Source organism: Tachyglossus aculeatus, chromosome 9 (genome assembly GCF_015852505.1).
Source record: "Tachyglossus aculeatus isolate mTacAcu1 chromosome 9, mTacAcu1.pri, whole genome shotgun sequence".
NCBI classification, from domain to species: Eukaryota; Metazoa; Chordata; class Mammalia; order Monotremata; family Tachyglossidae; genus Tachyglossus; species Tachyglossus aculeatus.
The window spans coordinates 35,097,463-35,169,551 of NC_052074.1; the positions used below are offsets into that span (position 1 = coordinate 35,097,463).

At 46.6% G+C, this 72,089-nt stretch overlaps 1 protein-coding gene across 4 annotated transcripts; it reads right to left on the minus strand.

The window, feature by feature from the left end:
- Positions 1-5,157: 5,157 nt before the first annotated feature.
- GINS1 (GINS complex subunit 1) lies at positions 5,158-57,263 on the minus strand. Of its 4 annotated transcripts, XM_038751885.1 has the most exons (9): positions 57,174-57,224; positions 41,394-41,432; positions 40,954-41,065; positions 40,559-40,623; positions 29,741-29,839; positions 28,298-28,388; positions 25,085-25,201; positions 19,807-19,881; positions 5,158-6,352 (listed from the first exon to the last, which is right to left on the minus strand). In XM_038751885.1, exons 4-9 carry the CDS (start codon positions 40,591-40,593, stop codon positions 6,284-6,286), a joined length of 486 nt encoding a protein of 161 aa, XP_038607813.1. In that variant the 5' UTR covers positions 40,594-40,623; positions 40,954-41,065; positions 41,394-41,432; positions 57,174-57,224; the 3' UTR covers positions 5,158-6,283. The 4 variants fall into 4 exon arrangements, with proteins under 4 accessions (XP_038607813.1, XP_038607812.1, XP_038607811.1 ...); XM_038751884.1 differs by lacking the exon at positions 40,954-41,065 and having other exon boundaries at positions 57,174-57,241; XM_038751883.1 differs by lacking the exons at positions 40,954-41,065; positions 41,394-41,432 and having other exon boundaries at positions 57,174-57,263.
- Positions 57,264-72,089: the final 14,826 nt, after the last annotated feature.

Below are 72,089 nucleotides of genomic sequence, written 5' to 3' on the forward strand. Positions count from 1 at the left end.
CCCCACAGCACCTGTATATATATGTATATATGTTTGTACATATTTGTTACTCTATTTATTTTACTTGTACATATCTATTCTATTTATTTTATTTTGTTAGTATGTTTCGTTTTGTTCTCTGTCTCCCCCTTTTAGACTGTGAGCCCACTGTTGGGTAGGGACTGTCTCTATTTGTAGCCAACTTGTACTTCCCAAGCGTTTAGTACAGTGCTCTGCACACAGTAAGAGCTCAATAAATATGATTGATGATGATGATGATGATGATGACCATTCCCTGGCTGATAAAGGCTATGGCTGAAGCGTGACACTTAATTAAACACAGCCCAAGCTATTGAGGCGTTATTTTGCCAAAAAGCTTCCCCAGTCAAATCTGCGAGCATGACTCAGTGGAAAGAGCACGGGCTTTGGAGTCAGAGGCCACGAGTTCAAACCCCAGCTCCACCAATTGTCAGCTGTGTGACTTTGGGCAAGTCACTTTACTTCCCTGGACCTCAGTAACCTCATCTGTAAAATGGGGATTAAGACTGTGAGCCCCCCGTGGGACAACCTGATTACCTTGTAACCTCCCCAGCGCTTAGAACAGTGCTTTGCACATAGTAAGTGTTTAATAAATGCCATTATTATTATTTCTCCTTTATATTGATTCTATAATATGTGATAGTAAAACTTTTATTTCCTTCCGTGTTTGCTTGCTTGCAGCTGGATTGCTTTTTCTTAATTTGAATATTAAGTTTAATATATTTCCCTATTTAGGGAGAAGGAAGCACCGACTACGAATCTCTCTCTGCCTGGCTTCACTCTCCTGTTCAGGCGCAATGCGTGGACACCCTCTCTAGCGTGCTGTACTGCGCATGCCCCGCCGGTGGACTCAATCAATCAATCAATCATATTTATTGAGCGCTTACTGTGTGCAGAGCACTGTACTAAGCGCTTGGGAAGTCCAAGTTGGCAACATATAGAGACGGTCCCTACCCAACAGTGGGCTCACAGTCTAGAAGGGGGAGACGGAGAACAATAAATAATAACCCACAGTCTTCATCTCCATTTTACAAAGGAGGGAACCGAGGCCCAGAGAAGTGACTTTCCCGAAGTCACCCAGCTGACAGTTGGGGGAGCCGGGATTTGAACCCATGACCTCTGACTCCAGAGCCCGGGCTCTTTCCACTGAGCCACGCCCATCGAGTCCCAACAAGCGGTTGTCTGTATCTTATTTTATGTTAAGCGCTGACTCTATGCCAGGAACTGTACTGAGCGCTGGGGTAGATACCAGTTGATCAGGTTGGACACAGTCCCTGTCCTACACAGGGCTCGGAGTCTTAATCCCCATTTTTCGAATGAAGGAACCGAGGCATCGAGAACTGAAATGACTTACCCAAGGTCACAGGGCAGACAGGTGGCAGAGCTGGGATTAGGATCCAGGTCCTTCTGACTCTCAGGGCCTTCTCGATCCACTAGTCCATTGCACTTCCCTGGCCGATAAAAGTTAAAACTGGGAACTGTAGCTTGTCCTTAGGCATATCTCAAGCTACTTGCATGCTTGTTTGGCAAAAGCCTCTCCGCCTAGCTCCGAGTTCAAATCTCCTTTATGTCGATTCTATTCCTACGGTGTGACACTAAAATTGTAGCTTCCTTTCATGCTCATGTTTTTCTTTTTTCCTTCCTCTTCTTCCACCCTCCTGCCCCGCTCTCACTCTTTCTCCTTTTCTTTAACCTTCCCTTCCTTCCTTTTTTGAGCAACAGTGTGGGCCAGTGGATAGAGCACGGGCCCGGGAATCAGAAGGACTCGGGTCCTAATCCTGGCTCTGCCGCTTGTCTGCTGTGTGACCTTGGGCAAATCGCTTGACTTCTCTGGCCCTGTTACCTCATCTATAAAATGGGGATTAAGACTGTGAGCCCCATGTGGGACAGGAAGTTGCCAACTTGGACTTCCCAAGCGCTTAGTACAGCGCTCTGCACATGGTAAGCGCTCAGTAAATACGATTGATTGATTGATTGAAGTGTCCAACCCGATTTGCTTGTATGAGAAGCAGTGGGGCTCAGTGGAAAGAGCACGGGCTTTGGAGCCAGAGGTCATGGGTTTGAATCCCAGCTCCACCACATGTCTGCTGTGTGACCTTGGGCAAGTCACTTAACTTCTCTGAGCCTCAGTTACCTCATCTGTAAAATGAGGATTGACTGTGAGCCCCAGGTGGGGCAACCTGATCACACTGTATTCCCCCCCAGCGCTTAGAACAGTGCTTTGCACATCATAATAATAATAATGGCATTTATTAAGCGCTTACTGTGTGCAAAGCACTGTTCTAAGCGCTGGGGAGGTTACAAGGTGATCAGGTTGTCCCACGGGGGGCTCACAGTCTTAATAGTAAGCGCTTAATAAATGCCACTATTATTATTATTATTATCCACCCCAGTGCTTAGTAGAGTGCCTGGAACATAGTGAGTGCTTAACAAATACCATCATCATGATTCTTTTCCTTTCCCTTCCTCCCTCCCTGCCACCTAATAATCTAGTTCAAATGAACTTTTCCTATTTTAGCAGGACTGAGGACCCGATCATCAATAAACTTCTGGCTGGCTTCACTCTCCTGCCAGGCACAGTGCATGGACCCCTCTCGCATGCTCACTTGGTGGACTCAAGTCTGCCATCTCACATTAGTTTTCTAGCTGTTAAAATCTATGGCAGGGACTAGCTTTGCTCCGCTTCTAATTCCACCTCCTAAGCAGAAAATCAGTTCTATCATCCTCAATACATTGTAAACTCCTTGAAGGCGAGGATCGTGTCTATTAACCATGTCCAGCCTCTCTCCAGCTCAACAACTTCACATTAATTAATCTATGGTATTTACTGAGCACCTACTTTGTGAGAAGTGCAAGGAAACGTACTGGTTCTCTGCAGACGGGAACCACAGTCTTAAACGGGGAGATGAACAGACAAAAACAATTTACAAATAATGTGCTTAGGAAAATCTAATGGGAAGTATTTTACGCGTATGTCAAGGTTTAGTAGAAAAGACAAAAACAATTTACAAATAATGTGCTTAGGAAAATATAATGGGAAGTATTTTACGTATGCCAAGGTTTAGTAGCAGCATCATTGAATATGCAGATGAAAATCCAAATGTAAATTCACTTAAAAAGAAATAAAAATATGCATAAAGATATCGTGTCCTTCCCCACTCCAGTCCACACTTCACTCTGCTGCCCGGATCATTTTTTAGAAAAACGTTCTGAACCCATCAGCCCGTTCCTCAAAACCCTCCGTGGCTGCCCATCCACCTCTGTGTCAAACAAAAACTTCTCTCCATTGGCCTTTGAGTAGGGACTGTCTCTCTATGTTGCCATCTTGTACTTCCCAAGCTCTTAGTACAGTGCTCTGCAAACACTAAGTGCTCAATAAATACGACTGAATTAATGAATTTAAAGCCCTCCATCACCTTGCCTTCTACCTCAACTCGCTTCTCTCCTACAACCCAGCCCGCACACTTCATTCCTCTAGTGCTAACCTTATCACTGTGCCTCAATCTCACCTACCCCTTAGCCCATGTTCTGCCTGTGGCCTGGAACACCCTCACCCCTCTTAATTCGACAACCACTCTTCCCCCACTTCAAAGCCTTATTGAAGGCACATCTCCTCCAAGAGGCCTTCCCAGACTAAGCCCCACTTCTCTTCACCTACCACTACCTTCTGCGTCGCCTTGACTTGCTCTTTGCTCTCCCCGCCAGTCCCAAAGCACTTATGTACATATCTGCAATTTTATTTATGGCTTTGCTCTTCCCCCCACTCAGCCCCAAAGCACTTACGTTCAATCTGCAATTTCCTTTATTTGTATTGACGTCTGTCTCACCCACTCTGACTGTGAGCTTGTTATGGGCAGGGAATGTTACTGTTTATTGTTGTATTGTACTTTCCCAAGCACTTGGTACAGTGCTCTGCACACAAAGTGCTTAATAAGTACAACAATGAATGAATGTATATATAAGCACCTTCTTCAAGGGGGCAATAGGGACCATGCCCTCATAGACTTGTCGGTATGTTGCCAATTTGTACGTCCCAAGCGCTTAGTACAGTGCTCTGAACATAGTAAGCGCTCAATAAATACGATTGATGATGATGATGATGATGATGAAACCATGTTTTTCAAACAGGAAGGTTACCATAAGTAGCCTGAATTACCAGTGGTCCAAGAGGCCACTGGACACATGATGCGTCAGCTGCAGAATAACAGCAGCAAGGTACCTGCTCGGAGCCTGCATCCGTCTAGAGTGGACACCTCTTCACTGAAAAATATTTACTAAGTATACAAAAATATTCAAGTCAGAATCCTAAATCTCTACTAGCTGGGACTCTGTAGATAGTACCAATGGATAGGAAATAAATATTTTAATGCAAAATCAAAACTAGCATTATCCACTTTTCTTTTCTCTACATGCCTTCATTGGCCCAAAAACCAAAGTACAAGCTTCTTCAGTTTAAGAGCATGGACTGCAAAAGCGTTCTCCACTCTGGGCTCCCAATTCAATCCTTCCCTACTCACCCCCACTCCCTGTCCCAATCCCTGCTGAAATTGGCTAGGCTCCCGCCTATGTCATCATTCATTCATTCATTCATTCATTCAATTGTATTTACTGAGCGCTTACTGTGTGCACAGCATGGTACCAAACACTTGGGAGAGTAAAATACAATAAGAAGACACATTCCCTGCCCACAAGAGCCTACAGTCTGGCAGGGAGGGGAGGAAAGACAGACATCAATACAAATAAATCACAGATCAGATGAGCCAGCCAAAAGTGATTGACAGGTCATGTAAATAGATTTCCCCTTAGACCCTTTACATTATGGCCAGCTCTATGGCAGGAAAACCTGCAATTTCCATTCCTGGTGCCCTGTGAGATCTGGGAAAACTATCAGCCTCCACATTGAACTGCAAAATTTGTGCACAATTTTTTTTTTACCTTGAATATACAAGGTTACGCCATGAGTAACAAAATTCAAACACCTAAATTAACCAATTTCCCAAGTACTCACTGCTTTATTCCTTATGCAAGAAATCTTAAACAGCAATTTTTAATTCCTTGAGATCTGTGGGGAGGACATTTAGAGTGAAATTTCTGAGGAACAAGTAATCTAGGGCCAGACAGAAGAAGGCACTTTGGACATTTAAAAATCATTATTTTTTTAATTAAAAGGATATGAGGCCATATGTTACACGTATCACATTCTTTTAAAACTATTCTCCTTGAGGGGAAAAGTAATATTTGTAAGCCATCTATTTTGGGTAAGAAGTAATAGGTAAAAAATATCAAATGAAAACTATGAGAGTTGGTTCACATACAGTCTGAAAAGAAAAAGGAATTACAAGTCCATCATATTTCTGAGAATATGAAAATAAAATATCTGACTTTTTAAAGTCCATCAGTGGTATTTATTGAGTGCTTACTTTATGCAGAGCACTGTAGTAAGTGCTTGGAGGAGTACAACAGAATTGGTAGACATGTTCCCTGCCCACAAGGAGCTTACAGTCTAGAGACTCTTGTTAATTTATCGCACTGGGGAACTACTGTTTAACAGTTCAATCAGCAGAATTTTTAAAAATCACACTGTGTCATACATAGCTATTGAAAAGAAATTTTCAATGTAAAAACTCAGTTGTAAGAGAACTTGAAGAACTGATTACAGGAACTACAGCCTTGCAACTCAAGAATAGCATCCCTAAATTACGTATACTCTCTGTACACGTAAATATTAAGCTATTTTATTCTCTCACTGGACATAGTCAAAGATTTATAAGTTACTAATTGCACTGACTTATAGAATTGGTATTTTAAAAGGACGCAAATTTATCCCCTGTCCTGAAATGTTCATTTGGCATCCACAGTTCTTTCGTTTGCAGGAGAAAATGGAAGATCGGCCATCCCTTCCTGTAAAACAAATTCCCTTCAGCTATAGCAAAATAACATGGATATAAAAGCAAAATAATTTATTATAGTCAGAATATAATCTGGGATGCTACCCTACAAAAATCATGAATATAGGTTTACAAAAGAACAAGTGATATATTTAAGAACTACATCATGCTTGAGAATTAACCAAGAGCACGAGCCCTTACAAATTTTCAATGTAAAAACTCAGTTTCAATGTAAAAACTCAGCCCTACAAATGCACCAAAAGGCAAAGCAAAAGCAAGCTGCTTTGCTAATTCGTAGAAGTCTGGCAATGAAATAGGGGAGAAGAGCAGAGGACTGAATGTAGTACTGCAGGATGAAGGAATGTTCCCGGTCATAACTACGACAGAATATGCTCAAGAATGCCTTGTCTGATTAATTGTTCACACTTCCATCTAGGTAAAAAATGCTGTGGAGAAAAAGAGAGAAAAAAATTTAATCCAGTTTGTACTTCGATTAAAGGAAAAACTATTTTTACTTTAGGTAGTTAAAAAAATACAAAACACTTCCTCTCCAACTAATTCAAATCCCCCTTCCTGAAAAACCATTCTCTGCACCCAGAAACCTCTGTTTTTCAGTGTCAGGGAGAGTGGCATTGAGGTTGAGGAGTTATAGAACTGATGCTGGGGTGCTCAAACTGCACAAATGGGGACTAGTAAAAGGAGCAAGAGAAAGGGGTGAGACAGATGGTTCTTGCCGATAGCGCAAAAGAAAAAATTCCAGGACCAGGACAGGTACCAGGAGCCACACAGTAGTAAACAGAACACAAAAAGACGATGGGATCGGGGCAGTTTCAAGCATAACAGAGAAGAGGCAACAGGATCACAACACAAATAGATAATCCCATCACCATGAGGAAAATTACTGATATTGGCAACATTGAAGGGGCAGGAAAACCTTCCGCTCTTTTCCCTCCGGACAATCAGTCCAAGAACATCATACTAGCTGATCCAACCTTGGCCATTTTTCAGGGACTGTACCGACTCCCAACCAGGGGCCATCCTGAAATGTGGACACATTTCAGTAACGCCGCAGACAACCCTGACTGATAACAGAGGTGAGGAAGCCCACCTTAAGGGCAGATCTGGGGAGGGTCAAGGAGTGTTGGAGGGTGTGAAAATAGGTACAAGGGTCTTTGCTCTGTGGAATGGAATCCACTGGTTCCTATGCCAGGGTAAGAGCGAGCCAGTAAACCACATGGTTGTGGACCTCTTGATGTGTCATCTCTTTCTTGGATTGGTAATTAGACCAAGGCAACAGGTGGGTTCTTTTCCTTTCTTGGCGGGTTCTTTACCAGGAACCTTTTTGACAGCATGTGGTTGTGAACAACACTGATCCACTGAAACCCGTCTCACAAGCCCACAACCTTAGTGTCATCCTCAACTCCACTCTCTCGTTCATCCCACACAACCAATCTGTCACCAAAAACTGCCGCTTTCACCTCTGCAACATTGCCACGATCCACCCTTTCCTCTCCATCCAATCCATAACCTTGCTGGTTCAATCTCTCATCCTATTCCGACTGGATTACTGCATCAGCCTCCTCTCTGCTCTCCCATCCTCCTGTCTCTCCCCGCTTCAGTCTATACTTCACGCCGCTGCCCGGATTGTCTTTGTCCAGAAACGCTCTGGGCATGTTACTCCCCTCCCCAAAAATCCAGTGGCTACCAATCCACCTATGCATCAGGCAGAAACTCCTCACCCTTGGCTTCAAGGCTCTCCATCACCTCGCCCCCTCCTACCTCACCTCCCTTCTCTCCTTCTCCAGCCCAGCCCGCACCCTCCACTCCTCTGCCGCTAACCTCCTCAATGTACCTCGTTCTCGCCTCTCCCGCCGTCGCCCCCCGGCCCACATCCTTCCTCTGGCCTGGAATGCCCTCCCTCCACACATCTGCCAAGCTAGCTCTCTTCCTCCCTTCAAAGCCCTACTGAGAGCTCACCTCCTCCAGGAGGCCTTCCCAGACTGAGCCCTCTTTTTCCTCTCCTCCTCCACATCCCCCCCGCCCTACCTCCTTCCCCTCCCCAGAGCACTTTTATATATTTGTACAGATTTACTACTCTATTTATTTTACTTGTACATATTTACTATTCTATTTATTTTGTTAATGATGTGCATTTACCTTTAATTCTGTGTGTTCTGACGATTGTGACACCTGTCTACATGTTTTGTTTTTTTGTCTGTCTCCCCCTTCTAGACTGTGTTAGGTAGGGGCGGTCTCTATATGTTGCCAATTTGTACTTCCCAAGTGCTTAGTACAGCGCTCTGCACACAGTAAGCGCTCAATAAATACGATTGAATGAATGAATGAACTGAACACATTCATTCATTCAATGTATTTATTGATTACTGTGTGTAAAGCACTGCACTACGTGCTTGGAAGAGTACAATATATCAATAAACAGATGCATTCCCTGCCCTCAACGAGCTCACAGCCTAGAGGAGGTGACAGACATTAATATTAATAAATAAATGTACGTAAGTGCTGTGCAGCTGGGAGGGGGCATTCAATCGCATTTATTGAGCGCTTACTATGTGCAGAGCACTGTACTAAGCATGAATAAAGGGAGCGAGTCAGGGTGACTCAGAAGGGAGTGGGAGAAATAGAAAGGGGAGCTTAGTCAGGGAAGGCCTCTTGGAGGAGATGTGCCTTCAGTAAGGCTTTGAAGTAAGGGACAGTAATTGTCGGATATGAGGAGGGAGAGAATTCCAGGCCAGAGGCAGGATGTGGGCGAGAGGTAAGTGGTGATATAGACAAGATTGTGCGAGAAGGTTAGCATTAGAGGAGTGAAGTGTGTGAGCTGGGTTGTAGTAGGAGAATAATGAGATCAAGTAGGAGGGAGCAAGGTGACAGTGCTTTAAATCAGGTCTGAGCTCCCCAAAGTCACCCCCTCCCCTTTCTCCATCCCCCCGGCTCAACTCCCCCCCCCCCATTTTCCCATCCTTCCCAGTAGTATCTCCAGAGATCTCCGCCCTCCCCTCAAGTGCCACCCGCTCCAACTGTGCTTCAGATCCCATTCCCTCTCACCTCATAAAAACTCTCACCCCTTCCCTCCTCTCCTCAACTTCCATCTTCAACTGCTCACTCTCCATCGGCTTCTTCCCCTCTGCCTTCAAACAGACCCACATCTCTGCCATCCTAAAAACACCCTCTCTTGACCCCACTGCCCCCTCCAGTTTTCACCTTATCTCCCTCCTACCCTTCCTTTCCAAACTCCTAGAGCGAGTCATCTACATTCACTGCCTCGAATTCCTCAACTCCAACTCTCTCCTGGACCCCCTCCAATCTGGCTTCCGTGCCCTATGCTCCACCGAAACTGCCCTCTCAAAGGTCACCAATGACCTCCTTCTTGCCAAATCCAATGGCTCCTACTCTAACCTAATCCTCCTCGACCTCTCAGCTGCCTTTGACACTGTCAACCATCCCCTTCTCAACACATTACCCAACTTTGGCTTCACTGACTCCGTCCTCTCCTCGTTTTCCTCTTATCTCTCTGGCCGTTCATTCTCAGTCTCCTTTGCGGGCTCCTCCTCCCCCTCCCATCCCCTAACTCTAGGGATTCCTCACAGGTCAGTTCTTGTTCCCCTTCTGTTCTCCCTCTATACTCACTCTCTTGGTGAACTCATTCGGTCCCACGGCTTCAACCATCATCTCTATGTCGATGAGACCCAAATCTACGTATCTTTCCCTGTTCTCTCTCCCTCCCTCCAAGTTCATATCTCCTCCTGCCTTCAGTACATGTCCACCTGGATGTCCGCCTGCCACCTAAAACTCAACATGTCTAAGCATCCCAAACCCTGCCCTCTCCCTGACTTTCCTGTCACTGTGGACGGCACCTAGCATCCTTCCCGTCCCACAAGCCCGCAACCTTGATGACATCCTTGCCTCTGTTCTCTCATTCGCCCCACACATCCAAGATGTCACCAAAGCCTGCCATTCTCACCTTCACAACATCATCAAGATCCACCCTTTCCTCTCCATCCAAACCGCTACCTTTAGGTACAATCACTCAACCTATCCCGACTGGATTACTGCATCAGCCTCCTCTCTGATCTCCCATCCTCCTGTCTCTCCCCACTTCAGTCTATACTTCACTCTGCTGCCCGGATTATCTTTCTACAGAAATGCTCTGGGCCTGTCACCCCACCTCCTCAAAAATCTCCAGTGGTTACCTATCAACCTTTGAATCAAACAAAAACTCCTCACTCTCAGCTTCAAAGCTCTCCATCACCTCGCCCCCTCCTACCTCACCTCCCTTCTCTCATTCTACAGCCCAGCTCGCACACTCTACTTCCCTGGTGCTAACCTCCTCACTGTGCCTCGTTCTCACCTGTCCCACCGTCGACCCCTGGCCTATATCCTACCTTTGGCCTGGAATGCCCTCCCTCCTCACATCCGCCAAACTAGCTCTCTTCCCCTCTTCAACGCCCTACTGAGAGCTCCCCTCCTCCAGGAAGCCTTCTCACATTGAGCCCCTTTTCCTCTGCTCCTCCTCCCCTCATCACCCCCTTCTTGCCCTCTGCCCTAGTGCCTTCCCCTCCCCACAGCAATTGAGCATATTTGTACAATTTCTTATTCTATTTATTTTATTGACGTGTATATATCTATAATTCTATTTATCTATTTTGATGCTAGTGATGCCTGTCTACTTGTTTTGTTTTGTTGTCTGTCTCCCTCTTCTAGACTGTGAGCCCATTGTTGGATAGGGCTCGTGGTGCGCAGGAATGTGTCTGTTGTTTTATTGTACTTTCTCAAGTGCTTAGTACAGTGCTTTGCACACAGTAAGAGCTCAATACAATTGAATGAATGAATGAACAGGGATTGTCTCTATCTGTTGCCGAATTACACTTTCGAAGTGCTTAGTACCGTGCTCTGCACACAGTAAGTGCTCTATAAATACGATTGAATGAATGACTGAATGAAATTCAATGTTGAAGTGTTTTTGTTTGATGCAGAGATGGATGGGCAACCACTGGAGTTTCTTGAGGAATGGGGGAACATGGTCTGAACGTTTTTCTCCCTTCCCCTACTCCCTTGATGCAAAAATGCGTGTCTTCAACAACTGCCCCTTTCATCAAACTCAACCACCACAATGCCTTGTCCCGCCAACAGCACTGCATCACCAACCCCCAAACTGGGATGACCTCCAGACTACACTTCCTCCATTCCTGCGTGTGGGATAGAGTCCACTGTTGGCAAAAATCCAGGCACCAGGCTGACCTCTACCACTGGAAACTCACCCTCAACTGTCATCATTTTTTCTTCCCTCCAACTCCCAAGCTCATTGTCCCCACAAAACTACTCCAGACCTTACTCCTGCCCAAGGCCCCCAGCGCTTCCTCCTTACCTTACCCCAAAAATGTTGCCAACTATGTTAACAAAATTTACACCAGCCTTAACTCTCTGAAGTACCCCTAACGCTTACATCCATTCTCATATCCTTCTCAGGCATTCCTCAAAATAAGATATCCTATCTGCTTTCTCCTTCCCACCCCCACCCCATCCCAGTTCTCCTTTCTCATCACCACCCCTCCTCCCACTCTCCCCACCAACGCATCCCAATCCAAACCCTCCCCACCCCTCGCATCCCTCCCTCTCCCTCCCTTACCTCCACAGCTGCTGCCAGGTGTGGCCTTTGGAACCCCCACTCCATGATAGGTAAACTCCCTTTCATCCTCAACCTATTCCTTTCCGGCTCTCTACTCCTCGCCCTAACGGAAACATGGCTGTCTGCGGACGACACGGTCACTTCTGCTGCTCTCTCCAGTGGAGGCCTCCTCTTCTCCCACTCCCCGAGACTCATCGGGAAAGGAGGAGGTGTCGGTTTTCTTCTCGCTCCCCAATGTCGCTTTCGCACTATCCCTCCTCCACCTTCCCTTTCCTTCCCTTCCTTTGAAGCCCACATTATTTGCCTCTCCCACCCCCTCCAGATTCTTGTAGCCATCATCTACCACCCCTCCTCCCCGGCCCCACCTCCAACTTCTTTAACGATTTTGACCCCTTTCTCACCTTCCTTCTCTCATTTTCCACGCCCACTCTGATCCTCGACGACTTCAACATCCACATGGCTATCCCTGGTGACTCCTCTGCCGCCCGTCTTCTATCTCTCCTTGACGCTGCCAACCTCCTGCTCCACCCCACCTCGCCCACTCACCAACTTGGTCACACCCTCAACCTCATCATCTCCTACCACTGCACTATTTCCACCCTTACCAACTCTGAAATCCCTCTCTCTGATCATAACCTTCTCACCTGCCTCCTCACTCACACTCCTCTCCCCTGTAAATCTGTATTACTACCTCACAGAGACATCTGCTCTTTCGACCCCATCCATCTTTCTGAGCGCCTCACACCCCACCTCGCCTCCCTTTCCTCTCTACCCAACCTTGATGATCAGATTACTGCTCTCAACTCTACCCTCTCCACTCAGCTCGACTCACTCGCTCCCCTTTCCCTTCGCCGCTCTTCTACCACTAACCCACAGCCCTGGATCACTGCCACTGTCCGCCTCCTTCGCTCTTATGCTCGAGCTGCTGAACGCTGCTGGCGAAAGTCTAAACACCAAGCCAACCTCGTTCACTTCAAGTTTATCCTTTCCTGGCTTAACTCTGCCCTCTCCTCTGCCAGACAAAACTATTTCTCCTCCCTTATTGACACCCATGCCCATCATCCCCGTCAGCTCTTCCGTACATTTAACTCCCTTCTCAGGCCCCCTGTTCCTCCCCCTCCTCCTTCCCTCACCCCCAACGATCTGGCCTCCTACTTCATTAATAAAATTAAATCCATCAGGTCTGAGCTCCCCAAAGTCACTCCTCCCCCTTCTCCAACCCCCGGCTCTCAACGCTCTCCACTACTCTCCCATCCTTCCCAGCAGTATCCTCAGAGGAGCTCTCCTCCCTCCTCTCAAGTGCTACTCCGGCCACCTGTGCTTCTGACCCCATTCCCTCTCATCTTATGAAATCTCTTGCTCCGTCCCTCCTCCCCTCCTTAACTTCCATCTTCAAACGCTCACTCTCCACTGGTTCCTTCCCCTCTGCCTTCAAACATGCCCATGTCTCTCCCATCCTAAAAAAACCCTCTCTTGACCCCATCTCACCTTCTAGTTATCGCCTCATCTCCCTCCTACCATTCCTTTCCAAACTCTTTGAACGAGTCATCTACACGCGCTGCCTCGAATTCCTCAACACCAACTCTCTCCTCGACCCCCTCCAGTCTGGCTTCCGTCCCCTACATTCCACGGAAACTGCCCTCTCAAAGGTCACCAATGACCTCCTGCTTGCAAAATCCAACGGCTCATACTCTATACCAATCCTCCTCGACCTCTCAGCTGCCTTCGACACTGTGGACCACCCCCTTCTCCTCAACACGCTATCCGACCTTGGCTTCACAGACTCCGTCCTCTCCTGGTTCTCCTCTTATCTCTCCGGTCGTTCATTCTCAGTCTCTTTTGCAGGCTCCTCCTCCCCCTCCCATCCCCTTATTGTAAGGGTTCCTGAAGGGTCAGTTCTTGGTCCTCTTCTGTTCTCTATCTACACTCACTCCCTTGGTGAACTCATTCACTCCCACGGCTTCAACTACCATCTCTACGCTGATGACACCCAAATCTACATCTCTGCCCCTGCTCTCTTGCCCTCCCTTCAGGCTCAGGTCTCCTCCTGCCTTGAGGACATCTCCATCTGGATGTCTGCCTGCCATCTAAAACTCAATATGTCCAAGACCGAACTCCTTATCTTCCCTCCCAAACCCTGCCCTCTCCCCGACTTTCCCATCACTGTAGACAGCACTATATCCAGTGGCTACCTACCAGTCAACCTACGCATCAGGCAAAAACTCCTCACTCTTGGCTTCAAGGCTGTCCATCACCTCGCCCCCTCCTACCTCACCTCCCTTCTCTCCTTCTCCAGCCCAGCCCGCACACTCCACTCCTCTGCCGCTAATCTCCTCACCGTGCCTCGTTCTCGCCTGTCCCGCCATCGACCCCCGGCCCACGTCATCCCCATGGCCTGGAATGCCCTCCCTCCGCACATCCGCCAAGCTAGCTCTCTTCCTCCCTTCAAAGCCCTACTGAGAGCTCACCTCCTCCAGGAGGCCTTCCCAGACTGAGCCCCCTCTTTCCTCTCCTCCTCCCCATCCCCCCCGCCCTACCTCCTTCCCCTCCCCACAGTACTTGTATATGTTTGTACAGATTTATTACTCTATTTTACTTGTACATATTTACTATTCTATTTAATTAATGATGTGTATCTAGCTTTACTTCTGTTTATTCTGATGACTTGACACCTGTCCACATGCTTTGTTTTGTTGTCTGTCTCCCACTTCTAGACTGTGAGCCCGTTTTTGCGTAGGGAACGTCTCTCTATGTTGCCAACTTGTACTTCCCAAGCACTTAGTACAGTGCTCTGCACACAGTAAGCGCTCAATAAATAAGATTGAACGAATGAATGAATGAAAATCTGACCCCTCTATTGGGACCCCCTAACGCATTCAATCAGTTGATCAATCAACAATATTTATTGAGTGCATCACCCCCTCAACATTCGACTCCTGCTTCCCAGCTGTCTCCTAAGAAGACTGCTCACCTGCTCTATAAATCCACCCCCTCTACCCGAGCATCCGACCCTATCCCTTCACCTCATAAAATCTTTTGGTCTTATTGTATTGTACTGTACTTTCCCAAGTGCTTAGTACAGTGCTCTGAATACAGTAAGTGCTCAATAAATATGATTGAATGAATAAATACAATCCAGCCCACACACTTCGCTCCACTGATACCAACTTATTAAGTGTGCCTCATCCTCATCTCTCTCACTTATCAACCCCCTGCACCTCTGTCCCTCCTGCCTGGAACTCCCTCCCCCTTCTTATCCAACAGACCCTATTTTCAAAGCTTTCTTCTTCTCCCACTCCCTTCTGTGTCACCCTGACTTGCTCCCTTTATTCAGTTACCTCATCTGTAAAATGGGGATGAAGACCGTGAGCCTCCCGTGAGACAACCTAATCACCTTGTCACCTCCCCAGCGCTTAGAACAGTGCTTTGCACACAGTAAGCGCTTAACAAATGCCATCATTATTATTCAGGCATATTGCTGAGCGCTTACTCTGTGCAGAGCATTGTACTAAGCACTCGGGAGAGTTCATATAACAATAAACAGAGAAGCAGCGTCGCTCGGTGGAAAGAGCCCGGGCTTGGGAGTCAGAGGTTGTGGGTCCTAATCCTGGCTCCGCCACTTAGCTGTGTGACTTTGGGCAAGTCACTTAACTTCTCTGTGCCTGTTACCTCATCTGGAAAATGGGGATTAAGACTGTGAGCCCCATGAGGGACAACCTGTTTACCTTGTATCTACCCAGTGCTTAGAACAGTGCTTGGCACATAGTAAGCGTTTAACAAATACCAAATTATTATTATTATTATCCTCCCCTCCCAGCCCCACAGCACTAATGTATATATCTGCAATTTATTTATATTAATGTCTGTCTCCCCCTCTAGACTGTAAGCTCGCTGTGGGCAGGGAATGCGTCTTTTCATCGTTATATCGTACTTTCCTAAGAGCTTAGTACAGTGCTCTGCCTACAGTAAGCACTCAATAAATACGACTGACTGACTCTATCTGAACTCCTTTGCCTCACATGTACCCACTGCTGTTTCCTCTCCACTTACTCTCCTCAACCGCTTGTAGCCTGGCGTTTTACCCTGTCACTCCATTGAGACTGTACTTTCCAAACCCAGTTCAAAGGATCCTATCCAATCCGGATCCTCCTCAATCCCATTTCACTGCTTCGGACACAATGGACCAGTCACTCCACCTTGAAATACTACTGGGCCTTGGTTCTGCTGACACAGCACTCATCTGCTTCTCCTACTTTTCTGCCTGCTCCTTCTCAGTTTCTTCCTTAGGTTTCTCCTCTGCACCATGCCCTCTTAGTATGATTATCCCCTAAAGCTCTGGTCCTTCGCTCTTCTCACTTTATACTAATTTTCTCGGGGAGCTCATCAACTCTCATGACTCCCAAATCTACTTCTCCAGCGGGATCTCTCTACAGCCCTATGTACTTGGGTCTGCCCCGTTAGCTCTTGGATATGTACATAAGTGCTGTGGGGATGGAGGTGGGGTGAATGTCAATCTGTAATTTATTTTAAATGCCTGTCTCCCCCTCTAGTCTGTAAGCTCCCTGCGACCACAGATCATGTCTAGTTACTCTAAGGTATTGTTCTCTCGCAAGGGCTTAGTACAGTGCTCTGCACTGTCAGTGCTCAATAAATCCCACTGATTGACTGACCCACAATCCCGCATCTCCTCTTGTCTCCAGGACAACTTCACTTGGTTGTCCTGTGACACTCAAACTCAACATGTTTGAAACACAACTCCGGACTTTTCCCTTCAAACTCGCTCCTCCTCCAGGGTGTCCCATCTACGGTGATACCACCTCCCTCCCTGGCCCAGGAGCCCACAACGTTGGCATTTTTGCCATCATTTAACTTTTATATGCAGTCCACTTTCAAATCGTGTCCATTCTTCCTGCCCATCTCCCATATCCGCCCCTTCCTCTACATCCAAACTGCTCCCATCCTGGTCCAAGTCCTGGTCTTGCCATGGCTAGACTACTGCATTAGCTTCCCTGCTGGTTTCCCAACCTCCAGGTTCTCCCCACTCCACTCTATATTTCACATGGCTGTGTGGATCATCTTCCTGAAGTGTCACTCAGCCCACATCACTCCTCTCCTTAAAGCCCTACACTGGGTAGTTGTGTCAAACCACATCAAACAAAAGGTCCACAGAATTGGCTTTTAGGCTCTCCACCATCTGGCTCCACCATACCTATCTGCTCTCTTCACCTGCTTTTTCTCAACTTGCTGCCTTCATCTCTCCCAAATCAACCGTCTAGCTGTACCTGGCTCATGCTGGTCCCCCAACTTGGATTTCTCTCCCTCCCCACAACACGAAGACCACATTCAAGGCCTTCCTAAATTCATTCATTTATCATTCATTCAATCATATTTACTGAGTGCTTACTGTGTGCATAGCACTATACTAAGCACTTGGAAAGTACAATACAGCAATAAAAAGAGGCAATCACTGCCCATAATGGGCTTACAGTCTAGATGGGGGGGAGACAGACATCAATACAAGTAAACAGGCATCAATATAAAGAGAATTATAGAAGTATGCATACATACATAAGTGTTGTGCGGCAGAGAGAGAGGGGAAGAGCAAAAGGAGTGAGTTGTGGTGACATGGAAGGGATGGGGAGCTGAGGAAAAGGGGGCTTAGTCTGGGAAGGCCTCTTGGAGGAGGTGAGCCTTCAGTAGGGATTTGAGCAGGGAAGAGTGATTGTTTGGCAGATTTGAGGAGGGAGGGTGTTCCTGGCCAGTGGTAGGACGTGGGCTGGGGTCGGTGGCGAGATAGGCAAGAACGAGGCACAGTCAGAAGGTTAGCGGCACCAGAGGAGCAGAGTGTGCAGGCTGGGATGTAGAAGGAGAGAAGGGAGGTGAAGTAGGAGGGGGCGAGGTGATGGAGAGCTTTAAAGCCAACAGTGAGGAGTTTTTGTATGATACGGAGGTTTATAGGCAATCACTGGAGATTTTTGAGGAGGGGGGTGGATGCCCTGAACGTTTCTGTAGAAAGATAGTCTGGGCAGCAGAGTGAAGTATGGATGAAGTGGGGAGAGCCAGGAGGTTAGGAGGCTGAAGCAGTAATCCAGTTGGGACAGAATGAGTGATTGTATTAACGTGGTAGTGGTTTGGATGGAAAGGAAAGGGTCGGTCTTGGCGATGTTGTGAAGGTGGGACCGACAGAATTTGGTGAAGGATTGGATATGTGGGTTGAATGAAAGAGAGGAGTCATGGTTGGAGGCTTGTGAGCCGGGAAGGATGGTTGTGCTGTCTACAGTTAATATTGAAACTAAAACAGCATAACAAGCAAGTTTGGGAGACATGAGATCCATATAACAATGACATTTTCAAACTTTATTGATTTAATGGTACTAACATACACTAGGGGGTAAAATAGGAAAATTCCTCATGATGAAGAATTAGTCCAAGCCTAAAAAAGTCAGGCTGCAGACAAGTGAAACTTTCTGAACCTTTGACAATCTGCCCCCGGTGTGTATTTCTTCAGCTTATTGTGTGCTAAGTGTCATTAAGTGCCTTACTAATTAACCAATTTTATTTATTGAGAGCTTACTGTGTGCAGAGTATTCTACTAAGCGCTTGGGAGAGGACAGTATAGCAATATAACAGAGGTGGTAGATAAATTCCCTGCCCACAATGAGCTTACAGTCTAGAGGGGGAGACAGGCATTAAATAAATAAATAAACAAATAAATAAATTATGGGTATGTACGTAAGTGCTGTAGGGATGAGGAAGAGATGAATAAAGGGAGCAAATCAGGGTGATGCTGAAGGGAGTGGGAGAAGAAGAAATGAGGGCTTAGTCAGGGAAGGCCTCTTTTCAAAGGTTTTGATAATCATAGGCTATATCACTGTCTTCTCCCAAGCACTTAGTACAGTGCTCTGTACACGTTAAGCACTTAGTAAATACGATTAAGAATGAGTATTTTTTGCCTGGAAAATATTTTCTGGATTGATAATTTCTAAAGGTTTATCCTGACACCATAAAAAGTTGTGGAGGTAGAAAATATCAGTATGTTCAAGAAGTGTTTTGAGCGGTCCAAAAATCAATGAATATTTGATACATTAAATTCATTCATTCATTCAATCGTATTTATTGACCACTTACTGTGTGCAGAGCATGGTCCAGTAAGGGTTTAGATATGCTCATAGGTGTTAGGTCCATGATCGGGAGGTATGTAACTAATCATGAGAATAGAAGTAGGGAGGGCAACCCTCCAAGAAGCAGTGTGGCTTAGCGGCAAGAGGAAAGAGGCAGTCAGAGATCATGGGTTCTAATTCTGGCTCTGTCACTTGTCTGCAGTGTGACCTTGGGAAAGTCACTTAACTTCTCTGTGCCCCAGGTCCCTCACCTGTAAAATGGGGATTAAGACTGTGAGCCCCATGTGGGACGATTACCTTGTATCTACCCCAGTACTTAGAACAGTGCTTGGCACATAGTAAGCGCTTAAATACTATTATTATCATTATTATTATTATTACAGTGACAGGAAAGTCTGGAAGGGAAGATAAGGAGCTCTGTCTTGGACAAGTTGAGTTTAAGGTGACGGGAGGACATCCAAGTAGAGATATACTGAAGGCAGATGTAAGTCTGGAGGGAGGGAGAAAGAATAGGGGAGGACATGATCATCTGCATAGATAGTAGTTGTAGCCGTGAGAGCAAATGAGTTCTCCAAGGGAGAGAGTGTAGGTGAAGAACAGGAGGAGACCAAGAACTGAACCTTGAGGGACCTCTCCAGTTAGGGGATGAGAGGGGGAGGAGGAGCCCGCGAAGGAGACTGAGAATAAAAGGCCAGAGATAAGAGGAGAACCAGGAGAGGACGGAATCAGTGAAGTCAAAGTTGGATAACGTATGGAGGAAATAACACGTCTTCCAACAAGCCTTTCCTGACTAATTTCCCAGTCATATAATTCCATCAGTTCACTTTAGCACTTATAAACGTATTCATATCCATCCTCAGCACTCAAGTATATATACACCCCCAACAACTTATTTTATCCTCTCTAGCTGTTTGTGTCCCCTTTTGTAGTGTAAGCTCTTTATGCTGTACTTCCCAAAATATCTAGTTTAGTGCACGACACTAAATGTTACCAGTACAAAAGTCCAATTGAGTGGCACCTCAGTGCCAATGGGCAATGACTTTTAGTGCTCTGAGAAATACATCCTGTACTTCCCCTGTAAAAATGCTATTCCCACAAAACAGTTTCACAAACTGTGGCCTTATTTTAAAAATACCTGGCTGTTCTTTTTCAATAAGATTGAGGTACCATCATCAATTTCAAATTCTCCATAGTCTTTTAAACACCGCACCTGAAAGGTAAGGAGAAGTTCGAACATTCAGTTAGAAAATACCTCTCTGAACAGATGTACAGCTATAAAAAATACAACTTGCACAGCTATAAAAAATACAACTTGCACAGTTAAAAGACTCTTTTCCCTCCTATATGAAACTAATCTTGAAACCCTTCTAGTTCATTCATTCATTCATTCGTATTTATTGAGCACTGTGTGCACAGCACTGTACTAAGCGCTTGGGAAGTACAAGTTGGCAACATATAGAGACGGTCCTGATCCAACAGCAGCTCACAGTCTAGAAGGGGGAGACAGACAACAAAACAAAACATATTAACAAAATAAATAGAATAGTAAATATGTACAAGTAAAATAGAGTAACAAATCTGTACAAACATATATACAGGTGCCGTGCGGAGGGGAAGGAGGTAGGGTGGGGGGGATGGGGAGGAGGAGAGGAATGGGGGGGCTCAGTCTGGGAAGGTCTCCTGGAGGAGGTGAGCTCTCAATAGGGCTTTGAAGGGAGGAAGAGAGCTAGCTTGGCAGATGTGCAGAGGGAGGGCATTCAGGCCAGGGGGAGGACGTGGGCCGGGGGTCGACAGTGGGACAGGCGAGAACGAGGCACAGTGAGGAGGTTAGCGGCTGAGGAGCGGAGGGTGCGGGCCGGGCTGGAGAAGGAAAGAAGGGCAGTGAGGTAGGAGGGGGCGAGGTGATGGACAGCCTTGAAGCCCAGGGTGAGGAGTTTCTGCCTGATGTCGTAGGTTGATTGGTAGCCACTGGAGATTTTTGAGGAGGGGAGTAACATGCCCAGAGTGTTTCTGCACAAAGATGATCCGGGCAGTGGCGTGAAGTATGGATTGAACTGGGGAGAGACTGGAGGATGGGAGATTGGAGAGGAGGCTGATGCAGTAATCCAGTTGGGATAGGATGAGACATTGAACCAGCAGAGTAGCAGTTTCGATGGAGAGGAAAGGGCGGATCTTGGCAATGCTGCGGAGGTGAAAGCGGCAGTTTTTTAAGGCTGCTTCTGTGATGTGGCTAATAATGCAAAATCTGGTAAATATTTAAAAATAAAAGACAGCAGCAGTCAGTTATCAGGTGTTAGATCTCATTGGATCTCCCCTATCCGCTCTCCCTCTGCGTCACCTACAGACCTTCATCACCTACAGTACTTACAGCACTTACAATATAGTACAGTACAGACACTTGGGTCTATACCCCTTAAGTACTCTGACACTCACCCCACTCCCAGCCCCACAGCACTTTTGTACGTATATCCTTATATACTGCCACTTTCCCCTTATGTAATTTATTGTAATTGCCATCTCCCCCATTAAACTAAAAGCTCCTTGAGGGCAGAGAGCATATCCACCATCTCTACTGTATTTTACTCTCCCAAGTGCTTAGTACCACGCTCTGCGCATAGTAAGCATTCAATAAATACCAAAGACTGAATGACTCACTGGACGAACAATAAGGGTCTACCCAGGTCTTAATTTCAAGCTGTTTGAAATCAAACTCAATCTAAATTATTCCAATGTATTCGAAGTTATATTACTTAGGCAGTGTCATACTACAACAATATATTCACCCTGAAGTGTCAAAACTGGTCCTCAAGGGTCAGTTCTTGGTCCCCTTCTGTTCTCTATCTACACTCACTCCCTTGGTGAACTCATTCGCTCCCACAGCATCTCTAATCCAAATCTACATCTCTACCCCTGCTCTCTCTCCCTCCCTTCAGGCTCGGGTCTCCTCATTCATTCAGTCATATTTATTGAGTGCTTACTGTGTGCAGAGCACTGTACTAAGCGCTTGGGAAGGCCAAGTTGGCAACGTAGAGAGACGGTCCCTACCCAACAGTGGGTTCAGTCTAGAAGGGGGAGACAGACAATAAAACAAAACATAAAAGCCAAATAAAATAAATAGAATAAATATGTACAAGTAAAATAGAGTAATAAATATGTACAAACATATTATATATATATAATATACAATATGTACAAACATATATATATATATATATATATATATATATATATACTCTTCCCTTGTCCTCCAGGACCTCTCGACCACCTTTGAACCCGGGGGGCCGCTCCCTCCTCCTTGAGATCATATCTGGATCCGGTGGTGTGGACATAGTAGCACTGGCCTGGCTCTCCTCCTGTGTCTGACCGCTCCTTCTCTGTCTCGTTCGCTGGCTCCCCCCATTTCCTCTAACCCCTTAGCTGTGTGTTGGGGCCCTGTTCCGGGACCCATGGTCTCCTCGCTCTGGCCCTGCTGTCTCCGGAAGGCTGTCTGCTCACGAGGCTTCGGACTGGGACGACTCCGCAACCTGGCTTTCTGGCCCGCCCTGATGGTGCATCTGACCTCTCATCTCATTTGACCTCTCAACCTCCTGCCTTCAGGACATCTCCATCTGGATGTCTGCCCGCTATCTAAAACTCAATATGTCCAAGACTGAACTCCTTATCTTCCCTCCCAAACCCTGTCCTCTCCCTGACTTTCCCATTACTGTAGACGGCACTACCACCCTTCCCGTCTCACAAGCCCGCAACCTTGGTGTCTTCCTCGACTCTGCTCTCTCGTTCACCCCTCACATCCAATCTGTCACAAAAACCTGCTGGTCTCACCTCCGCAACATCGCCAAGATTCACCCTTTCCTCTCCATCCAAACGGCTACCTTGCTGGTTCAATCTCTCATCCTATCCTGACTGGATTACTGCATTAGCCTCCGCTCTGATCTCCCATCCTCCTGTTTCTCCCCACTTCAGTCTATACGTCACACTGCTGCCCGGATCATCTTTGTACAGACGCTATGGGCATGTTACTCCCCTCCTTAAAAATCTCCAGTGGCTACCAGTCAACCTAAGCATCAAGCAAAAACTCCGCACTCTCAGCTTCAAGGCTCTCAATCACCCCGCCCCCTCCTACCTCACCTCCCTTCTCTCCTTCTCCAGCCCAGCCCACACCCTCCGCTCCTCTGCCGCTAACCTCCTCACTGTGCCTCGTTCTCGCCTGTCCCACCGTCAACCCCTGGCCCACATCCTACCCCTGGCCTGAATGCCCTCCCTCTGCACATCTGCCAAGCTAGCTCTCTTCCTCCCTTCAAAGCCCTACTGAGAGCTCACCTCCTCCAGGAGGCCTTCCTAGACTGAGCTCCATTTTTCCTCTCCTCCTCCCCATCCCCCTGCCCTACCTCCTTCCCATCCCCCTGCCCTACCTCCTTCCCCTCCTCACAGCACCCACATATACATATGTTTGTACAGATTTATTATTCTATTTATTTTACTTGTACATATTTACTATTCTATTTATTTTGTTAATGATGTGCATCTAGTTTTACTTCTATTTATTCTGATGACTTGACATCTGTCCACATGTTTTGTTTTGTGTCTGTTCCCCACTTCTAGACTGTGAGCCCGCTGTTGGGTAGGGACTGTCTGTATATGTTGCCAACTTATACTTCCCAAGCAGTACAGTGCTCTGCACAGTAAGCGCTCAATAAATATCATCATCATCAATCGTATTTATTGAGCGCTTACTATGTACAGAGCACTGTACTATGCACTTGGGAAGTACAAATTGGCAACACATAGGGACAGTCCCTACCCAACAGTGGGCTCACAGTCTAAAAGATTAGACTGTGATATGATTGAATGAATGAATGAAAGAAGTGGAGGCTCCAATACATGGCAATCTGAAACATCCAGGACAAGATAGCATGGTCTACTAGACACAGCACAGGCCTGGGGGTCAGAAAAGACCTGGATTCTAATCCTGGCTCCACTATTTGTCTGCTGCATGACCCTGGGCAAGTAATTTAACTTCTCTGTGCCTCAGTTACCTCATCTGTAAAATGGGGATAAGACTGTTAAGACTGGGGTTAGTACAGTGCCTGGCACATAGTAAGCAATCAATCAATCGAATTTATTGAGGGCTTACTATGTGCAGAGCACTGTACTAAGCGATTCGGAGAATAAAACAGAATTAGCATCTCCTTCCCTGCCCATAATGAGCTTACAGTCTAGAGGGGGAGACAGACATTAATATGAATGAATAATTCATAATATATAACGTAAAAGTTATGTACATAAGTGCTGTGGAGTTAGGGGTGTGGAGAATATCAAATGTTCAAAGGTAACAGGATTGAGGTGTTTAAGCACTTAAATACAATTTGAGACAGAGAGACAGAGAGAGACACGGACAAAGGCAGCCTTTATTGGGCCCCCTTGGGAAAGAGGAACTAGGAATATAAAATAGTCGTGGCCCTGCCCTCAAAGAATTTACAATCCAACTTTCCTGTGGTGCTGATGCTACCTAATAACCTTCTCTAGACAAGTTCACCTAATCTCACAATAAAACTTTCCTGGAAATCTTTCTTGGAATGGCCTTTGGAGTCTGGCTCTCTCCTCCCTGACAAATTGTCCTCAGTGCCTTTTTGGGGGAACAAAGCTGGGCTTTTTTAAATCTTAATACATTTGGTCTATTTCCTGGGTTCATATACGTTTGGCATGTGCAGTAATCTTCTTAATTTCTTCTTGTTCATTTTTTCTGGGATGGTCTGTAACAGTGAAGTGCCCAGGCCAAGTACAGATCATTGCATGATACACACCAGATTCTGTCTTCTCTAAGGGAAAGAGTTCAGACAAAAATTAATCTTCTTGAAGAAAAGAACAAACATCCTTAATCTTTGGTAAAAAAGGAGCCCAACTGCCACAAATTGCAGAGAGAGCAACAAAAGCTGAGCTACTCCTGAGGGTCCCGTAGGGAACACGAGAACTGGGAGAATTGGAACCTGATCCAGGGACCTTGCAGAGATAGCCCTGGATCCTTAGCCCTGGGGAAAGTCTGCTCCCTGGAGTTCACAGTTCCATGAGTGGGTCTGAGGAGAAGACTCATGGTTCTCCTTAGTACTTCCCTCTGGATGCATGGAAATGGCAGACCGTTTTCTGCTCTTTGCTAACCCTCAGCTGGAGCAGACTGCCTAGAGGCTGGAATTCCTAGGTAGCAGCAAGCAGCCTCGACCACAGGAAAATGTTACAGCTGGATTCTCCAAGAGCCACTACAGCTGACCCTTGGGAGTTTTTCTGGTCATCTAAAGAAAATGCTAATCTTATTCCACAGTCTTTTGGGGAACAATGCTCCCTCCCTCCAGGGCCTGGAATTCACAATGGGATCTTATGCTAGAATAATCCCCAAACATTTCAAAAAGCACACTCACTTCAATGTACAGGCTTTTAGGAGGCTTTATATCCTGTGTTATGTCCAGTCCTTCATCTCCACCCAGTGATCTCATGTAGGTAGCAAGAGACTTTTTATATTGATTGAACCACTGCATCTGAAGACATAAAATACCGATTTCATCAACATCAACACGCATTTTGCCAATTGTCCGTAGTGTGCCCAGTACTGTGACAGGCACTGGATTACACTTCTGTCAAATCTTTAGCGATAATACATTGTCCACAAACGCGAAAATGGAATGTCTTAGTAACTGCACACAGACCTGCCCTGGGACCTTCAAGAAATGAAATACACAAGGAAAAAAGTACAATTTCTGAGTAAGGTGTCTTTTCACTTAGGTGAATTAGCAGTTATAATTAGAAGTGGGGTGGGTTCACAGATGGAACTTCTGCTGCAGCAGTGTGTGACCAAAGGTTTCGAAAGAAGCAAACTTCCAGAAGAGTCGAAAGCAATTCTGACAAGAGAGGGGACAGTGTGGATAGAGAAGTACGTCACCAGATTTGAAGGTGAAAGAGTAATGTTAGACTGTCTTTTTAAGAAGAACATTTACATTCAAAGGGAGGAAACACAAGAAATAGGAAAGCCTCTTTGAAAACAGGACAATGATTTTTAAAAGGCAGAACCTGAAAAAAAAAAATCCAATTTGCTTCCCAAATATTACACAGGTACTACAGGCTCTTTTACACCTGCACTTCCTTGTTTTTGTATTGCAACTTCCCATAATTAAAACTTTATTAGAGCATAATTCCTATCTGATCTATGTTGGAAAATCATTTTAAACATTGCTTTGTTAGCTGGTGTGCTCTTCAAGTGCTTAGTACAGTGCTCTGCTCCTAAGGACACTGTCAAGGGTGAGTGCTCTTCCTCCATGTTAGCATGGGTTGTTTTGGCTGGGATGGAGCCCACTGTTGGGTAGGGACTGTCTCTATATGTTGCCAATTTGTACTTCCCAAGCGCTTAGTACAGTGCTCTGCACATAGTAAGCGCTCAATAAATACGATTGATGATGATGATGATGATGGAGGGCTGAGGGTCCCTGGCATGTCAGGGGGTGGTAGGGGTCGGGGGGGGGGTGGGGGGGTACTGCTGGTAAGAGCAGAAAAAACAGAAGCAGGGCCTGAATACACACCACGAAGACCCAGGTGGCTGTCACCCGTCGTCCGGGGGTTGTTGGGGGGAGACAGAGAGAGAGACAGAGACAGGGGACGGAAAGCCTGAATTTCATATAAAATTTATTCCACGAGGCAAACTGAATGGTTTAGTTGTTCAGGCGCAGTGGACTGAACTTCCCTTTCGGGAGGAAAGTAATCAATTAGCAATATTCGAGCTTCCCTAATGGGAAGAACACAATCATATGTTAATCGCGTGTGGGTGAGGCAGCTAGCTCTCACCCATGTGCATTTCCCACTTGGGATGAATCCACTTACTTTCCCACACGGGAGGAATTCATTCCAATCAATCAATCAATCAATCAACCGTATTTATTGAGCGCTTACTGTGTGCACAGCGCTGTACTAAGCGCTTGGGAAGTACAAGTTGGCAACATATAGAGACGGTCCCTACCCAACAGTGGGCTCACAGTCTAAAAGGGGGGAGACAGAGAACAAAACCAAACATACTAACACCCGCGCACGTGGTGGGCGGCTAGCTCTCTCCATGTGCTCTCCCTACATGGAAGGAATCCGCTTATGTTCCCCATCTGCAGCGGGGCACCTGGCTGCCACCCACGAGACACTCACCCGTCCTGCGGCCCTTGCCTCGGTATGTTGGTTGTGGTTGCAGAGCGGGCATCTGGCCTTCTGGGCAGAGAAAGACACGTGGGCCACTGTTGCTGCTGCTGCTGTATCTCAGTGTTCTGCCCCAGAAGGTCAGAGGCGACAGGTATTTATCACCTGCGCTCCTAGGCCACTCCAGCTTCCGGCCTCAGTTTATCCAATCTCTTCCCTCCCCCCTCCTCCATACCTGATTTGATTGGCACGGGGGCGAGGGACACCTTCTGTATTCCCGGTGTGGGCGGTCAATCTAGCAGTTTTGGTTGTGGGGGCGGTACCCACCCTCACTTCCGAGTCCCGCCTGCTGGCTCAGGTGGTCACGAGACAGCATCTGACCTTGAGATGGCCGGTACCCCGGGGTCACCTTGGGACAGTAGCTCTCCCCCAACCCAAACCGCAGAGCAGGAGAGCTGAAACCCCTTCAGGCAGTGAAGCAGGGAAGAATCAAAAGGGAAGAACAGGACTCACCGGGCCCTCGAGATCTCCCTGCTGAACCCTGGGGGGGGGACACTATGAGGGTCCCGTCACCCTCTGGTGGGTCCAGGAAGGGGCCACACCACTGCTGCCCATGCCCAGTCACTTGAGCACTCTCCCTTCTCCCGTCCTTGGGGCAAGGGATTGGGAGGAAAGAGATAAGGGACTAACCTTCATCAATGTCATTCTGCCACACCACAGCTTTTTCACTCATTCTGTAAGCGCTCAATAAATACGATTGATTGATTACCCCGCTGGCAGCAATGGCTTTACTATGAATCCGCTATATGACCCAACGGCATCATCCATCTATCAGTAGTATTTATTGAGGGTACAACACAACAGAGTTGGTAGACATGTTCCCTGCCCACAATGCACACTGCACCCTCTGCAGTGTAATATAAGGACAAGTGTCACATCAGTCAATCAATCGTATTTATTGAGCGCTTACTGTGTGCAGAGCACTGTACTAAGAGCTTGGGAAGTACAAGTTGGCAACATATAGAGACAGCCCCTACCCAACAGTGGGCTCACAGTCTAAAAGGGGGAGACAGAGAACAAAACCAAACATACTAACAAAATAAAATAAATAGAATAGATATGTACAAGTAAAATAGAGTAATAATAAATAGAGTACAAATAGAGTAAATAGAGTCACATGAACCAAGTAGACCTGTGCCCTACGAAGGGAAGTGGAGAAGGTTTAGCTGATTCAGCCACCATCAAGCGGGCACTGGGGGAAAGCATTACGTTCACAAGGAAGTGAATTCGGTGAACGTGTGTTTGAATTGTACAATTAGCTCTTTGCACACCAACTGCTCAAACTGTTTGACTCTTTTGCACCCAAAAGTTGCCAATCCCTGTTCTAGCACTACGTAACCTGAATCCCTTTCTGAATTACCGAAAAAAGAATTCATATATTATTAATAACGCCATTGGCTTACTTCATCAGCTGACATATGAAACCGCAGAGCATTTGGCAGTATACTGCCATATTCCCATCTGAGCGCTCGGATCCGAAGTAACCGGTCATACCTAGAACATTAAGAAGTTATGAGAATCATAATAGCCCGAAATAAGGAACAGGATTTAAGTCAATTTCCTATAGATGTATGACCACTTCCCAAGTCGAGAACCTGGGTAATATTTTTCCCTTGCCACTGTGCTCCCGCTGGTATATTATGACCAAAGGCAATCTTCATTTTTTTTTAAGTATTTCAGCACTTAATACATGCCAGGCACTGTACTAAGTGCTGGGATAGATACAACCTAATAATAATAATAATAATGGCATTTATTAAGCGCTTACTATGTGCAAAGCACTGTTCTAAGCGCTGGGGAGGTTACAAGGTGATCAGGTTGTCCCACGGGGGGCTCACAGTCTTCACCCCCTTTTTACAGATGAGGGAACTGAGGCCCAGAGAAGTGAAGTGACTTGCCCAAATTCACACAGCTGACAATTGGCAGAGCCGGGATTTGAACCCATGACCTCTGACTCCAAAGCCGCGGGCTCTTTTCCACTGAGCCACGCTGCTCCTCTAATCAGGTTGGACACGGTCCATGTCTCACATGGAACTCACAGTCTTAATGCCTATTTTACGGATGAGGCAACTGAGGCACAGAGAAGTTAAGTGACTGGTCTAAGGTCACACAGCAGACAAGTGGCAAGGCAATATTAGAACCCAGGTCCCTCTGACTCTAAGGCCCATGCTCTAGCCACTAGGCCACACTGCTTCTCAATACTTCCCTTCTAATATTTCCCTCTTTATTTCTACAGCCCTGGCCTTTGCCTGATTTTCTCTTGCCCAGAATACTTTTGGTCTGCCCACCTCCAGCCCTATCCAGGTCAAATTGATCGTCAATGTCATGACCATGCTACTTGTCCCTCGGACCATGTTATCCCCTGACTTTTATTTTCCACTGCATTATAAATCCAAGGGTGAGATTTTCACCTCTTTCTAAAGGAAAAATTTCACTCCTTCGGCAACGACATAGAAGAAAACAATATTTGCTACCCAGGAAGTTGGGCAGGTTGAACAGAATCGTTTTGATCCATTTCATAAATTAAAATTGGTTTTCAGGGGGAGTTATAGGCTACTTGAGGGAAAATCGAGGGAATTTTAGCTGCCAAAGACAACCATTACACTGTTCCTCCTTGCATCCTTCGATATCAAGTCAGAGTTTGAGTTCTAGGCTGGATGGGCCACTGAACTGACGCAACCTTCAAGCTACCTTTTCCTTCTGGCCTCTTGCCCCTTCTACATTGAACCTACTAAGAAGACAGGAGCAAATAGTTGTTTAATAACACAGTAATAAATAATAACAATAAATAAGTTCCCACTGAAAAGTACTTAGAAAGACAATTGTAGTTTTATGGAAAAGCTCACAGGTACGCAATAACACAGCGCCGATTTCTCAACAGGGAACAGTGCCGAAATTTGATGGTTGGAATCAGGTCACTTCTTCCATCTGATTTAGCTTCATTTCTAATCATGAAAATTCAAAAGAAAAAAAAGCAGACAACATTATTCAAAGGAACATATTTTTCTTACCCCATTTTTCAAAGTTAATTGCCACTTCACTAAGAATGACTTTGGATTAATTTTTATTCTCCTAAAGTAAGCAGTCTATCCACATCATAAGTTTAATTTGACACCTCTCGGGAAGGTTTTGCCAAAAAAATACGATGAGTTACCTGCCAAAGGTCTTACTTTTTCAAAAGCACCAAATAAATTCTCTGCACCTTTTCTATCTGGACTGATTGGTGTTGCTTAAACAAGAATCAATCATTGGTGCTTACTGAGTGACTGCTAAGCACTTGAGAACGTCCACTTGAAAGAGTGGAAGTCGAACTCAATAAATAGCACTTACCTTGTACGGAGCACTGTGCCAAGTGCTTGCAAGAGTACAATACCATAAAACAGCATGGCTTAGTGGAAAAGAGCATGGGCTTCGGAGTCAGAGGTCGTGGGTTCTAATTCCGCCTCCGCCACTTGTCAGCTGTGTGACTTTGGGCAAGTCACTTAACTTCTCTGTGCCTCAGTTACCTCATCTGTAAAATGGGGATTAAGACTGGGAGCCCCACAGGGGACAACTTGAGAACCTTGTATTTACCCCAGTGCTTAGAACAGTGATTGGCACATAGTTAAGTGCTTAACAAATACCATCATTATTATAATCCTTGTCCTCACATATTCAACAATCTAGGTATTTTATATATTTACTAATACCAGGGTATCTCTTTGAAAAACGAAAGAAAATGTCTCTACATTTCATGAAACCTACGCTTGTAGAACAATGTTAGACCACGCAATAGGTGCTGTACATTTCCACAAAAAATTTAGAAACCAGAGGTCCTGGAAAGATTTTTGTCTATCACGCACTATTATTAGGAAGAAAATTAACATGAAAGGGATCAGCTCTAAACCTTTTGGGGGGGGGTCCCACCAAAAGTTAGAATTTTTTACATTTTGTGTGGTCTTTTCAATACACATCAGGTTAAACAGATCTGTATTGGGCTGGCCAATCCACCAAGCTATTCTGTAGGTTCACACACTACATCCACTACTACTTCTACTACATACATTATTTCTAATATTTGTTTTGTGGCTTCCAGACCTTTCAGCTTGTATTCGAGAATGGCTAGCTACATGACAGAGGGTGGAGGGCCTACAGAATCACAGCTTTGAGTCCATCACCTGGCCGCAAAGAGGAAAAGAAGGCTAGGAGCAAAGGGCAGGGGTATATAACCCCAGGGACAGAGAGTGCAGGGCTTTTCTTCACCTGCTACTACATTAATCCAAGCATTTATCCTATCCCGCCTCTATGACTGTATCAGCTTCCTTGCTGATGTCCCAACCTCCTGTCTCTCCCCACTCCCATCCATACTGCAGTCCGGATCATTTTTCTACAAAACATTCAGACCATGTTTCCCCACTCCTCAAGAACTTCCAGTGGTTGCTCATCCACCTCTGCATCCAACAGAAACTCCTCACCATCAGCATTAAAGCATTCAATCATTCATTCAGTCATTCAATCGTATTTATTGAGCGCTTACTGTGTGCAGAGCACTGTACTAAGCGCTTAGGAAGTACAAGTTGGCAACATATAGAGACGGTCCCTACCCAAAGGCGGGCTCACAGTCTAGAAGGGGGAGACAGACAACAAAACAAAACATATTCTCAAAATAAAATAAATAGAATACATATGTACAAGTAAAATAGAGTAATAAATATGTACAAACACACATACAGGTGCTGTGGGGAGGGGAAGGAGGTAAGGCAGGTGGGATGGGGAGGGGGAGTGGAAGGAGGGGGCTCAGTCTGGGAAGGCCTCCTAGTGGAGGTGAGCTCTCAGTAGGGCTTTGAAGGGAGGAAGAGAGCTAGCTTGGCAGATGTGTGGAGGGAGGGCATTCCAGGCCAGGGGGAGGACGTGGGCCGGGGGTCGACAGTGGGACAGGCCAGAACGAGGCACAGTGAGGAGGTTAGCGGCTGAGGAGCGGAAGGTGTGGGCTGGGCTGTAGAAGGAGAGAAGGGAGGTGAGGTAGGAGGGGGCAAGGTGATGGAGAGCCTTGAAGCCGAGAGTGAGGAGTTTTTGCTTGATTCGTAGGTTGACAGGCAGACACTTTGAGATTTTTGAGGAGGAGAGTAACATGCCCAGAGTGTTTCTGCACAAAGATAATCCGGGCAGCAGAGTGAAGTATGGACTGAAGCGGGGAGAGGCAGGAGGATGGGAGATCAGAGAGGAGGCTGATGCAGTAATCCAGTCGGGCTAGGATGAGAGATTGTACCAGCAAGGTAGCGGTTTGGATGGAGAGGAAAGGGCAGATCTTGGCAATGTTGAGGTGAGATTTAGGCAGGCTTTGGTGACGGATTGGATGTGTGGGGTGAATGAGAAAGGAGAGTCGAGGATGATACCAAGGTTGCAGGCTTGTAAGACGGGAAGGACGGTAGTGCCGTCTACAGTGACGGGAAAGTCAGGGAGAGGGCAGGGTTTGGGAAGGAAGATAAGGAGTTCAGTCTTGGACACGTTGAGTTTTAGATGGTGGGCAGACATCCAGATGGAGATGTCCTGAAGGCAGGAGGTGATGCGAGCCTGGAGGGAGGGAGAGAGAGCAGGGGCAGAGATGTAAATTTGGGTGTCAACGGCGTAGAGATGATAGTTGAAGCCGTGGGAGCAAATGAGTTCACCAAGGGAATGAGTGTAGAGAACAGAAGGGGACCAAGAACTGACCCTTGAGGAACCCCTACAGTAAGGGGATGGGAGGGGGAGGAGGAGCCCGCAAAAGAGACTGAGAATGAACGACTGGAGAGATAAGAGGAGAACCAGGAGAGGACGGAGTCTGTGAAGCCAAGGTCAGATAGCGTGTTGAGGAGAAGGGGGTGGTCCACAGTGTCGAAGGCAGCTGAGAGGTCGAGGAGGATTAGGATAGAGTAAGAGCCATTGGATTTGGCAAGCAGGAGGTCATTGGTGACCTTTGAAATGGCAGTTTCCGTGAAATGTAGAGGACGGAAGCCAGACTGGGGGGGGCGGGGGTGGGGGGGTCAAGGAGAGAATTGGCGTTGAGGAATTCGAGGCAGTGCGTGTAGACGACTCATTCAAGGAGTTTGGAAAGGAATGGTAGGAGGGAGATAGGGCAATAACTAGAAGGGGAGGTGGGGTCAAGAGAGGGTTTTTTTAGGATGGGAGAGACGTGGGCATGTTTGAAGGCAGAGGGGAAGAAGCCAGTGGAGAGTGAGTGGTTGAAGATGGAAGTTAAGGAGGGGAGGAGGGACGGAGTGAGAGATTTCATAAGATGAGAGGGAATGGGGTCAGAAGCACAGGTGGCTGGAGTAGCACTTGAGAGGAGGGAGGAGATCTCATCTGAGGATACTGCTGGGAAGGATGGGAGAGTAGTGGAGAGGGTTGAGAGCCGGGGGGTTGGAGAAGGGGGAGGAGTGACTTTGGGGAGCTCAGACCTGATGCATTTAATTTTATTAATGAAGTAGGAGGCCAGATCGTTGGGGGTGAGGGAAGGAGGAGGGGAGGAACAAGGGGCCTGAGAAGGGAGTTAAATGTACGGATGAGCTGACAGGGATGATGGGCATGGGTGTCAATAAGGGAGGAGAAATAGTTTTGTCTGGCAGAGGAGCGGGCAGAGTTATGGCAGGAAAGGATAAACTTGAAGTGAATGAGGTTGGCTTGGTGTTTAGACTTTCGCCAGCAGTGTTCAGCAGCTCAAGCATAAGAGCGAGGAAGGTGGACAGTGGCAGTGATCCAGGGCTGTGGGTTAGTGGTATGAGAGCAGCGAAGGGCAATCACCTTGCCCCCTCCTACTTCACCTCGCTACTCTCCTACTACAACCAGCCTGCACACTTTATTCCTCTAATGCTAACCTTCACACTGTACCTCAATCTCCTGTGTCTCGCCACTGACCTCTTGTCTACCTCCTGCCTTTGGCCTGGAATGCCCTCCCTCCTCATATCCCTACTGAAAGCTCACCTCCTCCGGGAGGCCTTCCCAGACTAAGTCCCCCTTTTCCTCTGCTCCCCCCATCCCCACAGCCCCTACTTGCTCCCTCTGCTCTATTCCCCTCCCCACAGCACTTGTCTGTATATAAGTATTTATAATTTTATTTATTTTTATTAATGATGTGTATGTATCTATAATTATATCTTATTCATATTGAAGCTATTGATGCCTGTTTACTTGTTTTGATGTCTGTCTCTAACCTTCTAGACTGTGAGCCAATTGTACTTTCCAAGTACTTATTACAGTGCTCTGCACACAGTAAGCACTCAATAAATACGACAATGAATGAATGAATATCTGATTCATTACTCTCTCCCCCTTCAAAGCCTTAACTGAAGGCACACCTCCCCCAATAGACCTTCCCTAAGTCCTTTTCTTCAACTTTTCCTTTTCTTCGACTCCCTTCTGCATTGCCCTGACTTGCTTCCTTTATTAATCCCCCCTCCCAGCCCTTATCCCACATAAAATATGCACTTATGTACATATCTGTAATTTATTTATGTCTGTCTCTCCCTCTAGACTGTAAGCTCGTTGTGGACAGGGAATGTGTCTGTTATATTGTTATACTGTACTCTTCCAGTGTTCTGCACAAGTAAGCACTCGATAAAGACAACTGGCTGAATGGCTATCAGGGACAACGAAAATTAGAAGGGCTGAGGCCCAAGAACAGCTAAATACTGTTTAAAAAGAGTCTGGATTCTAGTTCAGCAGTATTACAGAATCAGGAAAAGGGTTATAGTTTGTAAATGGACCACATTTTATGCTCTTTGGATTTTGTTCTTCTACAATCTTGTTAACTAAAATCAGCTTCAGTAAAATACTGTTTTCCTCTTTTCCTACAAAGAGGAAAAGCCAACAAATCATGTGTTCCCAGGTTAGATAACATTTATAGGAGAAGTGTCAAAGGCAGTTGAGAGGCTGAGGAGGATTAGGATGGAGTAGAGATTGTTAGATTTGGCAAAGAAGGAGATTATTGGTGACCTTTGAGAGGGCAATTTCAGTGGAGTGAAGGGTATGGAAGCCAGATTGGAGGGGGGCCAGGAGAGAACCGGAGAAAAATTTGAGACAGCAGGTGTAGTTTGGAGAGGAATAGTAGGAGAGAGATGGGGTGATAACTGGCTGAAGCCATGGGGTCAAGAGAGGGGTTTTTTAGGATGGGGGGGAGACATGGACTTGTTTGAAGGTAGTGGGGAAGAAGCCATTGGAGAGTGAATGGTTGAAGATGGCTATTAGGGAGGGAAAAAGGGAGGGAGTTTTGATAAGGTGTGAATGGGGTCCCATGAACATGTGGAGGGGGTGGCATTTGAGAGGAGGCAGGAGATCTCTGGAGATACTGATGGGAAGGATGGGAGAGTTGAAGAGAGGGCTGGGAGGGGGAGAGACTGAGGAGGGGTAGGGGACACTTTAGGGAGCTCACACCTGATGGTGTTATTCTCTTAATAAAGTGGAAGGCCAGGTTATTGCGGACAAAGGATCGGGGAGTTGGGGGCCAGGGGGCCTGAGGAGGGAGTTAAATTTGTGGAACAACTGGTGAGGGCGATGGGTGTCAATAAGTGAACAGAAATAGTTTTGCCAGGCAAAGGAGAGAGCAGTTAAAGCATGCAAGGACAAACCTGAAGTGGATAAAGTCGGCCTGATATTTAGATTTCCGCCAGCAGCGCTCTGGGGCTCGAGCGCAAAAGTCAAGGCGGCTGACTGTGCAGGTGATCCAGGGCTGTGGGTTACTGGTACGCAAGCGACAAAGGGTCAGGGGAGTGAGTGAGTTGAGTTCAGTAGAAAGGGTGCTGTTGAAAACATCTATTTGGTCATCAAGAGTAGGTACATTGGGTACGAAGACTAAATGGGATGTGATGAGTTGAGAGAGTTGGATGGGGTCCAGAGTTCGGAGGTCTCTGGGGGGGAACAGCACAGATTTACAGGGAGGAGAAGTATGGGAGAAGAGGCAAATGAGAAGGTTGTGGTCAAATACAGGGATTTCAGAGTTGGCGAGGGCAGAGATTGTGCAGTGGTTTGAGATAATGAGATTGAGTGGGTGTCCAAGTTGGTGAGTGGGGGAGGTGGGATGGAGCAGGAGGTAGGAGTTGAGGAGTGAAGTGATTTAGTGATAGTGGTGCAGTGATTTACTGCATCAGCCTCCTCTCTGATCTCCCATCCTCCTGTCTCTCCCCGCTTCAGTCTATACTTCACTCTGCTACCCAGATTATCTTTGTACAGAAATGCTCTGGGCAAGTCACTCTCCTCCTCAAAAATCCCCAGTGGTTGCCTGTCAACCTACAAATCAAGCAAAAACTCCTCACCCTTGGCTTCAAGGCTCTCCATCACCTCGCCCCCTCCTACCTCACCTCCTCTCTCTCCTTCTGCAGCCCAGCCCGCACCCTCCACTAACCTCCTCACTGTGCCTCGTTCTCACCTGTCCCGTCGTCGATCCCCAGCCCATGTCCTTCCCCTGGCCTGCAATGCCCTCCCTCCACACATCCACCCAACTAGCTCCCTTCAAAGCCCTACTGAGAGCCCAACTCCTCCAGGAGGCCTTCCCACACTGAGCCCCCTTTTTCCTCTCCTCCTCCCCCTCCATCGCCGCCCCTTGCCCTACAGCACTTGTCTATATTTGCACATATTTATTACTCTATTTTACTTGTACATATTTACTACTCTATTTTAAAATGATGTGCATATAGCTATAATTCTATTTATTCTGATGGTTTTGACACCTGTCTACATGTTTTGTTTCGTTGTCTGTCTCCCCCTTCAAGACTGTTAGCCCGTTGTTGGGTAGGGACCGTCTCTATATGTTGTCGACTTGTACTTCCCAAGCACTTAGTACAATGATCTGCACACAGTTAGCGTTCAGTAAATATGACTGAATGAATGAATGATAGAAGGCAGGCAGCAGAGGGGTCATCAGGTACATCTATGTGGATACTGAAGTCCCCAGTAATCAAAGTGAGTATGGAGAAACAGGGAAGGAATGCACAAAAGGGATCAAAACTGGAGTTGGAGGCAGGACCTGGGGGGTGGGGGGTGGTAGGTGACAGCTACTAGAACCTGGAGTGGGAGGTGGAGGTGGATGACAAGGGATTCAAAGGAAGGGAAAGTAAGGGAAGCAGCACTGGGGCAGGAGGAGGAAGCCAACACCTCCTTCTTTCCCAGTGAGTCGGGGAAGTGGAAGAAGAAAAGGCTCCCTCTGGAGAGAGCAGCAGGGGAGACTGTGTCATCTGACGAGAGCCAGGGAGGATGAGGAGGAGGGGGAGGAAGGGAAGGGAGGGGAGGGGGAGGAGGGGGGACGAGGAGGGGGAAGAGAGGGAGGAGTGATTGAGACTGAAACAGGTCATGGATGAAGGGAAGCTTCCCCTTGATGGAACAGGGTTCCACAAGCAGCACCTGGTAGCACCTGTGGAGGGGGAAGTGTGGTTGAGGGGGACGGCACAAGGGGTGGGGTTTGGATGGGAGTGAGCTGATGGGGATTGGCGTCGGGGGAGGTAGACAAGGGGTGCACTGGGACAGGAGGACAGGGATGGAGTGCGGAGGAGGGGAAGAGGCAGTACAAGGGGCGGGGAGGGGTTGGATGGGGGAAATAATAATAATAATAATGGCATTTATTAAGCGCTTACTATGTGCAAAGCACTGTACTAAGCACTGGGGAGGTTACAAGGTGATCAGGTTGTTCCATGGGGGGGGCTCACAGTCTTAATCCCCATTTAACAGATGAGGTAACTGAGGCCCAGAGAAGTGAAGTGACTTGCCCAAAGTCACACAGCTGACAATTGGTGGAGCAAGGATTTGAACCCGTGACCTCTGACTCCAAAGCCTGAGCTCTTTCCACTGCGCCAGGCTGCTTCTCTTCTATCATACCAAACATCAAAATGGAAAAGTTCCCTTTCTAATTTCTAATGGATAATTAATCTTGTTCAGCTTAAAATTATTCAGGACAAAATTTGGCTCAAAGTTTTATTACAGAAGGTTCCATAATAGTGGAAACAACTCTTACTTCCAGCTAAAGTAAAATAGCTGTTTCGTCCCTACCCAGCAGCCAGATGAGCTTGTCTCTAACCTCTCTCCATCCCCCTCTCCTACATCCCATCTTTAAACTTCTCTCCCCACACCTTGCCTGTTTCCCCACTTCTTAGGGTCCCCTTCCCACCCTCTGCACCCCTGAAACTGTTGTCCCCGTCCACATGATTCTCTCTTGGCTCCTGTCACCCACTCAGCACTGCTGAAAAAAATAAAAGCAAAAAAAAAGTACCATTCCCCAGCTGTCGCTCCTGAGATCAGGCGAGTCAGGGGAGACACTGCTCCCACAATACCCCATATCCAGCCCAGCCTGGCCTATTTCCCCCCAGTTGTAATAAGCCTAGGGGTTGAAATCAAACAAGGGCCCAACCACTGCTATGGAATAAGTTCCAAAACATGATGATAATGGTTCTAAACACTGAGGTAAATACAAGGTAATCAGGTTGGACACTGGACACAGCCCCTGTTCTACACACGACTCACAATCTTTAAAAAAGCTTTTTAAGTGGCCCCAGGTGGGGAGAGAATGTACAGGAGCCATGGGGAAGGGGAGATAAAATGTTTAAAAGTGGGGTGGGGTGAGGGAAAGTGGAGATTTTAAAGGGGGGTCGGGGGAGCAGATCAGTAAAGGCAAGTCTTTGGGGTGTGGAGGGGCTTACTGTGTGCATAGCTGCAGATACAAGGGTAGGGATGACACTGCTATTTACCTCTCGCTAAACTAAACGTCAGATCTGCTGTTGTATCTCTTCCCAGAATAGTCATATTATTGAAAAATACAGTCCTTCGCACAAAGACTGTACTTCTTTCTAAATGACTAAAGATAATTCACGATAAAATAAGGAGAAGGGGACCATGCACAGGGAAGGGTGGCGCTGGGAGAAAGGGATTACAGGGAAGGGGCAGGGAGGAGGGGTGGCTTAAGGGGAGGAGTCGGGTGGCAGAGGGGGTGGGGGAGGTGATGACTGTGATGGGCAGTGGGGGGGGGATTGAAGGGTCATGGTAAGGTCAGTGAGGTAAAGGTTAGCAATTAGATCAATTACCACTTAATATACCTTGGCAATAATAACATTATCCAGTGCTACCCAGAGGAGATGGTTGAATTGTCCTTGGGCCACTCAGTGAAAGGAAGCCAGTGACTATCCTCACCACAAATGATTGGTAAAGTTGTCAAGTTTCCAGACTAAAATGGACAGAATATAGACCCAGGGAAAACCCCATGCCCAAGGAAGGATTATCCCTTAAACTGAACATTTTAGGAGGTCACCTCTCATTCAAACTACATAAACACTTCATAAAAATCTCTTTATCATTAACCTACTGGATTAAACTGGTGTAGTCAGTCCCTAGGGAACTGTATAATATACAACATACGAAAGAATACCAAGTATAAAAGCACAAAAAAAATGTGTTCTGGATGAGCTTAACCTATTCGACCAGTATTCTCCCCAGACAGTAACCAAATGATGCTTGGAAGAGCAGTCAGGGTAATTAATAATAACAATAGTAATAATAATGATGGTATTTGTTAAGCGCTTACTATGTGCTAAGCACTGTTCTAGGCACTGGTGTAGATAAAAAGATATCTGGTTGTCCCACATGGGGCTCACAGTCTTATCCCCATTTTACAGATGAGGGAAACTGAGGCACAAAGAAGTTAAGTGACTTGTCCAAAGTCACATAGCAAAGTGGCAGAGCCAGGATTAGAACCCATGACTCCTAAACCCAGGCTCTTTCCACTAAGCCACGCTGCTTCTTGGAGGGTTGCCCTCCCTACTTCTATTCTCATGATTAGTTACATACCTCCCGATTATGAACCTAATACCTAGGAGCATATCTAAACCCTTACTGGACCATTTAATTTATCAAATATTAATTCATTTTGGACCACTCCAAACACTTCTTGAACATATTGAAATTTTCTACCTACACAACTTTCTATGGTGTCAGGATAAACCTTTAGAAATGATCAATCCAGAACTATTTTAAAGGCAAAAAATACTCATTCTCAATCGTATTTACTGAATGCTTAACGTGTGCAGAGCACTGTACTAAGCAATTGGGAGAGGACAATGCTGTAGCCTATGATTATCAAAATATTTGAAAAGAGGCCTTACCTAAGCCATTTCTTCTTCTCCCACTCCCTTCAGCACCACCCTGATTTGCTCCCTTTATTCATCCCTTCCTCATCTCTACAACACGTACATACCCGCAATTTATTTTTGTTTGCTTATTTATTTATTTATTTATTTAATGTCTGTCTCCCCCTCTAGACTGTAAGCTCACTGTGGGCAGGGAACGCATCTACCACCTCTGCTATATTGCTATACTGTCCTCTCCCAAGCACGTAGTACAGTACTCTGCACACAGAAAGCTCTCAATAAATAGAATTTGGTAATTTCTAAGGCACTTAATAACACAGCGCATAATAAACTGAATACACACCAGTGGCAGATTTTCAAAGGTTCAGAAAGTTTCATTTGTCTGCAGCCTGAATTTTTTAGGCCTGGACTAATTTTTCAACATGAAGAATTTTCCTATTTTACCTACTAGTGTATATTAGTATTAGTATCATTAAATCAATGAAATTTGAAAATGTCATTGGCATATGGATCCCATGTCTGCCAAACATTTGTTATGCTGTTTTAGTTTCAATGTTAAAAAAAAGTTGAAACAAAAGAACTTACACATCAGACTGATTTTGCTCATATAAAGCCTTCATCTCTTCTAGAACTTGCCTGATTCCATCCTCCTAAAACAGGTAAATTAATACAGCTTCAAGGTCATTAATTCCAAACCACCCCAATGTATTTTATGGGGATTTAATTTTCATTTATTTAGAGAGTCCATCAAAAAAGAACATTACTTTGAAAGTTAATTCAGTCATGAGGCTATTTTGAACTTCAAATGGAAATAGAACCATAGCTATTCAGAACATGTTAATTACCTATGACCCTTCTTGACAGTTTGTGAGAAAATAAATTTAGGAATCTATCAATAGCATGTATGGAACCTAATGTATGAAGGGCACTATCTGAGCACTTGGGAGAATGCAGCAGAAGTAAAATATAATTAATCTGACCTGAAATTCTGCTAGTTTTTCCTCCACAACTTTTCCAGGATCCACCTATTTCTCTCCACCCATGCTTTAGGGGAGGGAGAAGACTCAAGCAGACACAAAGGTCCACCCCCTCCTGTGAGAAGTGTAGAAAAATACTGCTATATTAAAAATTAAAAATTGGGTCAGCCTTGCCTCCTGCATCAACTCCTCAAAGACCACCAATCTTCCAGGCTCTCCTTTCCCCAGCCCAAACTTCACTCAGCTTGCCAAGATCAGTTTTCTAAAATATCTTTCTGTATATGTCTCCCTGGTGCTAGTAAAGAGCTGTGATTTGCACGACAATCCTGTTGTGGGCTTCCTAAGACGTCTGGAGGTCTTATCAATTCTATCAACCTCCAGGCTAAGGGTTGAAAACTTTCCCACCTCTCTCCCAGTCAAATGATGCAATCCCTAGTGCTCACCTTCTGGATAATTTAGTCTTGCTCACTCATCAGTTTCTGCTGAAATTTTCAAGAATACGGTAATTAATAGGGTACTTGAAGGTAACTCTGGCTTCTACAAATTCTCAATTGCTTAATCAAGAGGAAACTGAGGCCCAAAGGGGTTAGGTGACTTGCTTCGTACTTCTCTCTCCCGACAGTTCAGCTAGCAAACCCACTCCCACCACCCCCACCCACAGCCTTTTCAATCAATCACTTGCATTTATTGAGCACTTACTGTGTGCAGAGCACTGTACTAAGTGCTTGGGAAGTACAAGTTGGCAACATATAGAGACAGTCCCTACCCAACAGTGGGCTCACAGTCTAGAAGGGGGAGACAGAGAACAAAACCAAACATACTTAACAAAATAAAATAAATAGAATAGATATGTACAAGTAAAATAAATAAGAAGTAGAGTAATAAATATGTACAAACATATATACATATATACAGGTGCTGTGGGGAAGGGAAGGAGGTAAGATGGGGGGATGGAGCAGGGACGAGGGGGAGAGGAAGGAGGGGGCTCAGTCTGGGAAGGCCTCCTGGAGGAGGTGAGCTCTCAGTAGGGCCTTGAAGGGAGAAAGAGAGCTAGCTTGGCGGATGTGGGGAGGGAGGGCATTCCAGGCCCGGGGGATGACGTGGGCCGGGGGTCGACGGCGGGACAGGCGAGAACGAGGCACGGTGAGGAGATTAGCGGCAGAGGAGCGGAGGGTGTGGGCTGGGCTGTGGAAGGAGAGAAGGGAGCAGGGGTAGGAGGGGGCAAGATGATGGAGAGCCTTGACCCGAGGGTGAGGAGTTTCTGCCTGATGCGCAGATTGATTGGTAGCCACTGGAGATTTTTGAGGAGGGGAGTAACATGCCCAGAGCGTTTCTGGACAAAGACAATCCGGGCAGCAGCATGAAGTATGGATTGAAGTGGGGATGGGAGGATGGGAGGATGGGAGAACAGAGAGAAGGCTGATGCAGTAGTCCAGACGGGATAGGATGAGAGCTTGAATGAGCAGGGTAGCGGTATGGATGGAGAGGAAAGGGCGGATCTTGGCAATGTTGCGGAGCTGAGACCGGCAGGTTTTGGTGACGGCTTGGATGTGAGGGGTGAATGAGAGCGCGGAGTCGAGGACGACACCAAGGTTGCGGGCTTGTGAGACGGGAAGGATGGTAGCGCCGTCAACAGAGATGGGAAAGTCAGGGAGAGGGCAGGGTTTGGGAGGGAAGACAAGGAGTTCAGTCTCGGACATGTTGAGTTTTAGGTGGCGGGCAGACATCCAGATGGAGATGTCCTGAAGGCAGAAGGAGATGCAAGCCTGGAGGGAGGGGGAGAGAGCAGGGGCAGAGATGTAGATCTGGGTGTCATCAGCGTAGAGATGATAGTTGAAGCCTGTGGGAGCGAATGAGGTCACCAAGGGAGTGCGTGTAGATCGAGAACAGAAGGGGACCAAGCACTGAACCTTGGGGAACCCCCACAGTAAGGGGATGGGAGGGGGAGGAGGAGCCTGCAAAAGAGACTGAGAATGAACGACCGGAGAGATAAGAGGAGAACCAGGAGAGGACGGAGTCTGTGAAGCCAAGGTCGGATAGCGTGTTGAGGAGAAGGGGGTGGTCCACAGTGTCGAAGGCAGCTGAGAGGTCGAGGAGGATGAGGACAGAGTATGAGCCGTTGGATTTGGCAAGCAGGAGGTCATTGGTGACCTTTGAGAGGGCAGTTTCCGTGGAATGTAGGGGACGGAAGCCAGACTGGAGGGGTTTGAGGAGAGAGTTGTTGTTGAGGAATTCGAGGCAGCGCATGTAGACAACTCGTTCAAGGAATTTGGAAAGGAATGGTAGGAGGGATATGGGGCGATAACTAGAAGGTGAGGTGGGGTCAAGAGAGGGTTTTTTTAGGATGGGAGAGACCTGGGCATGTTTGAAGGCAGAGGGGAAGGAACCAGTGCAGAGTGAGCAGTTGAAGATGGAAGTTAAGGAGGGGAGAAGGGATGGAGAGAGAGATTTCATGAGATGAGAGGGAATGGGGTCAGAAGCACAGGTGGCCGGAGTGGCCCTTGAGAGGAGGGAGGAGAGCTCCTCTGAGGATACTGCTGGGAAGGATGGGAGAGTAGCAGAGAGTGTTGAGAGCCAGGGGCTTGGAGAAGGGGGATAAGTGACTTTGGGGAGGTTGGACCTGATGGATTTAATTTTGTTAATGAAGTAGGAGGCCAGATCGTTGGGGGTTAGGGAAGGAGGAGGGGGAGGAACCGGGGGCCTGAGAAGGGAGTTGAATGTACGGAAGAGCTGGCGGGGGTGATGGGCATTTGTGTCAATAAGGGAGGAGAAATAGTTTTGTCTGGCAGAAGAGAGGGCTGAGTTAAGGCAGGAAAGGATAAACCTGAAGTGAACGAGGCTGGTATGGTGTTTAGACGTTCGCCAGCAGCGTTCGGCAGCTCGAGCATAAGAGCGAAGGAGGCGGACAGTGGCAGTGATCCAGGGCTGTGGGTTAGTGGTACGAGAGCGGCGAAGGGAAAGGGGAGCGAGTGAGTCTAGCTGAGTAGAAACGGGTAGAGTTGAGAGCAGTAATCTGATCATCAAGACTGGGTAGAGAGGAGAGGGAGGTGAGGTGCAGTGTGAGGCGCTCAGAAAGATGGATGGGGTCGAGAGAGCGGAGATCTCTGTGAGGGACTAATATGGATTTACAGGGGAAAGGAGTGTGAGTGAGGAGGCAGGTGAGAAGATTATGATTAGAGAGAGGGAATTCAGAGTTGGTGAGGGTGGACACAGTGCAGCGGTAGGAGATGATGAGGTCGAGGGTGTGACCAAGTTGGTGAGTGGGTGAGGTGGGGTGGAGCAAGAGGTTGGCAGCGTCAAGGAGAGATCGAAGGCGGGCGGCAGAGGAGTCAGCAGGGATATCCATGTGGATGTTGAAGTCTCCGAGGATCACAGTTGGCATGGAGAAGGAGAGAAGGAAGGTGAGGAAGGGGTCAAAGTCGTTAAAGAAGTTGGAGGTGGGGCCGGGAGGGTGGTAGATGACTGCTACAAGAATCTGGAGGGGGTGGTAGAGGCGAATAATGTGGGCTTCAAAGGAAGGGAAGGGGGAGGAGGGATAGTGCGAAAGCGACATTGGGGGGCGAGAAGGAAACCGACACCTCCTCCTTTTCCAGTGAGTCTGGGGGAATGGGAGAAGAAGAGGCCTCGAAGGGGGGGGGGGGGTCTCTGCACTCTGTAAATGCTCACAAAATACCACTGATTTATTGAGTTATCTGAGTGGCCCTAAAATTTTCAGCAGGCAGCTGGAGAGAATTAAAGGCAGGGCGAACGGAGGAAGCACCCTGACCCAGCTGATAACTTCTTCGTAATGTAAATTACTTTTTCTACAATCCATCACTAAATCCTGCTGGTCCCACCTTCACAACATGGCTAAAATCCACCCTTTCCTCTCCATCCAAACTGCTTACCACATTAATACAATCGCTCATCCTATCCCACCTGGATTACAGCATCAGCCTCCTTACTGACCTTCCAGCCTTCTGTCTCTCCCCACTCCAGTGCATACTTCACTCTGCTGCCCAGATCATTTTTCTACAAAAAAGTTCAGGACGTGTCACCCCGCTCCTCAAAAAATTCCAGTGGTTGCTCATCCACCTCCGCATCAAACAAAAACTCCTCACCAATGGCTTTAAAACACTCCACCATATGCCCCCTCCTACCTCACCTCCCTTCTCTCCTTCTACCACCCAACCCACACACTTCACTTCTCTAGTGCTAACCTTCTCGCTGTGCCTCGATCTCGCCTGTCTTGAAGCCGACCCCATAGCTCACGCCCTGCCTCTGGCCTGGAATGCACCCTCCTCAAATCCGACAATTGCTCTTCCCTCCTTCAAAGCCTTATTGAAGGCAAATCTCCTCCATCATCATCAATCGTATTTATTGAGCGCTTACTATGTGCAGAGCACTGTAAAAGTGCTAGGCCCCACTTTTCTTCATCTTCTACTCCTTTCTGCATCACCCTGACTTGCTTCCTTTCTCTTCCCTTCTCTCCCAGCTCCACAGAACATATGTACGTATCTAATTTTATTTATTTGTATTGATTTCTGTCACCCACCCTCTAGACAGTAAGCCCGCTAAGGGCAGGGAATGTGACTGTTTATTGCTGTACTCTCCCAGGTGCTTAGTACTGGGTTTTGCACAGTAAGTGCTCAATAAATACGACTGAATTGAATTAAATTGAATTGAGGGAGTGGGGCTTGTTTCTGCTTGCATCTTCTCCCTCCCCTAAAGCCTCCCTCTCCTTGAAGAATGGCAGTTAGCAGTATGGAGCACTGGCAAGGGTGACCCTCTCTCCCAATCAATCATATTTATTGAGCACTTACTATATGCAGAGTACTGTACTAAGTGCTTGGGAGAGTATGCTATAGTATGAGGAAACCAAGGCACAGGGAAGTGAAGTGATTTGCCCGCGGTCACCCAAAGGCAAGTAGCGGAGCTGGCATTAGAATCCAGGTCCTCTGACTCCTGTTTGGGGTCACCTTCTAAGGAGGAGGGAGAAAAGGTATTGAACCCCCACTTTGCAAATGAGGGAACTGAGGAACAGAGAAGTGGAGTGACTTGCCCAAGGTCACACAGCGGGTAAGTGATGGAGCTGGGATTGGAACCCAGGTCCTCTTACCCCCAGGCCCTTGCTGTTCCCAGTAGGCCACGCTGCTGTTCCTCTATTGCCATTTCTGCTGTTCCCCATCCCCTACGTAACTGGATATTCACTCTCCACCCTTCCATACCATTTATAAAGGAATTTGCTATTACTTCCTCATTCCTGTAATTCATGTGCGTGTCTGTCTTCCCGGCTAGATTGCAAATCCTTGCGGTCAGGGATTACGTCTCCCTTGGTCTCTCCCAAACACTGGGTGCTATGGTTCTGCACATAGTAAGTACTTTAATTAAAAACTCTTGTTCGATTTTTTTAAAAAAATGGCATTTGTTAAATGCTTACCGTGGGTCAGGGGCTGTTCTAAGCGCTGGGGTAGATACAAATTAGTCAGGTGGGGCTCATAGTCAAGTACAAGGGAGAACAGGTATTGAATTCCCATTTTACAGTTGAGGAAACTGAGGCCCAGGCAGACAAGTGGCGTGGCTTAATGGATAGAACAAGGGCCCGGGAGTCAGAAGGACCTGGGGTCTAATCCTGGTTCCACCACTTGTCTGCTGTGTGACCTTGGGCAAGCTACTTCACTTCTCTGGGCTTCAGTTACATCATCTGTAAAATAGGGATGAAGACTTTAGTTCCATGGGGGACAGAGACTGTGTCCAATGTCATTACTCTGTATCTACTCCAGCGCTTAGAGAAGTGCCTGGTACATAGTAAGCACTTAACAAATACCATAAAAGAAAAGTGACTTGCTCATGGTCACACAGCAAGCAAGTGGCGGAGCGGGGTTTCGAACTCAGGTCCTGGGGCTCCCAAATCCGTGCTCTACCCACTGGACCACGCTGTTTCCCTTCTAGGCCCCATTGCTAGTGGATTGATTAGCACAGCGCTTCACCCTCAGGAGGGACTCAATACATACCATAGATGAGAAGCAGCGTGGCTTAGTGGAGAGAGCACGGGCTTGGGAGTCAGAGGTCATGGGTTCTAATTCTGGCTCCGCCACTTGTCAGCTGTGTGACTTTGGGCAAGTCACTAATAATAATAATAATGGCATTTGTTAATTGCTTGCTATGTGCAGAGCACTGTTCTAGGCGCTGGGGGGGTTACAGGGTGATGGGATTGTCCCACGGGGGGCTCACAGTCTTGATCCCCATTTTACAGATGAGGCAACTGAGGCCCAGAGAAGTTAAGTGACTTGCCCAAAGTCACACAGCTGACAATTGGCAGAGCCGGGATTTGAACCCATGACCTCTGACGCCAAAGCCTGGGCTCTTTCCACCGAGCCACGCTGCACTTAACTTCTCTGGGCCTCAATTGCCTCATCTGTGAAATGGGGATTAGGACTGTGAGCACCATGTGGGACAACCTGATTACCTTGTGTCTCCTCCAGAGCTTAGAACAGTGCTTGGCACAAAGTAGGCGCTTAACAAATGCCAAAATTAGTATTATGATGATGATGAGAAGGATTGTAGCAAGACTCCCTGCCAAAGCACCAACCTCCCTGTTGCTGCCTCCCGCACCCAGACTTTAAACTCCTGGTGCGCAGGGAATGTGTCTGTTATATTTTCCTCTCCCAAGCGCTTAGTACAGTGCTCTGCACACAGTAAGCTCTCAATAAATAAGATTGACTGATCGACTAAATGCACCCTCTGTAGTAGAACCCAGACTGAGGTTTATTTTTATGTATAACAACAACAACAATAATAATAATAATAATGGTATTTGTTAAGTGCTTACTATATGCCAGGCACTGTACTAAGCACAGGGGAGAATACAAGCAAATCAGTTTTGGACACAATCCCTATCCTACATGGGGCTCGCTGTCTGTGGAGAGAGCCCGGGCCTGTGCGTCAGAGGACGTGGGTTCTAATCCTGGCTCCGTCACTTGTCAGCTGTGTGACTTTGAGCAAGTCATTTAACTTCTCTGGGCCTCAGTTACCTCTTCTGCAAAATGGGAATTAAGACTGTGAGCCCCACGTGGGACAACTTGATTACCTTGTGTCTACCTCAGTGCTTGGGAAGCGCTTTACAAATACCATTATCATTATTATTATTAGTGGGCAGGGATTGTCTCTACTGCTGTACTGTACTTTCCAAGCTCTTTGTACAGTGCTGTGCACATAGTAGCGCTCTGGGCATGTCACCCCCCCCGCAAAGATCTCTAGTGGTTGCCTGTCAACCTTCGCATGAAGTCTTCTAGACTGTGAGCCCACTGTTGGGTAGGGACCGTCTCTATAAGTTGCCAAATTGTACTTCCCAAGCACTTAGTACAGTGCTCTGCACACAGTAGGCGCTCAATAAATACGATTGAATGAATGAATATAGGAGTTGGTAAACACATTGCCTGCCCTCTATGGGTTTATAGACTAGAGACAAATATTAATATAAACTCCTTGAACACGTTGTCTACACCTGCTGTCTCCATTTTCTCTCCTATTTTCTCCAATCTGGTTTCCACCCGCTTCATTCCACAGAAACTACTACAGAATAGTAATAATAATAATGGCATTTGTTCATTCATTCATTCAATCGTATTTATTGAGCACTTAATGTGTGCAGAGCACTGTAGTAAGCGCTTGGAAAGTACAGTTCAGTAACAAATACAGATAACCCCTGCCCACAATGGGCTCATAGTCTAGGAGGGGGGAGACAGGCATCAAAACAAGCATCAATAGCATCAAGATAAACAGAACTATAGATATATACACATCATTAATATAAATAAATAGAATTATACATATGGACATATATACACAAGTGCTGTTGGGGGGAGGGAGGTAGAGCAAAGGAAGCAAGTCAGGGCGATGTGGAAGAGAGGAGGAGCAGAGAAGGGGGGCTTAGTCTGGGAAGGCCTCCTGGAGCAAGTGAGCCTTCAGGAGGGCTTTGATTGGGGGGCGGGGGGAAACGTGATTGTTTGGCGGATTTGAGGAGGGAGGGCATTCCAGGCCAGAGGTAGGACGTGGGCCAGGAGTCGACAGCAGGACAGGTGACAGAGAGGCACAGTAAGGAGGTTAATGGCAGAGGAGCAGAGTGTGCGGGCTGGGATGGAGAAGGAGAGAAGGGAGGTGAGGTAAGAGGGGGCAAGGTAATGGAGAGCTTTGAAGTCAATAGTGAGGAGGTTTTGCTTCATGCGAAGGTTGATAGGTAACCACTGGAGACTTTTGAGGACGGGGGCGACATGCCCAGAGCGTTTCTGTAGAAAGATAATCCAGGCAGCAGAGTGAGGTATAGACTGAAGTGGGAGAGACATGAGGATAGGAAATCAGAAAGGAGGCTGATGCAGTAATCCAGTCGGGATAGGATGAGAGATTGAACCAGCAAGGTAGCGGTTTGGATGGAGAGGAAAGGGCGGATCTTGGCGATGTTGTGAAGGTGAGAACGGCAGGTTTTGGTGACAGATTGGATATGTGGGGTGAACGAGAGCCAGTCAAGGATGACACCAAGGTTGCGGGCTTGTGAAACAGGAAGGATGGTGGTACCATCCACAGTGATGGGAAGGTCAGGGAGAGGACAGGGTTTGGGAGGGAAGATAAGGAGCTCAGTCATGGACATGTTGAGCTTTAGGTGGTGGGAGGACATCCAGATGGAGATGTCCTGAAGGCAGGAGGAGATGCGAGCCTGGAGGGAGGGAAACAGGGGAGGACATACAGATTTGGGTATCGTCCGCGTAGAGGTGATAGTTGAAGCCGTAGGAGTGAATGAGTTCAGCAAGGGAGTATAGATGGAGAACAGAAGGGGAACAAGAACTGACCCTTGAGGAACCCCTAAAGTTAGGGGATGGGAGGGGGAGGAGGAGCCCATGGAGAAGACTGAGAATGAATGGCCAGAGAGATAAGAGGAGAACCAGGGAAGGATGGAGTCAGTGAAACCAAGACTGGATAATGTGTTGAGGAGAAGGGGATGATCGATAGGGTCAAAAGCAGCTGAGGGGTTGAAGAGAATTAGGATGGAGCAGAAGTCGTTGGATTTGGCAAGAAGGAGGTCATTGGTGACCTTTGAGAGGGTGGTTTCAGTGGAGGGGAGGGGACGGAAGCCAGATTGTAGGGGGCCCAGGAGAGAGTTGGAGAAGAGGAAATTGAGGCAGCGAGTGTAGAAGACACTCCAGGAGTTTGAAAAGAAAGGGTAGGAGAGAGATAGGGAGATAAATGGAGGGGGCTGTGGGTTCAAGGGAGAGTTTTTTAGGATGGGGGAGATGTGGGCATGTTTGAAGGAAGAGGGGAAGAAGCCACTGGAGAGTGAGTGGTTGAAGGTGTAAGTAAAGGTGGGTAGGAGGGAAGGGGCGAGAGTTTAATAAAGTGGGAGGGAATGGGATCTGAAGCGCATGTAGCACTTTAGAGGAGGCAGGAGAACACTTCTGAAGATACTGCTGGGAAGGATGGGAAAGTAGAAGAGGGGGTCGAGAGGAGGAGGGATGGAGGGGAGGGAGGGGTGACTTTGGGGAGCTCAGACCTGATGGTGTTAATTTTCCTACTGAAGTGGCCAGAGAGTTGAGGGTGAGGGATGGGGGAGAAACAGGGGACCTGAGGAGGGAGTTAAATGTCCAGAATGGCTGATGAGGGTGATGGCCATGGGTGTCAATAAGGGAAGAGAAATAGTTTTGCCGGGCAGAGGAGAGGGCAGATTTAGGGCAAAAAAGTGCTTACTATGTGCCAGGCACTGGGGTGGATACAAGCAAATTGGATTATCCCTGTCCTACACAGGGCTCACACTCTTAATCCCCATTTTAACAGATGAGGTAACTGAGGCACAGAGAAGTGAAGTGACTTGCCCAAGGCCACACGGCTGACAAATGGCCGAGCTGGGATTAGAATCCATTACCTTTTGACTCCCAGGCCTGTGCTGTATCCACGAAGCCCAAAGGAAAGAAAAGGTCACTAATGATTCATTCATTCTTATTTATTTATTGAGTGCTTAGTGTGTGCAGAGCACTGTACTAAGTGCTTGGGAAGGTACAATACAACAATAAACTGCGTCATTCCCTTGCCAAGTCCAATGGACTCTATTTCATCCTAATCCTCTCCGATCTCTCAACTGCCTTCAACACTGTCAACCACCCCCTTCTCCTGGTCACATTATCCAACCTTGGCTTCACTGACACTGTCCTCTTCTGGTTTTCTTCCTATTTCTCTGGCTGCTTATTCTCAGTCTCTTTCATGGGCTCCTCCTCTGCCTCCCACCCTCTAGTCTGAGGGGTCATTAGTGTGACAGATAAGATTGTGGTAAAATGAGCGGTTTGGGAGTGTGAGGGCTGAGTTGTAAAAGGAGACTACCAAGGTTTGGTTGGAAAAGCACAGACTGAGTGCCTTATAAAGCCAATGGTACAAGTTTCTATTTGATGCAGAAATAGATTGGCAATCATTGGAGGTTTTTGAGGAGTGAAAGATGTGGACGGAACTTTTTTTTAGAACAATCCAGGGAGTAAAGTGAAGCATGAACTAGAATGGGGAGAGACTGGAGGTCAGCAAGGAGGCTGATGTAGTAATCGAGACAGGATAAGACAAATGCTTGTAAATTTTAATCTTTTGAATCCCGGCTCTGCCACTTGCCTGCTCTGTGGCCTTGGGTAAGTCACTTCATTTCTCTGTGCCTCAATTTTCTCATCTATAAAATGGGGATTCTACATCTGTTCCCTCACCTCCTCAGACTTCACCCAGTGAGGATGAGGACTTGTGTCTGAACGGATTGTCATGTATATATCCCAGTGTTTAGTACATTGCTCCGAAATCCCTCTATCTGACCACAACCTCCTCACTTGCCTTCTCTCCCACACACTTCCTCCCTGCAAATCTGTGCTGTTCCCCCAGACACCTCTTATTTTTTGACCCCATCCAATGTTCTCAATTGATCATGCCCTATTTAGCCTCCATAATCAATCAATCAATCGTATTTATTGAGCGCTTACTGTGTGCAGAGCACTGTACTAAGCGCTTGGGAAGTACAAGTTGGCAACGTATAGAGACAGTCCCTACCCAACAGTGGGCTCACAGTCTAGAAGGGAGAGACAGAGAACAAAACCAAACATATTAACAAAATAAAATAAATAGAATAGATATGTACAAGTAAAATAAATAAATAAATAAATAGAGTAATAAATATGTACAAACATATATACATATATACAGGTGCTGTCGGGAAGGGAAGGAGGTAAGACGGTGGGGATGGAGAGGGGGAGGAGGGGGAGAGGAAGGAGGGGGCTCAGTCTGGGAAGGCCTCCTGGAGGAGGTGAGCTCTCAGTAGGGCCTTGAAGGGAGGAAGAGAGCTAGCTTGGCGGATTTGGGGAGGGAGGGCATTCCAGGCCAGGGGGATGAAGTGGGCTGGAGGTCGACGGCGGGACAGGCGAGAACGAGGCACGGTGAGGAGATTAGCGGCAGAAGAGCGGAGAGTGCAGGCTGGGCTGTAGAAGGAGAGAAGGGAGGTGAAGTAGGAGGGGGCGAGGTGATGGAGAGCCTTGAAGCCGAGGGTGAGGAGTTTCTGCCTGATGCACAGATTGATTGGTAGCCACTGGAGATTTCTGAACTACACCACCCTCTGTACTGAACTCAACTCACTCACTACCCTATCCCTTTGGTGATCTTGGATCTAGGTCATCCACACACCTCCTCCTTGACTCTTGTGCAAGAACCACAGAGTCCTGCTGGTGGAAATACTGACATCAGGCTAACTTTGTCCACTTCAGATTTTTCCTTACGGGCTTTACCCCTACCCTCTCCTCTGCCCAACAAAATTATTTCCCCACCCTTCTTGACACCCATACCCATCACCCTCAACAGTTGTTTCAGACATTTAACTCCCTTCTCAAACCCCCTGACCCCCTGCTTTCCTCATCCCTTGCCCCTAATGACCTGGCCACTTATTTTACTGAGAAAATTGAAACGATCAGGCACGATCTCCCTAAAATCTCCCCTGCCTCTCCCCAGTCACTCCCGCCTCCTGCCCCCTCTTCGATTATCCCATCTTTCCCAGCAGTATCTCTACAGGAGATCTGTCTTCTCTCAAAATCCATCACCTCCACAAGCACACCCAACCCCATTCCTTCACACCTTATCAATACACTTGCCCATTCCCTTCTTCCTCCCCTAACTGCCATCTTCAACTGTTTGCTCCCCAATGGCTTCTTCCCCACTAAGTCCAAATATGCCCATGTCTCCTCTATTCTAAAAAAACCCTCCCTTGACCCCATGGCTCCCTCCAGTTATCGCCCTATCTCCCAGGACCGTCTCTACATGTTGCCAACTTGTACTTCCCAAGCACTTAGTACAGTGCTCTGCACACGGTAAGCGCTCAATAAATACGATTGAATGAATGAATGAATTCTTTTCCAAACTCCTTGAGCCAACTGTCTACACCCACTAGTGTATCAAGGTCTTCTCCTGCTTCCGTCCCCTTGTCGCCACAGAAACCGGCCCCTCAAAGGTCACCAATGACCTCCTTCTTGCCAAATCCAATGGTGTCTACTCCACCCTAGTCCTCCTCAACCTCTCAGCTGCCTTTGACACTGTCACTCACCCCCTTCTCCTAGAAACATTATCCTACCTTGGCTTCAATGACACTGTCCTCTCCTGGCTCTCCTATCTCTCTGGCTGCTCATTTTCAGTCTCTTTCATGGGCTCCTCCTCTGCTTCCCACCGCCTCACTGTCGGGATCCCTCAAGGTTCAGTTCTGGGTCCCCATCTATTCTCCACCATTCCCCTGGAGAACACATTTGCTCACATGACTTCAACTACCACTTCCATGCGGATGATAACCCAAACCTACATTACCAGTTCTGATTTCTCTCTCTCTCTCTGCAGTCTTGCATTTTTTCCTGTCTTCAAGACATCTATCTCTACTTGGATCACCTCAAACGCAGCATATCTAAAATGAAACTTCTCATCTTCCCATCCAAACCATGTCCTTCCCCCAACTTTACCATCACTGTAGTCAGTACCACCATCCTTCTTGTCTCATAAGCATGTAACCTTGGCATTATCCTTGACTCCTCCCTCTCATTCAACCCACATGCTCAATCCATCACTAAATCCTGTCGGTCCCACCTTCACAAGACGGCTAAAATCCGCCCTTTCCTTTCCTTCCAAATTGCTACCATGTTAATCCAATCACTCATTTTATCCCACCTTGATTACTGTATCAGCCTCACTGCTGACCTCCCTGACACCTGTCTCTCCCCACTCAAATCTATACTTCACTCTGCTGCCTGGATCATTTTTCTACAAAAACATTTAGAAAGGAATAGTAAGAAGGAGATCACTACATGGAGCCATGGGCTCAAGGGAGGGGTTTTTTTAGGATAGGGGAAACATGGACATCTGTTTCAAAGCACTGGGGTAGGCTCCATTGGTGAGTGAGCCATTGAAGATAGCGGTCCAGAGAGGGGGAGGGTGTTTTTAATAAAAGTGTAAAGGGAAGGGGTCTGAGGCACAATGGTACATTTTAAGAGATGGTAGATTCCCTCTTGAGATATTGCTGAGAAGGATGAAAGAATTAAAGAGGGGGAGCGAGGGGCAATTTTAAGGAGTTCACTCCTGATGGTTTCAGTGTTATTGATAAAATAAGTGGCATAATCACTAGAGGAAAGAAACAGGGCAGGGCGTGGAGGACAGGGGATTTAAGGAGGGAGTTAAAAGTCTGAAACCATTGGCACAGGCAATGAGCATGGGATCTACCCCTTCCTCTCCATCCAAACAGTCACCATGCTGGTCAAGGTATTTGTCGCTACCTAGCCTGACCTGACTTCTTGTGTTTTTTCCCTTTCCAAATTGAAATTGTGGTCAAAAATGAATTTTTTTCATATTGCAATAGAACCTCATATAACCCAGAAGTTTGATCAAACAGGGATGACACCATCCTTCTTGGCTACATCTTTGCTCTCTGATGTCTAAAAATAATGTTGGAATTACCCAAGTAGGAGACTTCCAACAAAACTGGCTTTCCTTTCAGAGTACTGGGTCAATCTGTATCCAAAATTTTCAGAAGCAACAAATTAGGAGGTACAGGAAACCCGTGATCCAGCCTGCAGGAACCAAACTGCTGCCAGTAAGCACGAAAAAGTTCTGCTCACAAGGGAGGGGTAAATGAAATTACAGTGCAACACAATATTGTTCCGCATTAAATAAAATTAGGTGAAGTGTCACAGTGCAGAATACAAGAAGTGAAAGCTTGAACTGTTTACAGCAAAGACACACAGCCTTGGGGAGGACCACATATTAAAAACAAACAAACATTTTTTTAAAACAGGCTTGAGACAAACTTGGCACACTACCTAACTTAATCTTCACTTTTGGTGCCAAATACTGCATTAGTATAGCACATAATTATACCTCCTGCACCTTATGTAACGCTAAATCCTGGAACCACCGGAGCCTTTGCTCTTGAATCTCCTCCCTAGGAACTGGGAATCAGCAGGGCAATAGCCTGACTTTTGGCCATGCACTGCACAATTTAATTGCAGGGAACACTGGCAGTGGCATCGCTTGCTGTTATTCTAAAACCATGCTATCACAAGATAACTAGATTATGCCTCTGTGATTTACAATACCATACTAAATCTCAAAAGAAGTTCATGCGTATTCACGTACTCCGAATGATCTTCAAATCAACAATCATTTTTTTTTAATTTTACACCATTTTAAATTTTAGCTAAGGTATTCACTTTTACGACAATAACAATTGTGGTACTGTACTAAGCAATGACATAGACAATCAGATCCCACAAGGGCTTAAGTCTAAAAGGAAGGGAGAACAAGTGTCTTGGTCCTAGTTTATTTTAATATCAGTCTCCCCCTCTAGCCTGTAAGACCCTGATGGGCAGGGAACATGCCTACTATGCTGAACTGTACACTTCCAAGAGTGTAATACAGTGCTCTGCAGGCAGTAGGTGTTCAATAAATGCCACTTATTGATAAGGAAACTGAGGCAGAAAAGTGACTTGCCCAAGGCCACACAGCAGACAAGTGGTGGAGCAGGAATTAGAACCTACCTCTCCTGAGGAGAGAAGCAACGTGGCCTAGTGGAAACAGCACAGGCCTGGGAGTCAGCGGACCTGGGTTCTAATCCTGCCTCCACCACTTGTCTGCTGCGTGAACTTGGGCAAGTCACTTAGCTTCTCTGTGCCTCAGTTTCCTCAATGGTAAAATGGGGACTAAATACCTGTTTCCCTTCCTACTTAGACGGGGAGCCCAATGGGAGACAGGGGCTGTGTCCACCCTCGTTAATTTCTATCTACCCCAGGGCTTAATCAATCAATCAACCGCATTTATTGCACGCTTACTGTGTGCAGAGCACTGTACTAAGCGCTTGGGAAGTCCAAGTTGGCAACATATAGAGACGGTCCCTACCCAACAGCCGGCTCACAGTCTAAAAGGGGGAGACAGAGAACAAAACCAAACATGCTAACAAAGTAAAATAAATAGACTAGATATGTACAAGTAAAATAAATAAATAGAATAATAAACATGTACAAACATACATACATATATGCAGGGAAGGGAAAGAGGTAAGATGGGGGGATGGAGAGGGGGAGGAGGGGGAGAGGAAGGAAGGGGCTCAGTCTGGGAAGGCCTTCAAGGCCCTACTAGATATGTACAAGTAAAATAAATAAATAAAGAGTAATAAATATGTACAAACACATATATGCATATATACAGGTGCTGTGGGGAAGGGAAGGAGGTAAGATGGGGGGGATGGAGAGGGGGACGAGGGGGAGAGGAAGGAAAGGGCTCAGTCTGAGAAGGCCTCCTGGAGGAGGTGAGCTCTCAGTAGGGCCTTGAAAGCACTTAGTACTATTCCCAGTCCTGCGCTCCTTTCAGTAGCTCCTGCTGCTCCGTAAGTTATAGAACAGTCGCACCTACATGTTGCCAATTTGTACTTCCCAAGCGCTCTGCACACAGTAAGCGCTCAATAAATACGATTGATGATGCTGACGACTAATACTATGTATTATTAGTTTAAATAGCGCCCGTTGATGGTCACGCTGTGGCCTAGGCCGCCAAACCCCAGTCGGCCCCTGCAGGTGGGCAGCCTCCTGTCAGCCATTCTCCTCAGGCGGGGCCGGGCGCCATGCCCGGGCGGAGCAGGCCCCACCGGAAGTGCTCCCCTCTTTCTCCCCCCCCCCGCCCGGCCCCTCCCCGGAGGGCTCCGTCCTCAGGCTTACGTTGTAAGCGGGGAGCTGCCCGTCGGGGGCCCGCTGCAGCTCACGGATCAACTCGACGGCCTTCTCGCAGAACATGGCGGCGGCGGCGCTGGCGGCCGTCCCCGGCCCGCTCCGCACGGCGCGCTCTCCCGGCGCATCGCGAGAGTTTGGCGCCGAACCCGCGACAGCCAATAGGGAGCGCGCACCGCCCACGGGCTCCGATACGGGGGGCAGCGAGGGTCAAAACGCCTGAACCACGGCGCATGCGCGCGCACGCGCGCGGCAGTCGACAGCCCTGCCCACTGTCTCCGCCCACTGACTCATTCATTCATTCAGCCAAGTATTCATTCATTCATTCAACTGTATATTCATTCAGCCAAGTATTCATTCATTCAACTGTATATTCATTCATTCATTCAGCCAAGTATTCATTCATTCAACTGTACATTCATTCATTCAGCCAAGTATTAATTCATTCATTCAACTGTATATCCATTCATTCATTCATTCATATATATGTATATGTGTTTGTACATATTTATTACTCTATTTATTTATTTTACTTGTACATATCTATTCTATTTATTTTATTTTGTTAGTATGTTTGGTTTTGTTCTCTGTCTCCCCCTTTTAGACTGTGAGCCCACTGTTGGGTAGGGACTGTCTCTATATGTTGCCAATTTGTACTTCCCAAGCGCTTAGTACAGTGCTCTGCACACAGTAAGCGCTCAATAAATATGATTGATTGATTGATTCAATCAATGGATGAACATCCATTCAGCCAAGTATTAATTAATTCATTCAACTGTACATTCATTCATTCAGCCAAGTATTAATTCATTCATTCAACTGTACATTCATTCATTCATTCATTCAGCCAAGTATTAATTCGTTCATTCAACTGTACATTCATTCATTCAGCCAAGTCTTAATTCATTCATTCAACTGTATATTCATGCATTCATTCAGCCAAGTCTTAATTCATTCATTCAACTGTATATTCATGCATTCATTCAGCCAAGTATTCATTCATTCATTCAACTGTACATTCATTCATTCAGCCAAGTATTAATTCATTCATTCAACTGTACATTCATTCATTCATTCAGCCAAGTATTAATTCATTCATTCAACTGTATATTCATTCATTCAGCCAAGTAATAATAATAATAATAATAATGGCATTTATTAAGCGCTCACTATGTGCAAAGCACTGTTCTAAGCACCAGGGAGATTACAAGGTGATCAGGTTGTCCCACGGGGGGCTCACAGTCTTAATCCCCATTTTACAGACAAGGTAACTGAGGCCCAGAGAAGTTAAGTGACTTGCCCAAAGTCACACAGCTGACAGTTGGCGGAGCCGAGATTTGAACCCACGACCTCTGACTCCAAAGCCCGTGCTCTTTCCACTGAGCCATGCTGTAATTCATTCATTCAACTGTATATACATTCATTCATTCAGCCAAGTATTAATTCATTCATTCAACTGTATATTCATTCATTCATTCAGCCAAGTATTAATTAATTCATTCAACTGTACATTCATTCATTCAGCCAAGTATTAATTCATTCATTCAACTGTATATTCATTCATTCAATCGTCTTTATTGAGCACTTACTGTGTGCAGAGCACTGTACTAAGCGCTTGGGAAGTCCAAGTTGGCAAAATGCAGAGACGGTCCCTACCCAACAGCGGGCTCACAGTCTAGAAGGGGGAGATGGACAACAAAACAAAACATATAAATCGAATAAAATAAATAGAATAAATATGTACAAGTAGAATAAATAAATAATAATAATAATAATGGTATTTGTTAAGCGCTTTCTAGGTGCCAAGCACTATTCTAAGCACCAGGGGTAGATACAAGGTGATCAGGTTGTCCCACGTGGGACTCACAGACTTAGTCCCCATTTTACAGGTGAGGGAACCGAGGCCCAGAGAAGCTAAGTGACTTGCCCAAAGTCACACAGCTGACAAATGGCAGAGCGGGGATTAGAACCCACGACCTCTGACTCCCAAGCCCAAGCTCTTTCCACTAAACCAAGCTGCTTCTCTACATATTATGTATTCTCTATATATTAAGTGCTTTCTGTGTGCAGAGCACTGTACTGAGCACTTGGGAAAGTACAATGCAACAATAAACAGTGACATTCCCTGCCAACTGTGACAACGAGCTCACAGATGAGGGGAGAGGCAGACATCAATACAAATAAACAAAATTACGGATATATAAAATAATTATAATTATGATGGAATTTGTTAAGCGCTTACTATGTGCCAAGCACTGTTCTAAGCGCTGGGGTAGATACAAGGTAATCAGGTTGTCCCACGTGGGGCTCACAGTCTCAATCCCTATTTTACAGATGAGGGAACTGAGGCACAGAGAAGTCAAGTGACTTGCCCAGAGTCACACATCTGATCGGTGGCGTTGCTGGGATTAGAACCCAATGACCTTTGACTCCCAAGCCCCCGCTCTTTCCACTAAGCTATGCTGCTTCTCTTATATATTTAAGTGTTGTGGGGGAAGAGTAAAGGGTCAGAGTGACGCAGAAGGGAGTGGGAGATGAGGAAAAGTGGGGCTTAGTCAGGGAAGGCCTCTTGGAGGAGATGGGCCTTCAATAAATCTGCATCCTTTCCCCACAGATTTGCCAGTGGAGGAAGGCCAACACCTTCCTGCAGCCCAGCTCAAACCGCTCCCTTCCCATGGCTGCAGCGGGGAGCCTGAGAGATGTGCTGGAGTGAGGCTTCAGGTGTTTGGGATTCTGACCTGGACCACCCCTCTCGGGTTCCTGCTGCTTATCCTGGTCCAGTTTGGCCCAAGTTCCGGCTCTGAACTACATCTGGGGCGTGGGAAATGGGCTTTTAGAGGCCTCAAGTGACGTTCCCTGTCCACAACAGGCTTACAATCTAAAGGGGGAGACGACAGATATTAATATAAATAAATAAATGCCTACATACATACATACATCATAAATACATAACGGATACGTACGTAAGTGCTGCGGGGCTGAGGGTGAGTAAATAAAGGGAGCAAATAATAATAATTGTGGTATCTAAGTATGTGCCAGACACTGTTCTAAGCGCAGGAATAGATACAAGATAGTAGGACTGGACACAGTCTCTGACCCGCATGGGGCTCACAGCCCAACTGTGAGCTCGTTGTTGGGTAGGGACCATCTCTCTATGTTGCCGATTTGTACTTCCCAAGTGCTTAGTAAGTGCTCAATAAATACGATTGAATGAATGAAGGAATAAATAGGAGGGCGAACAGGAGAATTGAAGCATAGAGAAGTTAAGTGACTTGCCCAAGTTCACACAGCAGACAAATCCAAGTGCTAGGGCAACACAGGAGGTAATGGGAGAAGAGGAAATGAGGGCTTAGTCAGGGAAGGCCTCTTGAAGGAGATGGACTTTTAATAAGGTTTCGAAGCTGGGGAAAGTGATCATCTTCTGGATAAGAAGAGGGAGGGTGTTCCGGGCCAGAGGCAGGACATGGGTGAGGGGTCAGTAGTGAGATAGTCAATATGGAGGTACAGTGAGTATCCTGGCATTAGAGGACTAAAGTATGTTGGCTAAGTTGTAGAAGGAGAGTAGCAAGGTGAGGCAGGATGGGGCAAGCTGATTGAGCGCCTTAAAGCCGATGGTAAGGAGCTTCTGTTTGATGTGGAGGTGGATGGGCAATCACCGGAGGTTCTTGAGGAGTGGGAAAACGTGAACCGAACCATTTTGTGGAAAAATGATCCAGGCAGCAGAGTGAAGAAGGAACTGAAGTGGGGAAAGACAGGAAGCAGAGAGGTTAGCAAGAAGACTGATGCAGTAATCAAGGCAGGATAAAATAAATGCTTGGATTAACGTGGTAGCAGTTTGGATGGAGAGGAAAAGGTGGATTTTAGTGACCCTGTGAAGGTTGAACTGATAGGATTTGATGACACTGAACGTGTGGGTTGAAAGGGATAATGTCCTTCAGGGACACAGTTAAGAGAGTTAATGAAGTGCCTCAGGAGCTCCTCCTCCTCCTCCTCCTCCCATCCCCTAACTGTCAGGGTCCCTCAAGGTTCAGTTCTTGGTCCCCTTCTATTATGCATCTACACTCACTCCCTTGGAGAACTCATTCCCTTCCAAAGCTTCAACTATCGTCTCTGTGTGGATGACACCCAAATCTATATCTCTTTTCCTGTTCTCTCTCCCTTCCTCCAGGCTTGCATCTCCTCCTGCCTTCAGGACATCTCTACTTGGATGTCCTCCCACCACCTCAAACTCAACATGTCCAAGACTGAGCTCCTTATCTTCCCTCCCAAACCCTGTCCTCTCCAGAACTTTCCCGTCACTGTGGCTGGCACAACCATCCTTCTGTCTCACAAGCCCATAATCCTGGTGTCGTCCTTGACTCCGCTCTCTCATTCACCCTACAAATCCAATCCATCACCAAAGCCTGCCAGTCTCACCTTCACAATATAGCCAAGATCTGCCTTTTCCTTTCTGTCCAAACTGCTCCCTTGTTAGTACAATCATTCATCCTACCCCAACTGGTTACTTCATCAGCCTCCTTTCTGATCTCCCAACCTCTTATCTCTCCCCACTTCATCCATACTTCACTCAGCTGTCAGGATTATCTTTCTACAGAAAGGGCACCTATCTCCAGTGGTTACCTATCAACCTCCATATCAAAAAAAAAACCTCCTCGCTATTGGCTTCAAAGATCTCCATCACCTTGCCCCTTCTTACCTCACCTTGCTTCTCTCCTTCTACATCCTAGCCTGCACACTCCGCTCCTCTGGTGCTAATCCTCTCACTGTGCCTCAGTCTCTCCTGTCTTGACCCCAACCCCTGGCCCACATCCTACCTCTGGCCTGGAATGCCCTCCCTCCTCAAATCCACCAAACAATCACTCTTCCCACCTTCAAAGCCCTACTGAAGACACACCTCCTCCAAGAGGCCTTCCCAAACTAAGCCCCCTTTTCCTCAGCTCCCCCACCCTTCCATGTCACCTTGACTCATTCCCTTTGCTTTCCCCCCGCCCCACACCACTTATGTATATACGTATATATCCATAATTTTATTTATTTGTATTGATGCCTGTTTACTAGTTTTGATGTCTATCTCCCCCCTCTAGACTGTAAGCCCGTTGTGGGCAGGGATTGTTTCTCTTTATTGCTGTACTGCATTTTCCAAGCTCTTATTACGGTGCTCTGAATACAGTAAGCATGCAATAAATATGGCTGAATGAATGAAATAATTGTGATTTTTGTTTAGCACTTAATCTGTGCCAAACACTGTACTGAGAACTGAGGTAGATACAAGATAATATGGTTGGACAATATCTATCCCATTTGGGGCTCTTTAGCTAAGTGAGGAGGGGAGGGAGAGAACAGGTATTTCAATCCCCATTTTACAGATAAGGAAATTGAGTCACAGCAAAGTTAAGTGACTCTCCCTAGGTCACATATCAGGTAGGTGGCAGGGCCAGAATTAGAACCCAGGTCCTCTGACTCAGAAGCCTAAGCTCTTTCCACTAGACCAGGCTGCTTCCCAAAACCATTGCTTTAAAGCCTTTGGTTAAGGAGTTTCTGGAATGGCCTATGATTGTAAACTCACTGTGGGCAGGGATTGTGTCTGTTTATTGTTTTATGTACTCTCCCGAGTGCTTAATACAGTGCTCTGCTCACAGTGAGCACTCAATAAATATGATTGAAGGAACTGAATGAATGAATAAATGAATGGAGATTTTTGAGGCATAGGTAGATGTTTGTACAGCTCCATCAGGATGTCAATATCTCAAAAACTATCTTCTTTCCTACTACATCTCCTCCTAACTTTTTCATCATTGTCTACAACATGTCTGTAATTCCTGCCTCAGAAACCCATGACCTTGGAGTCGTTAATGACTCTACTCTGGTATTTACCACATTTTTTGCCAGTCTCTAAATTCTGCCTGTTTTTTCCCTCTATTTTACAGATCCACCTTTTCCTCTCCATTACTCCCAAAACTGTTATCTCGTTTTGGGCACAGAGCAGTTCTAACTACTATGTTATATTGTATGCTGGCAAGTGCTTAGTACAGTGTTCTGAAACTCAGAAAGTGCCCAATAAATACAATTAATTGATTCTCATCATCAATATTTATTGATCACCTGCTATGTTTAGAACACGGTATTAGGTTTGGGGAACATCCTTAAAAGTAGAAGACATGGTCCCTCCACTTGACTTCATCTCACATCTTCTCCAAAATGTCTTCCTCGGCTAAGTTCACATTTCCCGTATTTGGCCTCCGCTTCTGTGTTGCCAGTGCACTCAGAATTGTACACCTTAAGCACTTGATATTCACCTTCTGCCAGCACCACATCACTTAAGTACATGTCCTTATACTCTCTCATTTTCCCTATCTATAATTTATTTTAGTGTCTGTCTCCCCCTCTAGATTGTAAGGTCCTTGTGGACAGGGAATGTGTCTTGGCAGCATGGCATAGTGAATAGAGTACAGGCCTGGGAGCCAGGAAGTCATGGGTTCTAATCCTGTCTCCACCACTTGTCTGCTGTGTGACCTTAGGCAAGTCACTTCACTTCTCTGGGCCTCAGTTCCCTCATCCATTAAATGGGGATGAAGTCTGTGGGTCCTACGTGGGACACCCTGATTACCTTGTATCTACCCCAGTGCTTAGAACAGTGCTTTGCACATAGTAAGTGCATTACAAAATGCCATTATTATTATTATTATTTGCCCAAGCACCTAGTGCAGTGCTCTGCACAGAGTAGGCACTCCATGAATTCCATTGAGTGAATCTTTGATGACGATGATGAGGATGGCATTTGTTAAGCGCTTACTATGTGCAAAGCACTGTTCTAAGCGCTGATCTAATGGGGAAGTGAGGCAGACAGATAAATAAACAAATAAACAAACAAATAAAAATAAAGAGTTACTACAAAATTGCAGTTATTATTATTAATAATAATAGTATTTGCGAAGTGTTTACTATGTGCCAGGAACTACACTAAGCGTTGGATTGGATTCAAGCAAATTGAGTTGGACACCGTCCCCGTCCCACATAGGGCTCATTGTCTCGATACCCATTTTCCAAATGAGGTAACTGAGGTGCAGAGAAATTAAGTGACTTGCCCAAGGTCACACAGCGGACAGGTGGTGGAGCCAGGATTAGAACCCACGACCTTCTGACTCCCAGGACGGTGCTCTATCCGCTACGCTATGCTGCTTCACACTTGATAGTTTATATGAAGTGTCAAGACAGTAAGCTAAGTGCTGGGGTAGTTACCGTGGAAAATGACCCAAACCCAGTCGACTCCATCTTAGCCTTTGGAATCCATTTTTTGGTCTGTAATTTAACCTTAACCTTGCATAGAGAAGCAGCATGGCTCAGTGGAAAGAGCCCAGGCTTGGGATTCAGGTCATGGGCTCTAATCCCGGCTCCAGCGCTTGTCAGCTGTGTGACCTTGGGCAAGTCACTTCACTTCTCTGGGCCTCAGTTCCCTCATCTGTCAAATGGGGATTAAGACTGTGAGCCTCACGTGGGACAACCTGATCACCTTGTACCTGCCCCAGTGCTTAGAACAGTGCTTCGCGCATAGTAAGCACTTAATAAATGTCATCATTATTATCATTTTAAGAACCGAAAAAAGGGATGGCCCCTACAAGAACCGAACAGTGCGCAAGAGGGATGGGTCATATAAGAACCAAACAACACGTTGGGGAAGGGTTCCAAATTAACACGTTTCTTAACAAATGCCATCATTCATTAATTAATTAATAGGCAACCCCTTGCCCAACTTTCCCATCTACAAAAAACAAGACAAACAGGGAAAGAAATCAACAGGGAATCATGCACTATCAGCTGGATAAGCAGAAAACCAAGAGCAGAGAATCATCCATCGGACCTCATCAGAAGCCGGGAAACAGAAGCATTAGAATAAGGTCTCCCTTGAGGGCTTATTATTAATTATTAATAATGAGGGCTAGCAGCTGATTTGCTCTCCTGCCACTACCACTAAGTGGCTGGAAAAGAAATGCCCTGCTCACCCCAGACTATAATAGACTACGCTTTCGGCATTTACGATGTTGAGGCCGAGCTCTCTTTTAGAGCAACAGACTCTGTCCTCTCCCATATGGATCTAGTTGACTATTGGAATAATAAACTGCTTGATCCGTGTTACTATGACTTGATTCTTTTTGTAGAACCTGACATTTGGGGCCTCATCCGGGATCCACATCTGCCTGGGACCTGCTTAACCAAGGACCATCCCCACTGAGACTCCTAGGTAAGGAAGTTTTTAGAAATCCCTTGACAGAGAACCCCTGGCTGTGGATCTCCCTGGCCACCATGGATCCCGGGGAAAAGGGGACAGACCCCACAAGAAACAAGGAAGAAGAACGGACTCCATAAGAACCAAAAAGGAGGACAGACCCAATAAGAACTAAAAAAGGACCCCATAAAAAGGGGAACGGACTCTGGAAAGAGCCCGAGCTTTGGAGTCAGAGGTCATGGGTTCAAATCCCAGCTCTGCCAATTGCCAGCTGTGTGACCTTGGGCAAGTCACTTCACTTCTCTGGGCCTCAGTTCCCTCATCTGTCAAATGGGGATCAAAACTGTGAGCCCCCCGTGGGACAACCTGGTCACCTTGTAACTGCCCCCAGCACTTAGAACAGTGCTTTGCATATAGTAAGCGCTTAATAAATGCCGTCATTATTATCATTTTAAGAACCGAAAAAAGGGATGGCCCCTACAAGAACCAAACAGTGCGCAAGAGGGACGGGTCATGTAAGAACCAAACAACATGTTGGGGAAGGGTTCCCAAAAGGTACCCCGGGAAGGGAGCACTGCAGGGTGGCTGCAAGTGATAGAAACAGATTTTTGGGTCGCTGGCAGAAAGTACGAATGGAAGTAGGGGATTTTTCTAGGCCATTTATCCCGACCCCTCTTAAGTGTACAAGTGTGAAAGTTCCCCGTGTGTCTGCATAAAATCACCACACCAGGTTTGGGACTAGATCAGTGGTCAAGAAGCTCAGAACCCATATGCTAGCTGTGGCCATGACCAGCGGGAGCTCTAATGCAAGTGGGCCGCTGTGAACCCAGTGACCCCAGTGACTGTGTGGGGCTGTCGGAAGACCAAATGGGGACCTTTCCCGACTGGATTACTGCATTAGTCTCCTCTCTGATCTCCCATCCTCTTGTCTCTCCCCGCTTCAGTCTATACTTCACTTTGCTGCTCGGATTATCTTTCTACAGATATGCTCTGGGCATGTTATTCCCCTCCTCAAAAGTCTCCAGTAGCTACCAATCAACCTACACATCAGGCAAAAACTTCTCACCCTCGGCTTGAGGCTGTCCATGACCTCGCCCCTTTCTACCTCCCCTCCCTTCTCTCCTTCTACAGCCCAGCCCGCACCCTCCGCTCCTCTGCCCCTAACCTCCTCACTGTGCCTCGTTCTCGCCCGTCCCACTGTCGACCCCTGGCCCACGCCCTTCCCCTGGCCTGGAATGTCCCCCCTCCACACATCCGCCAAGCTAGCTCTCTTCCTCCCTTCAAAGCCCCACTGAGAGCTCACTTCCTCCAAGAGGCCTTCCCAGACTGAGCCCTCTTTTTCTTCTCCTCCTCCGCATCCCCCTCTCTGCCCTACCTCCTTTCCCTCCCCAGAGCACTTGTATATATTTGTACAGATTTATTACTCTATTTATTTTACTTGACATATTTATATTCTATTTATTTTGTTAATGATATGCATATAGATATAATTCTATTTGTTCTGACGATTGTGACACCTGTCTACATGTTTTGTTTTGTTGTCTGTCTCCCCCTTCTAGACTGTGAGCCTGCTGTTGGGTAGGGACTGTCTCTATATGTTGCCGACTTGTACTTCCCAAGTGCTTAGTACAGTGCTCTGCTCACAGTAAGCGCTCAATAAATATGATTGAATGAATGAATGAATGGTGGGCATTATTATTACTCATTATAATAATAATAGTGGTGTTTGTTAATAATAATTGTGGCATTTGTTAAGTCCTTCTTCCGCACAGCCTTCAAACGTGCCCATGTCTCCCCCATCCTAAAAAAAAACCCTCCCTTGACCCCACAGCTCTCTCCAGTTATCGCCCCATCTGCCTCCTACCATTCCTCTCCAAACTCCTTGAGCAAGTCATCTACATCCGCTGTCTCAAATTCTTCTACAATTCTCTCCTGGATCCCCTCCAATCTGGCTTCTGTCCCCTTCACTCCACTGAAGACACCGTCTCAAAGGTCACCAGTGGTCTTGCCAAATCCAACTCTATGCCATCCTAATCCTCCTGGACCTCTTATCCACCTTTGACACTGTGGACCACCCCCTTCCCCCATAAACAACCTCCAACCTTGGCTTCACTGACTCTGTCCTCTCCTGGCTCTCTTATCTCTCTGGCTGTTCATTCTCAGTCTCCTTTGCAGGCTCCTCCTCTGCCTCCCACCCCCCAACTGTTGGGGTGAACCATCAAGGTTCAGTTCTCGGTCCCCTTCTATTCTCCATCTACACTCATTCCTTTGGAGAACTCAATCACTCCTACAGTTTCAACTACCATCTTGATGCAGATGATACCCAAATCTACGTTTCCTCCCCGGTCTCCCTTCCATTCTCCAGACTCACATCTCCTCCTGCCTTCAAGACACCTCTACTTGGTTGCCCTCCCATCACCTCAAACGTAACATGTCCAAAACAGAGCTCCTTGTCTTCCAACCCAAACTTTGTCCTCTCCTGGACTTTTCCATCACTGCAGGAGGCACCACCAACCTTCCGATCTCACAAGCCCGTAAACTTGGCATTACCCTTGATTCCTCTCTCTCATTCAACCCACATATTCAATCTGTCCCCAAATCCTGTCAGTCTCACCTTCACAACGTAGCTAAAATCCACCCTTTCCTCTCCATCCAAACTGCTACCACATTAGCATAATCACTCATCCTAACCCACCTGGATTACTGGAAATGTTCAGGAGATATCATCCCTCTCCTCAAAAATTTCAGGGTTGCCTATCCACCCCCATATCAAATAAAAACCTCTCACTATTGGCTTTAAAGCATTCCATCTCCTTATCCCCTCCTATCACATCTCGCTTCTCTCCTTCTACAACCCAGCCCGCATACTTTGCCCCTCTGGTGCTAACCTTCTCACTGTGCCTCAGTCTCCCCTGTCTCACTGCCAACCCCTGGCACCTGTCCTGCCTCTGGCCTAGAACACACTCCCTCCTCAAATCCACCAGACAATCACTTTCCCCCTCTTAAAGCCCTGCTGAAGGCACACCTCCTCCAAGAGGGCTTTCCAGACTAAGCCCCACTTTTCCTCATCTCCTACTTCCTTCTGCATCACCCTGACTTGCTCCCTTTGCTCTTCCCCAACCCCCGTCACACAGCACTTATGTAAATATCTGTAATTTTATTTATTTATATTGATACCTGTGTATTTGTATTCATTCATTCATTCAATCGTATTTATTGTATTGATGTCTGTCTTCCCCCCTCTTGACTGTAAACTCACTGTGGGCAGGGATTGTCACTCTTTATTGCTGTACTGCACTTTCCCAAGCACTTAGTATAGTGCTCTGCACACAGAAAGTGCTTAATAAAATACAATTGAATGAATGAATGAATGAATGAATGAATGAATATAAACCAAGTACTGTTCTAAGCACTGGAGTAGATACAAGGTAATGGGGTTGGACACAGTCTCTGTTCCACACCAGGCTCACAGTCTTAAATCCCATTTCAGAAGTGAGGAAACTAAGGCAAAGAGAAATTGGGTGACTTGCCCAAGATGACACAGCAGACAAGTGCCAGAGCCAGGATTAGAACCCAGGTCCATGCCAGGCTCATGCTTCATCCACTACACCACACTGCTTCTCTAGAGTTATTTTTACTATTTACACCTTTTCTCTTTTCCTTTTCCCTAGGACACTTTCTACTTTTCTGTAGGCCTCCTGCTAAACACGTTCTTCTGGTTTTCCCGCTCTTCTCTCATAGTTTCCCAGGTTTCAGTATCCCCACCTTCTCTTAGGCTCTTCAGTTGCAAGGGTAGGTAGAGCTGCTGCCATTCTACACATTCACTTCACCTCCTCTGGTGTAGGATCATCTGGGAGCTAACCTCTGGATTCCAACATGGAGAACCTTTCTTCTTTGGTCTGTCACTCCAGAATCATTTCCCCAATCCCCTGTGTGTTCTGTCCTTCCAGGATTGCCCTTTGGAACCTTCAATGTGCTCTCATTCTCCAGGATCACATCTCTGAACCATCTGCTGCATTTTGTGTCCCTCCAGAGTTGCAGCTCAAAGCCTTCTGCCCCAGAATAGGTGGCAAGCTTCTTCTCCATCTAGTTATCCAGCTTCCTCTTTTCTCTCCTGGCAATATTCCAGGTGGAAGCCCCCGATTAACCCTTGATACTTAATCCAGTCAATCTGCTCTAAGGGAAGGCTGTCTCAAGGAGTTGGTTCCATGTTCTCCTCTCCCCTTTCTCTAAAGTGTGGGACTAGCTTTAGTGACTATCATAAAGCCTCCTGGAAGCGATGTGATTTGGGGAGGGCTTTGAAAATGGGGAGAAGGGCTGCAGCAAGAGATTTACCAACTAGCATCAGAATGCCTTTCTTATTCACCTGGAAACCCTACCTTAACAGGTTAAGCGTATACCATCGCTGTGAGCCCACTCTTTTAGACTGTGAGCCCACTGTTGGGTAGGGACTGTCTCTATATGTTGCCAACTTGCACTTCCCAAGTGCTTAGTTCAGTGCTCTGCACACAGTAAGCGCTCAATAAATATGATTGATGATGATGATGATCGAAACTCTTTAAAATAGTGGTTGAAAAACTGATACTTGGCGATAACTGTGTTCTGGAGACACTTCTCCAAGAACACATGCACACGATTATGAATGTGTCTGTTTATTGCTATATTGTACTCTCCCAAGAGCTTAGTACAGTGCTCTGCACACAGTAAACTTTCAATAAATGTGACTGAATGAATTATGAATCATTTGCAGGTACAGTGCAGCACTGCAGTCTGACAATAAGTTTGAAGAAAATGGAAGTCATGTTTCAGCCCCTCACTTAGGAATGCCTACACACAACCAATGGCTTCTCTTTGCAACACTGAAAAAGCTGTCAGTGAATTCTGCTACCTACACATTATGCTGAGCAATACTGTACTGATGTGGATAAAGAGAAAACAGAATCCAAAAACTCAGCATGATCCTCAGATGGCACTAGGATGGTATGTTGTTAATGGAGCATCAAACTTCAAAGAATTGAAGATAATAATAATAATAGTGCTAATAATAATTTTAATAGTAATAATAAGAAGGACCCTTCTGACTCCCGGGCTCTTGCTCTATCCACGAGGCCATGCTGCAAGATTGTTGAGAAGCAATATCAGTAGTAGTATATACCAAGCGCCCATTTTATGCTGTTCACCCTATTGAAGTACAGAATAAAGAAATGATACAGTACCTGCCCAGAAGGATCTTACACTACAACTGGGAAGACAAGTATAAAAATATGTACTATTAAAATGGTTAAGATGAATCATTGAGTACAAGTATATGAGTGAATGCTGATGATAGGCGTGAGCAAGTTTGGATGTGTTGAAGCTGCGGGTCACGGTGCTGGGAGGTGATACAGGGGAGGTTTATAGGAGGAGGTGGGATGCTCCCCACAGCACTTGCATTTGTATTTGTACATGTTTATTACTCTATATTTTACTTGTACATATTTACCACTCTATTTATTTTATTTATGATGTGCCTATAGCTATAATTCTATTCATTCCAATGGTTTTGACACCTGTCTGTATGTTTTGTTTTGTTGTCTGTCTTCCCCTTCTAGACTGTGAGCCCATTGTTGGGTAGGGACCATCTCTATATGTTGCCAACTTGTACTTCATAAGCGCTTAGTACAGTGCTCTGCACACAGTAAGCGCTCAATAAATACGATTGAATGACTGAATGAATGAATATTCATCTCAGATCCTCTACTTGGTCTGCTGTGTGAGCTTGGGCAAGTCACTTCACTTCTCTGTGCCTCAGTTACCATCTGTAAAAGGGGGATGGAAACTGTGAGCCCCATGTGGGACAGGGACTGTGTCCAACCCAATTTTCTTGTATCCACCCCAGGACTTAATTCAGTGTTGTGGGGCTGGGAGGGAGGAAGAACAAAGAGAACCAGTTAGGGTGATGTGGAAGGGAGTGAGAGAAGAGGAAAGGAGGGGCTTAGTCTGAATATTCATTCATTCATTCAATTGCATTTACTGAGTGCTTATTGTGTACTAAGCACTTGGGAGAGTACAATATAACAACAAATAGACACATTCCCTGCCCATAGCGAGCTTACAGTTTAGATATGTACAGATACATATGTGCCATAGAAGCGGGGATGAGTAAAGGGAGCAAGTCAGGGTGATGCAGAAGAGAGTGGGAATAAGAGGAAAGGAAGGCTTAGTCAGGGAAGACCTCTTGGAGGATATGTGCTCTCAAAAATACTTTGAAGGAGCGGAGGGTATTTGTCTGTCAGATATGAAGAGTGAGGGTATTCTGGGCCAGAGGCAGGATGTGGCCGAGAGCTCGATGTTGAGATAGATGAGATGGAAGTACAGTGGAAGGTTGGCATTATAAGAGTGAACTGTGTGGGCTGGGTTGTAGAAGGAGAGTAGCGAGGTGAGGTAGAAGGGGGCAAGGTGATGGTGTACTTTAAAGTCAATGGTGAGGAGTTCCTGTTTGATGCCAAGGTGGATAGGCAACCACTGGAGGTTTTTGAGGAGAGGGAAAAATGGCCAGAATATTTTTGTAGGCAGCAGAGTGAAGTAAGGACTGGAGTGGGGAAAGACAGGAGGCTAGGAGGTCAGCAAGGAGGCTGATATAGTAATCTAGGTGTGATAGGATAAGTGATAGGATTAACATGGTAGCAGTTAGCATGCAGAGG

Coding starts and splice junctions, on each gene's coding strand:
- GINS1 (XM_038751883.1), bottom strand. CDS start 57,248: ATGTTCTGCGAGAAGGCCGTCGAGTTGATCCGTGAGCTGCAGCGGGCC. Junction 28,389..29,740: donor CGCTGTGTTATTGCGTACCT/GTGAGCTTTTCC, acceptor TTAATGTTCTAG/GTATGACCGGTTACTTCGGA. Junction 6,353..19,806: donor TATTGAAAAAGAACAGCCAG/GTATTTTTAAAA, acceptor TTTTCTCCACAG/CATTTTTTACCTAGATGGAA.